Source organism: Mustela lutreola, chromosome 14 (genome assembly GCF_030435805.1).
Source record: "Mustela lutreola isolate mMusLut2 chromosome 14, mMusLut2.pri, whole genome shotgun sequence".
Classification (NCBI taxonomy): Eukaryota; Metazoa; Chordata; class Mammalia; order Carnivora; family Mustelidae; genus Mustela; species Mustela lutreola.
In genome coordinates, this window is record NC_081303.1 from 29,833,292 (window position 1) to 29,904,601 (window position 71,310).

At 43.7% G+C, this 71,310-nt stretch overlaps 2 protein-coding genes across 6 annotated transcripts; both read left to right on the forward strand.

The window, feature by feature from the left end:
- The first annotated feature begins 9,333 nt into the window (after positions 1-9,333).
- On the forward strand, positions 9,334-29,198 carry LOC131814501 (conserved oligomeric Golgi complex subunit 2-like). Its single transcript, XM_059145438.1, has 3 exons — positions 9,334-9,537; positions 28,851-29,041; positions 29,078-29,198. Exons 1-3 carry the CDS (start codon positions 9,532-9,534, stop codon positions 29,148-29,150), a joined length of 270 nt encoding a protein of 89 aa, XP_059001421.1. The 5' UTR covers positions 9,334-9,531; the 3' UTR covers positions 29,151-29,198.
- A 152-nt stretch (positions 29,199-29,350) lies between these two features.
- On the forward strand, positions 29,351-46,864 carry LOC131814500 (conserved oligomeric Golgi complex subunit 2-like). 5 transcript variants are annotated; one of them, XM_059145432.1, is made up of 6 exons: positions 29,351-30,223; positions 32,667-32,747; positions 37,614-37,793; positions 39,428-39,555; positions 40,339-41,919; positions 43,301-46,864. In XM_059145432.1, the coding sequence occupies exons 1-5, from the start codon at positions 30,167-30,169 to the stop codon at positions 40,379-40,381; spliced, it is 489 nt and encodes a 162-aa protein (XP_059001415.1). In that variant the 5' UTR covers positions 29,351-30,166; the 3' UTR covers positions 40,382-41,919; positions 43,301-46,864. The 5 variants fall into 5 exon arrangements, with proteins under 5 accessions (XP_059001415.1, XP_059001416.1, XP_059001417.1 ...); XM_059145433.1 differs by having other exon boundaries at positions 40,339-41,883; XM_059145434.1 differs by having other exon boundaries at positions 41,761-41,919.
- Positions 46,865-71,310: the final 24,446 nt, after the last annotated feature.

A 71,310-nucleotide genomic window follows, 5' to 3' on the forward strand; every position in this document is an offset into this window, starting at 1 on the left:
TGAGAGGCTGTCCTGGACTTGAAGAAGCAAAGAGCCAAGTTCGGAATCACCTGTGGAGAGAGTTATATTGCAGGAAACCGCAAGCAGCCTCTGGGGGCTGAGGATGGTTTCCAGTTAACAGCCTGGAGAATCTCTCTGGCCCGCCCCAGCATGGGCTGCCCCCCAAATCACACAGCTACAAGGAAATGAGTTCTGCCAACAACCCGAGTGAGTTTGGAAGCAGAGCCTTCCCTAGTGGAACCTGCAGGTGAGAACACAGCTTGGTGGGCGCCTTCTCTCCTCCTTTGAGTGAGACCCAGAGCCGAGGACCCTGGTTAAGCTGTGTCTGGCCTCCTGACAGCTAGAGATGGTAGGATAGTAAACTGAGCTGTTTAAAGTTACTAAACTTGTTATTATTTGTTATGAAGTAACTATTAAAAACAAAACAAGAGGCCCAAAATGGAGTTGCTTATGCTAAGCCCCATGTCCCCCAAACCAGACTTAATTATGATTTCAGCTGTCCCAGAAATGGAATCTGAGCCCAGGCAAGCAGACACCACCTGATCCCCACTCCCTCGGACCCCTGCCATCCCCAGAAGCCAAGTCACCTGGCCATAACCAACCTGCCTTGTTTGCCTGATGTGACTTCCTTGCTCCTCCTCTCTTCTGCCTATAAAATTCTTTCATTTTGTACTGCTCCTCCGAGCTCCTTTCAGTCTCCATTCATTTCGTGAATCATTGAATAAAGCCAATAGGTTCTTTAAAATGTACTCAGCTGAATTTTTTTTTTTTAACACAACAGAAAACTCAAGCAGAAGGTCCGAGTCCCAGAGCACAGGACTGATGTCTAAAGGTCAGGAAGCTCAAAAAAACCCAGCCAGGAAAGGAGCCATCCACTGACCAGTGTGGAAGAGGAAGGGAGAGCCAACATCACGATGAAAAAGATAGAATATTTCCAGAGAAGTGGAGGGACTTCTATGTCTATAGGACTGACAGGTTGAGTCATTTGGATCTGAGGGTTAATCATTGGATTTGGCAACTTGGCAGTGATTAGTGATCTTGTAAAATATCTGTGTAGGTGTAGTCGTGGGACCAATTACTGTTAACAGTGTCTGAAGTGCAAAAAAAATTTCAGGGTTTGGATTCAAATGGGAGCAGTGGATATAAAGAGCAGTGATCAAGTTTGACTTCTGTTTTGGAGGTCAAATCAGTTGGTTTTGCTGATGGATTAGATACGAGAAAAGGGAAAGGGGGAATTTATCCCAGGGGCTGAGGCTTTAGCCAGTAGGAGGTGGGGATGCTGTTTACTAAGATGGGGAGACTGGGACAGGAGCAGGTTGAGGAGGGAGCAGGATAGAAATCATGGTGAAAATAAGACTCCTGTTACATATTCATGGAGAAATACACTGCAGGCAGCTGGCCATGTGATTCTCAGCTCCAAGGGCGGGTTAGGATTAAAGACGTTAACTTCAGAGCCTTCAGCTTCTACAAAGAACTTAAATCAATGATGCTGAATGGAATCGGCTAAAGCAGTGGTTTTAAAACTGGGGCTGGGAGGCAAGGAGTTTTGCTCCCAGGGCCGATTGAACAATATCTGGCGACATTTTTCGTGGTCACCACTTGGGGGGGTGCTGCTGGCATCTAGTGGCTAGAGAACAGAGATGCTGCTAACTGTCCTGCAGGGCACAGGACAGCCCCACAGCAGAGAATCACCCACCAGGTATCAATAGTGCTAGGTTGTGAAAGCCTGATGGAGGGAGAGAGAGAGAGAGAGAGTAAACGCTTAGCTACAGAAGACCCAGAATCAAGCTCTTCAAAGGGGCGGAGATGAAATAGAGAAGCAAATTGAGAATACAGGTCCAGGATGGTAGGAAGAGAAACCATGTGATTAAGAGGGCACTAAGGAAGCGGGAACCTAGAGACACCGAGTACATTCACGTTTGCTAGTGATAGGAGTGTATGGTGCATGGACCGCCTATGAGAATTCACACACCTTGCACATTTTTAAGTGGGCATCTGAAACTTTTTAATCATAAACTTTTCATTACAATATATGTATATTTTATTAACTAGGTGTTGAAAATATTAAACATTTAAAAAATGAGATAGAGGGCACCTGGGTGGCTCAGTCACTAAGCAGCTGCCTTTGGCTCAGGTCATGATCCCAGGGGCCTGGGATGAAGGCCCACATTCCTGATCAGCAGGAAGCCTGCTTCTCCCTCCCCCGCTCTCCCTACTTGTGTTCTGTGTGTGTGTGTGTGTGTGTGTGTCTCTCTCTACCAAATAAATAAATCTTTAAAAAGAAAATGAGATAGGAAAGGATCGACTTCATTGGAATAACATTTGCCTGCTACAAGTTGATTTTTTTAAAAGCAGAACAGTCTCATTTTCTGTTATTTTATTTCCCAAACCACACTGGAATGGAATAAAACCATTAAAATCCTTACTTGTGCTTTTTCCTATTATGTCCCTAAAAATATGTAGTTTAATTTAAATATGAAGGAATGAGTGTCACTAACCAAAACTGATTGTTATTCTGATGTCAGAGCACTTCCAACATCTGCCCAAATCCCCTTTCCAATGACCTTTACCCTAATAAGGAGAGGAAGCCCTAAAGGTGGAGCCCCAGGACTGCCCACAGAAGGGCATTATTTGAAACAAAACTGGTATTTCAACTTTGGTATCAGCCCAAGTCCTACACTCTAATAAGATCTGAGAGGAGTGTCTTGATCTTCCAGGAAGGAGAGGAGTATCCTGATATCAGACCCAAGAATGGGCATATCACCTATCCTACAGAGCACACATGGAGTTTGGATCTGGAAATGGACTCCCTTAAAATGATCTGCACATAAGGATTCTTTATAGAGATTTTTCAACTACCCTTGGGAACATGGTACCCTACACCCACAGGTGTAGACAAATATTTTACAAGCTATGCTGGGAATGAGGTGGGGAGAGAAATATGGAGGTTGTTATAGGAAGATAGAAGGTTAAAGGAAGTCTTTGTTTTGGGTTTTTTCCTTTTGTTTTTAAGAATAAGGTCATTTGTCTTCTGACTGGAAGGATCCATTGGAATGAGAACTTGATATTGACCCTGGGAGTGGAGTCCTGGAGAGGGCTGGAGGGAACAAATCCCAGGCACAAGGAAGAACAAACCCCAGCTGGGGATGTCTGCTCTTCTCAATAAACCTGCTCTGTCTTCAACTCTCTCTGTGTTTCTTGTACATTTCTCCAATTACCATGTAAATTCCATGATGCCAGGAACTTTTCTGTGTCATTTGCCACAGATTTACAAACACTCAGGGCAGTGTGTAGCACACAGTAGGTACTGACTAAATATTTGTTGAGTAAATGTCTAAAAACAAATTAAAAATTGATACAAATGTAGGTATAGATTTGATCGGGTGGTGGTAAGATAAGGGAATTCCTGCACAAGGGGCTTTTATTTTCTTGAAGTGTGACACTAGTGATGAAGTTTTGGAACACAGGTGAGGTTTGGTGGGGTGAGGTCCAGAGCCGATGACCAAGAAAGGATTCTTGAGACGTCTTAGGTGCAAATGGTGGTTTTATTAAAACACAGGGACAGGGACGCCTGGGTGGCTCAGTTGGTTGGACGACTGCCTTCGGCTCAGGTCATGATCCTGGAGTCCTGGGATCGAGTCCCGCATCAGGCTCCCAGCTCCATGGGGAGTCTGCTTCTCTCTCTGACCTTCTCCTCGCTCATGCTCTCTCTCACTGTCTCTCTCTCAAATAAATAAATAAAATATTTATTAAAAAAAATAAAAATAAAAATAAAACACAGGGACAGGACCCAGGGGCAGAAAGAGCTGCTCAGACAGAGGCATGGTTGACTGGGAGCTGAGGAAGGTGAGGACAAAGGGGGTGTCCAGAAGGACTGTCATATGCTAAAGAAGAATTTCAGGATAAGGGAGACCTGGTTATTGTCAAGTGAAGGCTGTTTTTGCCTCTAATGAGGGAAAGCATGAAGACAGTCGGGAGTTTCCTGGAGATATGTTACATTCCTCCTATCACACATCCTTGTCACTGGGCTTTGGGCTTAGAAGAAATTCAGTTTTATTACACTTCCCTCCCCCTTAGCCTCCCTCAATTTTATGAAGGGGAGGGTGATGTTAGGGCTTCCGGAAACTGAGGTATGGGTCTCTGGAAGTTAGGCTATTGATGAGAAAGCTTCTTCCTTCCTTGTAAGTCGCTAGGACATTTGTAGATGGAGGGAGACTCCCGTCCTGCAGGACTGGGATCTCTATCAGTTAAGCATCATTTTTCCTTTAGGGCAGCCGGGAGTGCATGAGGAATGTTACACATATGGCATAGGGAGAGGGTGTAGGGTGCCAATTTCTGCTTTGTCCTCAGCTTGCCTTCTGCTCTCTCATCCCTAGGACAGGAGCTGGGAGTGAGGTGACATAGTTCAGAAGAGGTGGGGGTAGGGATTGTTGAGGCAAGTATTGAAGGTGTGAAACGGTCATCCATTAGAGGGAAAGCAAACTCACTGGCGAGACAAGGGAGTTTGAAGCCAGGGTTGAGTATCCACTGGAGAATTGTGGTCAAGTGTTTTAAAGTACAGCAGGTTGGCTCAGCTGTATGATTCCTTCCTGGTTTCTGGTGCATGCCGCTGGCATTGGTAGAATCATTTCTAAAGAAACAAAACAAAAGAGGATAAGCCATTCTTTCAGAAATGATGATGAATCAAGTTTTGAACATGCTGGGTTTTGAGGCACAGGTGGGACATCAATGAAATAGCATGAGTAGGTAGTCAGTTACACGGGCCTGGTGGGTAGGAAAGAAACAGATGGTCGTGTGGGAGAGATGTTGGCTAGGGAATGGGAGCTGAAACCAAGGGCACAGTTGACATCACTACAAGAGAAGGTAGCTTGGAAGAGAAAGGTGAACTGAACCCCTGGGGAAACCCTGATGGGAAAGTCACATGCATTTCTCAGGCACGCCAATGTTGACACAGATTATTGTAACTCCTGGGGGCCAGAAGCCATGTCTTTGAGATTCATTCATTCTCTGCCTCTGGCATGGCGTGGACCACATTGAAGGTAATTCTAAAATTCATTCTGATTTTATTTCATTGCACTTTTCATTTACCAGACTCTTGTCATGGTTTGCTAGTGTATCATTTTCTTGAAAAGATTAAATAAGGACCATTTTACAAATATGAGATGAATGCCTGAAGGGATTTTGTTTAATTCATTCCTTAGCTCGGGAACCACTAAGATGTTACCACCACTTCAAGCAAGAATCTCAAGGCAGACACATATACAATCAGTAATACTTAAACGAATTTGCTTTGATAGATGCAAATAGATATGCAAATATAATGCAAATGGATGCAAAACTGCCTCTACCAAAGGAAATGGGGTCAACTGTACTTCCAGTGGACAAAATTCATTTACATATAGCTAGACAAGATCATCTGCATCCACATCAATTATGTACAATCTATAGAGTTGCAAAATAGCTCAAAGACAAGAAAGGCACAGAATATCCCATAGAATTGGTCAGCCCAGAAGGGTACATGAGACAACACCTGTTTTCCCTTGGAAGACACTATAATCTTTTAGGTTCATTTCAATGTCTTTCGTGATTTTGCCTATGCTTTAAAAAAAAAGTTACCCTTATCATTCTTATTAGTTTGAAAAAAACTAATAAAATACTAGTCTGTTATAAAATACACATGGAAGAATGTTCTGGCACTATCATACCCAATTTGGGGTACTAACTGATTAGGAAGATGAGGCAGAATTTGGGAGCCCCTAGGATAAGTCTGTTTCAGGTTGGAATGGGAAACATTTAAGAATCAAACTAAATGATCTCAAATCCACTCTGGAATGAAACAGGTTATAAGGAAAATACAGAAGATGTTGAAATGGTCCTGTTGGCTCATTGTGAGCTTTCCTGGTCGAATAGAGACCTCTACCATGATGCTTGTCCTCCATGTCCCACCCGTCACATACCTGCTATCCTGGCACCAAGGGCCACCAGACTTTAGGCTCAGTCTGCAGTTCCAAATAGAAACCCTCTGTTCCCACAGTAGTGGACAGGATGACTGGTTGCTGGTGGAAGCGTCAGCTGCTTTAGTCCAACAGTTCAAGAGAGGATCAGAAGAGCATAAGGACGATATTGGAAAAAAATGCTCAAACGAATTTCCAGAACACAATATTTCTCTTTGCAATTTTTGAGTGTTCTGTAGCCAACCTGCCAAAAAAATGTGAAAACTATAAATAGAGAGGAGTGGGAAGGAGAAATGAGGACCTGTCACAGTGCCAGCAAAAATAGGGAACTGAGAATTTTCCAGAGATTCAGAGTCAAAGGGGGTTAATATTTACTTAGAAAAGAAGTCGTGGGCACAAGCTCTAGGATGAAATGAAGGCAAGAGAGGCAAGTTAGGGAATCGAGAGAGAGAGAGACTTGAAGATAAAAAGAAGTCAACTTAAAGTCTCATTCTTCATTAAGGAAACTACAGATCAGAGAAGAGGGGAGAGACTGGGATATAGTTGATCGCCGATTGTGTCTGGCTCTGATTAGAAGCTTTGTATCCACTTTTTAATTTCATCTTCCAGCCTGTTTCCTGGATTCCAGCTTCTATTTCCTATGAAATAGGTACCATCACCAAAAATGAGAGTCAAACATGTAACAGTAGTCAAATCTTTAACAGCGCGGACAACTAACTAACCAAAAGCTGGCCCAGGGACCCCTGCAGAGTCAAGTGTTACACGCCCAGTGCCTGGATCGTGAGGCCATGGTAGGGATCTTGGGAAGGGTTCAGGGTAGGGAGATACACAGCAGTTTCTGGCCAGAGGCTAGTCACCAAACTTTGTGTGGCTAAAGGGGTGTGTACCAGCTGAATGTCAGCTCCCAGATGAAACTGAGGGAAATGTCCTTTGGGAAGGTTTCCGCTGACTTTCTGCCTTTCCTTCGTCCTCCCCAGGGTGTTCCATTAGCATTTGGGGTCTGGGGTCTTGCCTGTTGCTCCTGGCTTTGGTGGGCCACGCCACTGCCACAGCCAGGGCTCCAAGTGGCAGTGCACTGTATGGGGTCTTGACTATTCCCTCCTGACTCTCGGAAGGAGAACAGGCAGCAGGGATTTTCATTCTTTTTTGGCACCTACTCTCTTCAGCAACCCCAAGATCAGTACCCCAAGCTGCACAAGCTCAGGTTCATGTCTTTACCAAAGGCCGGCAATAATTTCAGAAAGGAATGACAATGAAGGTAAAAAACAGTTCAACTACTCGCTCATCTGGACTTCTAGGGCAGGTGGGGTTCCCAGACAACTTTGTTCCGTCGGTCTGGCACCCTTGCCCCCCCCTCTCGGTGCCTTGGTGATGAGTGTGGGCCTTGCTGTTTACGCTGCCTGAATTTGCCCTTGTCACTTATGAGCACTGTGGCCCTGGGCTAAAAGTCATGCCTCTCAGAGCCAATCGGAATAGCTTATTAGACCTATTGATTCTGGCATAGTGGGCATGTGCGGAAATCTCTCTTCTTCATCCCTCCTCCTTCTCAGTCTTCACCTCCTCCACCCCTTCCTCCTCCTTCTTTGATGTGTAAACCAAGGTATTTGGGGAGCAGGGAATGATGTGATGTTTGGGATTTACTTTAAAATATATTCCAGACCTCCCCCCTCCCCAAAAAACAAAAATACAGGCACTTTGGGGGCAGTAGAAGGAGGAGGGCCTATGAAACAGTTGGGGAAGCAGAGTGATAAGTACTCGGAAGGGCCGGGATCCTTCTGCTCTACACACTTTGGTGTATGCTTGAGAATTTTCATAATAAGAGTAAATAAACAAAGACCAAATAATGAGGCTTTCATTCCCTATATCCAAATGACCACAACAGGGCATAGAATGCACTTTCATAGTTGCTCCCCTGGCAATTTATTCTGATTCTCCAAATAAGATTCCAGCTCTCATCCTACCTGTCATAGTCTCTGGATATTGACTGGGAACGTTTTCCTCAACAAGGCCTTGCCAGGCCCACTGCTTTCAGATTCTGTACTCACGTTTTAAAGATTTTTTAAAATTTATTTATCAGAGGGGGGGGGAGAGCGAGCACAAGCAGACAGAATGGCAGGCAGAGGCAGAGGGAGAAACAGGCTCCCTGCTGAGCAAGGAGCCCGATGTGGAACTCGATCCGAGGACGTTGGTATCATGACCTGAGCCGAAGGCAGCTGCTTAACCAAGTGAGCCACCCAGGCGTCCCTGTACTCACGTTTTAAAAAAAAAAAAAGTGACCAGTTTCCCGTTTGGAGTGACTCCAATGCAAGACTCACTGTAAGCCGTTGTCTTGCTGTGTCCCATCCTTTTCTAAGGACTGCATGTGCTATCTCTGGGAGATCACAGCATTGGGAGGGGCAGCCCAGGCCTGGGCTATTACAGCAAAGCTGCAGCCTGAAGGGCGCGCGTGAGATCTGTGGTTTGAGCTGTCAGGAGTCTCACGGAGAAAAAAAAGAGAAATGAATCATCATTTGACCGTGACATTCCCACTAAAGGGGAGTACAGTGGGAGAAAGAGCAAGGGAAGAGGAAAGAAAAATCTCAAAATAAATGTGGGGTGGATGGCAGGAGGAGGAGGGGGTCTCGGAAATTGGGGGCAGGTGTGGCGATCGAACCAACGCTAGCCACAAACACACCATTCCGCCCATTCTAGAGCTGACTGGACATAAACATGCTCGCACATCTACTTGTCGGCTGCGTTTTGTCGGCCGGCCAGTAGCGAGGTGATTCTTTAAGAGCTCTGAGAACCCAAACTTGTGGCCGCCCCGCAGCTGAGCCAAAGTGGAGCTGGGAGCTGCCCAGACAACCCGAGGCTGCCAGCTGACCACCTTCCTCCCTACAGATCGCTGGAACCAAGCTCGGCGGGGGAGAAGCCATGCTCGCGGGTGGATGCCAGGGCTAAGGGCGGAAGCCGGGTTCCCACGGAGGCCTCCGCGCCCAGGCGGCTGCAGCGGCGGCGCACAGGGACCGGACGCCTGACACCGGGACGCGCCCCCCACTCTGGACAACCGGCCACAGAAGTAAAGGGCCAGCATCCCGCCACGGCTATGCTTCCCGCGGGACAATCTCGGGAGAAGGTCTTGGAAGAGGCTCGCAGGCCGATTTTCCGAGGGAAAGGGCGAGGTGGGGAGGGAGCGCCCCTGACCCTCCCCGCCCTCCCCTCTCCCGCTCACCCGGCATCACCAGCGGCGGGGCTGCCCCGCAGAAACGTACGCGAGGTTGTAGTGTCGCCCTCCACCGCACGGGGGCAGCATCACCTGCTGGCTCGGCGGCAGCGGTCCCCGCGCCTCTCTGGGCGGAGGCAGGCGGAGGCGGGCCTGCGGCGTCCTCTTTCATTGGCCGTGGCGCGGGCGCTGCCATGTTGGAGGAAGCGGTGCCTTCTGTGCGGTGGTAACGCTGTGGCTTCACCCGTAGCGTCGGGGAGCGCAGCCTCCTACCTTTCCTCCTCGCTCGAGTGTCGGTGCTGAGAGGCGGCGGGAGAGAAGTAGGATGAACCTGCCCAAGGGGCCCGCACGCTCTGCTTCGACAAGGACGAGTTCATGAAGGTGCGCGCCTGGGCTCTGCTCCCCGGAGCCGGGCCGTGGGTGGCCTGCCCTCCTTGGCCCTCCGGGGCCTCTCCTCGGGCTTCTCCTGCGGGCTTCCTGGGTCGTCCCCGCCCGGACGGGTCCTCGGCGGGGACCTCACTGCACTTCGCAGTGAGTCTCTTGGCCTCGGGTGGGCTAGGTGCAGCTTGGAGAAAGCACTCCTGTGAAATCGTGCACATTGAATGAAAAGGCCTGAAAGTTCAGGGCAAGTGGTTTTGAGCTAAACGTAAAAGCCCCGAACCCGTAGGACCCGCCTCTGGTACCGTGCGGCACAGTCAGACCGCCGCTCCCCCGGCCTGACAGAAGCCTCCCAGTGCCTTGGTGCCTAGAAGCTCAGCGACTGTGCGTTGAACACATCTCTGAACGCACGTACTTACCAGGAATTGGGTCAAAAAGGCACTTAACCTAACGTTTATGCCTGACTTTCGTCTTACGCTCCCGGAATGAGAAATCCGAAAGACTGTACTGTCCTTACTGGTTCTGGTCCATTACTACAAGCATACCAAGCTCCTTTTCTAAAGTTGCCCTACTTCTCTTGGTGAGGTCAGCCTGAAGCTGGCAGCAGATAACTGTAAGATATAAACTTACAAAATAGAAATTTAAACTGAAAAGACTTTACTGACAGGAAAGGTTCATCAGACATAGCCTTGAAAATGTCCCAAGGTTTGAATCAGAGCCAGGAGGAGCTTTATCCGTTTTCTGTATCCCCCTGGGTCTGTACTTAAACTATCAAAATGTATATGTTTAATTTCTAAGGATTGGGATTTAGTAGCTGGTTTCAGTGTTAAAAAGTTTTGGCTCTGTAGGTACCTAAAATTCTGAAAAGAGTTTGAATTTCTTACTTTTTTATGGCTTCAAGTCATAATATGTGTTTTTTTTTTTTTCTTTTTTGGGTTAACCAGCTAGTTCCTTTTTGATACTTGCATTCAGATCACATCTCCCAAACTCTGGCTTTAAAAGTGCTTATGTCTGGATCCTCTGCGGTGTGGCCATATCATTTTTAATATGTAGGGATGCCTAGACGAAGGTATATTGTACCCTTGTTCTTGTATGGTGATGTTAAGCCACTGTAATAAAAGGTGTAAATTGAATGGAGTGTCTGAAGGAGAGCACAGAGTGAATTCTCTGATCCAGAAACCTTTTGTTAACAAAGGACACGTGATGAGGATAGAGGTCATTGGAAGAAGAAAAGGCACACACACAGACTTAAAGAATCTCAAAGCACGGAAGTCTCTTTAGCTTGTCTGTCTTTGGACTTCGTCAGGCTTTCTTTGGGCCTAACACTAGCATTTTCTCACACTTCCTCGCCCCGCCATCTTTCTCACTCTGCGCTGACAGAATGCCTTTGGTCAAAGCAGCTTCGGAAAATAGAAATCTCAAAATAACAGTTCTAAAGTAGTACTTAGACGTAGGAAGAGAGCAAACTGGGAAAGTGGCTAGAATGCCAGCAATTCCATATTCTTTCAAGGCTCTGAAATTTCTGAATATAATGTACAATTTGTAGTGTTAATGAACGTGACCCCTTCATACATAGAAGGAAAATACATGGAACAGCTGTTCTGTGTAAAGTGGTTATTGATCTTCTATGTGGAAGCTGGAGATAAAGGTTATTTGCAATTTGTGTTTCTGTCAGAGAGATGTTTTGTTAAGTTACAGTTCCGAGGCAGAAATGAGTGGAGAGCTTACTGTCGGGGTTGTATTTCTACATAGGTGTCTTGTTTGGCACATTTTGGAATGAGACTGGGATGGTAGAAAGGGAGATGGGGTGGGGCTGCGGGTTGCACCTTGGACACTGCATACATTGAGGGGTCCACATTGATGCAGTCTTCACGGTAGAGCTGCAGTCAGGTTTACAGCAGGAAGTTGCATGGTCATATCTGTTGAGTTCGAGCTGACTGGTGGCAGGAGACTACTTAAAAAGTCATGTTTATGAGATCTAATGAGAAATAGAAGGGGAAAGGTATGCAAAAGAGGTAGGTGATCAAAGTGCAGGAATGGCAGATGGGGAAGGGTCACCTGGGGCAGAGGCTCTGGCAACATCATACTTTGTCAGCTTAGAAATATGAAAATCCTTTGGGTTGACAGCCAGCTAATAGATGAGCAGGACATAAGGTATTGGTAATAGGGGGAGAAAGTGGCATAAAAGATAAATTAGACCATTTACATGGGTGTGCTATTGACATTACATGTAGCCTTCCTCTTCCATCTCAACATATGACTTCATCTCCAGTTGTACAGAAAAATTAGCAGCCATCCCATGGGACCTCCTCCATCCTGCTGATCATGATCCCATTCTTGTATTTGTCCCCTTCTCCTCCTCGCCTGGTACAGGGAGGGGCTCTCCTTCCTCCTCAGGTTCAGTCTCCACTCTGGCTAGGAGTCCAAGCCCTCCCGCCCTTCCAGGAGCCTGCGAGGATCCTCTCCCCTGCACTCCTTCCCATCACGCACTCCTGTTTGATCCTCTCCCACTTGACTGCCCCACCTCTAGGTATTGCCCTGTCACTGTCACGCATCAGAGCCAGTGCTCAGGGGTTGACTTGACTTTCCCACCTTCCACCCTTCAGGCCCTGTCGTTCCACTAAAGAGTTCTTACCAAAACTGTTTCTAAGTCAGCGCACCTGACCTTTCTCTGTCTCCTTACTCGACATCGCAGTAGACCAAATGCTCTGCATTGCTTCCTGTCTTTCTTCTACCTCTCTGATGTGTCTCCTGTGCAAAGTCATGCTCCTGGTAGCCACTGAATGCTGATTATGGGCTCAGCCCCGTGTTCCTTTCTTTCCCTAGATGACCTTTTGTGCAGCTTCATGACCACCTATCAGCAGGTAAGGCAGATTCCTGTCTCTGGCCCACACGCCTCCTGAGCACCAGTTCTGTGTATCGGACTTGCTGACCTTTCTTCTCGGATGTGTCTGGCCCCTCAGACTCATCAGGTTCAAGACGGAATTCATGAGCACCTCCTCCACTGAAAACCACCTTTCTTATTCTATTGCCTCTCTCAGTAAACACTTCATCCGTTTAGCCTGGAGTCGGGAAACCAGAAGTCAACTCCTACTCTGTCACCTTTCCAAAATCTAGTCTGTCACACCAAGTCCTGTGGATTTCGCTTCCTAAACCTCTTGAGTCCATATACTTCTTTCCATCTCTTCTCGTACCTTTGCAGTGCGCCCTTGCCATCACACTGTAGAAGCTTCTCACCCAGTCTCCATGCGCCTTCCTTGTCTTTCTGGCCCCTGGTCTACACTGCAGGCAAGCCACTCTTGTCAGAATGCGGATGTGATCTTGTATGTACCAGGTGACTGGTCAGTCAACCAGTTCTTGAAAAACCATTTTCCCACGCACTCGAATGTATTTCAAAGAGAATCAGTCCCCCATGGGGTAGTTTTCCTTGGTAGACAGTTTGTTTCTGCACTGAGCCATCTGCCTCCTTTGAACTTCTCTGTGTCAGTTCCTCTCTGGAACCTGTGGCTTCGTTGGCACCCCGGGTAGGCACATGATGACCTTTTCCATGAGAAGTGAAGGCAGGAGCCCTCTGGACGGTGAATGTATGTACCCTCATGTTCCATAGGTAAAAGAGCCGTGTGTGTGGGTGGGGGGGTAAGTCCTTGAGGCTCCTCCCTGTTCTAATTGGGTGAACTGGGAATTTTGACACAGGAAGCAGGTCCTGTGTATCCTTGTTTGCAGGGAGCATGCATTCTGATGGACTAAACGGAAAAGGGGAAGAATGAGCAGCTGCTCAGATCTGTTTGTACTGTGCTGGCTGATTAGCTGTGACCTGCAGATGTGGGTCCCATCCTCGGCTCTGCTCTCTGCCTGCTTATGTCTGGCTTGGGGCAAATCACTTGCCTCCAGCCTTCTGTTTGCTTGTTAGTATAATGAGGTGGTGCTTATCTATGTGATCTTTGCCGGCTCCTCTGAAAAGACTCTAGTCCATCCTGGCTTGCAGATAAGGAAACTGAGGCCTGAGGTGTGATGACTTCCTTTAAAGCCACACAGCTAGTTGGGGCCAATCACAGGCCAGATCTCCTGACCCCCACGCATCAGTTCTTGGAAATCCTACTGTAATATGTTCCTTTCCAGAGGCCACAGGTGGGAACTGAGGGAAGTGGGACAATCAGAACATTAAGAATAGCGCAGAAGATGGCCCAATGTCCATATGCCTTGGCACCTGCATTTCACCAATAGGGCCACCTCTTACCTTAGAAGAAGTTCCCACAGGGCTGGTGATCTGGATGCCTGGCCTGGAGCTTAGCTACGGTAAACAGGACCAGAGGGAAGTGATGGCTGTTTGAGGTGGACTTTGTTGACGGCGGCTGGAGATAGCAGCTGACAGAGGGAAGAGTGACAGACGGCAGATAGCCGCAGGCCCGCAGGTCAGCCACTGTTGCGCAGGGTCGCCCATCCCCAGGAGCTGTCTTTGTATCACAGGAGCTGAGTGCTTACCCTGTGGGTTCTTAGTTTGATGTCACGTCTTGATGACAAGATTCCATTCTCTTCCGCATCAGTTTGAGACAGACATCGTAATGAAATTCTAATTAGCCAAATATGGAATGTAAGCCTGGAACTCATTTTATAGAGAAATTTTCTTATGTGAACTACTTTCCCTGATGAGGAGTTGTGACGATGTAACATCAGATAAAGTTTATCTGATTGGCACTTGTAAGAAGGGTTCCCGGCAAAAAAGAACTGTTTTTTTGTTGTTGTTGTCCTCCCTTTTGATCTTTCCTTTCCATTCCTTTTTTTTTTTTGTCTTGTGAGCGGTCATCTGATTTATAAAAAGATGCAACAAAAAGTAAAATGGTACAAGACAAGATAATCAGTTTCAAAACATAAAAAAGTGTCTTTAGCCATAGCTCAGAACAGAGGAACTGGGTAAGGAGAATTGCTTGTATGAACTGGCAACAGGAAAAGTTGGTAAAGAAGAGCTGAGGAACTCTATTAAGACATAGGAGTGAGGGGCTCTGTCATCATCTGGCATTCGCTCAGTGTCGTCTATATGGTTAGAGATGTCCATGATGGGAACTCCAGCAATCTTCTGGGTCTGGGTCAGCTGATGCCACAGTGTAACACTCTGAATTACTTCCGTACTGAGCAGTCATCTGCAGTTTGTCTTGTGTGTACGTGGTAATCGTTTGAATCTTGGCTCTTTCACAATCCTTAGAGCCTCTTGATACTTTCACCCCGGTTTCTCAGTTTCAGCCATTACACAGTCAGTTGTACAACTGGTACACTTGGCACACAGCCCGTCCATCACTGACCGGTCAAGTTTGGCCTAACTAGAAAAGTTGATAAAGTCGGTACCAACCAGGATGTGGTAAGTCGGCCCAGCTGTGTGTTTATATTGGAAAAAACAGGAGGGATGTTGGGGGACTTCTCTTTCCTTGAGTGCATGGGATCCTTCTTTTCTTTCTTTTTAGGTTTTAATCTGTCCTTCTCTCGGAGAAGGATCTCAGAGCTAAGCATTCGCTTCCCGGTCACATACTTGCTTGCTTTCTCTTGCTTCCCCATGTTCACACCATGCCCATTTCTCCTTGCTTTTGATTTTCTAATTCACCCTTTGTAGTACTATAAAACTTATTTAAATAAAATGTTGGCCTACTAAGTTATTATTAGTAAGTTCTTTGTTCAGAATTTGAGAGGAAGAAGTATTATGTAAATATATCTTTTTGTTATTTAACTAGTCTTACATTTAGCATCAAATTTCTTGAAACATTTAAACAAATTAATCACAAACTGGGGCTTGGGCTCTTTCTTTCTTTCTTTTTTTTTTTTTTTTTAAGTAATCTCTATACCCAACATGGAACTTGAACTCACAACGCTGAGATCAAGACCTGCACGCTCCAGTGACTGAACGAGCCAGGTGCCCTTTGGGCTTTTTGTTTTTAAGTTCCTCAGGTGAGGGGGTGCCTTAGTGGCTCAGAGGGTTAAGCTTCTGCCTTCAGCTCAGGTCATGGTCTCAGGGTCCTGGGATCGAGCCGTGCATGGGACACTCTGCTCAGCATGGAGCATGATTCCCTCCCTCTCTGCCTACTTGTGATCTCTCTCTCTGTGTCAAATAAATAAATAAAATCTTAAAAAAAAAAAGTTCCTTAAGTGATTCTAATGTGTGACCAGTGTTGAGAACTCTAGCACTGGATAATTCCTTTAAATAGCTCAAGAAATTAATTTTGAAAAGCGAACTAAAAGCCTACATAGATTATGATTGGTGTTAAATTGAGGGGAAAAAAGAGATAAAGAGAAGAAATCAGCTGGAACAGAGTGTAATTAGGTACTCAAATATTTGTTAGATGGATAAATACATTTACGGAATGTAGGGTTTTTTTTTTTTTTTGTCTCTTCATAAATATGTCAAATGGGTATATAAATTCAACAAAGGAGTTTGATATAAAATTGATTAAAATGTTAGAACAGAAGTTTTTTAGAATTTCAGTGATACTATTTCATGATGCTTTTAAGATGATCTCTCTGTAGATGGTAGGAAGATCTTGTTAGCATATGTTTTTAATTTCTCAAGCTTGAATAATTTAGTTGCCGAACAAAGATTTAGAATGAGTTTTGGGAGACACAAGTCCTACATTATGTCCCCACCTAGCTGGGTCAGAGATTTGAGAGCAGGGGCTGAAGGGAAGAGCTCCAAGGACATTTTTGTATACATGCTGATACCTTGGGCAGGAACACTCTTCCCACACTTCCTGTGGCTAGCTCCTTTGTGTCATTTGGATCTCAACTCATTGTTCTATATTTCCTGGTTCATCCAAGTTAAAATACATCCCATTTTTCACTCAGACCTTTACTGTGTCCTGTTTTCTTTTTAGCTGTGATCACTATGCATTAATCACTATTTGATCACTGTTCATTAATGTTTGTTTACATATTTATTTTCTCATTTCTGCATTAGAATATCTGCTCCTTAAAAGCAGAGACCTTGTCTTTTCTTTTCATGACTGTGTCCCCAGGTCTTAGAGCAGAGCTGGAGTTGCATGATAAATATTTGAGGAATATTTATGGGATATACAGGGACATTTATTCATCTCTGTTGCCCATTGTTTTCAAGAATGGTTGGAAACTCACACATACGTGAGCTCACACAAACTTTCTATGTCTTTCAACCCCTATGTAGTGTGCAGATTAGTGCTTAACTATTTTGGTTTTTTGTCTCGATGAAATGGGACATGTTTCAGGGCAGGGCTCATAAATTTCATATGCCCTCTTAGTACTTCTCATCATTACAGAGTGATGGTTCTGGGGGATTCTGCTTCTCATGGAGATAGTATATAGTGATTTTATAAGTCCATGTATCTGGAAAGGAGTGTTTTACTTCTTGGAAGCTTAGAGAACTTCAATCTTTCCAAATTCCATGTAATTTTCATAGCATTAAAGCTACTAATTTCAGATTATTGGTAAGTTTTAAATGATTAATTCCCAGGTTACTTTGAATTAGTCTTTGTTTGCCATCCCTGATTGCAGCTAGTTAGTAAAGTAGCTAAACTTTTAAACTCTACTTGGTTTTAATTTTGAGTAATGTCACTGCTTCTCTCATGGTCAATGGTTCTTAATTACCTGCAGCTTGTCTGGTTTGCTCATTTATTTTCCTGTGTTCCAACACCTCTTGTGATCTCTCAACTTCTGGCCTTTTGGGGGATTTGTACTTTAACTGGGTTCAGATAGGAAATACCCCTGAGTACAAAGAGAAGATATTTTTCTTCTAACTTCACTATCTCCTATTATTAATGTATTACATTGTTGTGGTGCATGTGTTACAACTGATGAACCAGCATTGATACAGTATTAGTTAATAATCCATGGTTTACATTAGGGTTCACTCCTCTTTCTATAGTTCTGTGGGTTTTGACAAATGTATAATGTTATTTACCTACTGTTGGTATCTTACAGCCTAGTTTCATTGCCTTGAAAACCCCTGTACCTCATCTATTTGTTTCTTCTCCTCTCTCTGCACCCTGCTCCCTCACCCCTCAGCCCGGGATCTTTTTACTGTCTAGAGTTTTACCTTTTCAGAGGCACCTGGCTGGCTTAGTTGCTAGGGCATCTGACTCTTGATCTCGGGGTTTTGAGTTCTAGCCACCACATTGGGTATAGAGATGACCTAAAAAATAAATAAAAATTAAAATGTTGGTTAATTTTTACCTTTTCCAGAATGCCATAGAGTTGGAATCATATAGTATTTAGCCTTTGAGACTGGTCTTTCACTTAGCAATATGCATTTAAGGTTCTTTGAAGTCTTGTGGCTTAATAATTCATCTTTTAATTGTCGAATAATCCATTGTGTGGGTGTGGCACAGTGTACCTGTTCACCTACTGAAGGAGATTTGGATTGCTTCCAAGTTTTGGCACTTCAGAGAATAAAGCTGCTGTAAACATCCGTGTGCAGGTTTTTGTGTGGACACTAGTTTTAAGCTCTTTTGGGTAAATACAAAGGAGCACAATTACTGATCTTATAGTGAGAATGTGTTTAGTTCTGTGAGAAACTGCCAAGCTGTCTCACACAGTGCCTCCCATTTTGCATTCTGACCATACAGTGAATGAGAGTTCGGTTGTCCCACATCCTTGCTAGCATTTGGTATTACTAGTGCTTTGGATTTTTTATATTCTACATGATATGTAATAGTACCTTGTTTAAATTTGCAATTTCTTAGTGACATACAAAGTTGAGCATCTTTTCAGATCCTTTTTTTTTTCTTTTTTAAAGATTCTATTTATTTATTAACAGCACAAGCACACGGAGAGGTAGCAGCAGGCAGCGGGAGAGGGAAAAAAGCAGGCTCCTCGCTAAGCCGGGGGCCCAGTGTGGGGTTCAGTCCCAGGACCTGAGCTAAAGGCAGATGCTTAACTGACTGGGTTTCCCAGCCATCACTCTTTTCACATTTTTAAATTAGGTTTGATTTCTTGTTGCTACTAAGACATCTTTATATTATATTTCTTATTTTAAGTCCTTTACCATGGATGTGTTTTGCAGATATTTACTCTGTGACTGGTCTTTTCATTCTCTCTCTCTCTTTTTTTTTTTAAGATTTTATTTATTTATTTGTCAGAGAGAGAGAGAGCGAGAGCGAGCACAGGCAGTCAGAGTGGAAGGCAGAGTCAGAGGAAGAAGCAGGCTCCCTGCGGAGCAAGGATCCTGATGTGGGACTCGATCCCAGGACGCTGGGATCATGACCTGAGCTGAAGGCAGCTGCTTAACCAACTGAGCCACCCAGGAGTCCCGTCTTTTCATTCTCTTAACAGTGTCTTTTACAGAGAAGTTTAATTTTAACAAAGTCTCTCTCATCAATTTTTTCTTTCGTAGATCATGCTTTTGGTTTTATATCTGAAAAGTCATTGCCAAATCCAAGGATCCCTACATTTTTTCTTGTGTCATCTTTAAGAAGTTTTGCATTTTACGTTTAGGTGTTGTGAAAGGTGTGAAAAGTTTGTTTTTATTCTTTTCATTTGTTTGTTTTTTCTTATCAATGTCCCATTGTTCAGTTCCATTTGTTGAAGACTGTCCTTGCCATTGAGTTGCCTTTGCCTGTGTGTGTGGATGTTTTTCTGGGCTCTCCACTCTGTTCCAAGCACCTGTCTCTTTTGCCAGGCACCTTCTGTCTTAATCACTATAGCTTTAATAGTAAGTCTTGAGATTGGGTGGTGGCAATCCTCAATTTCCTTTTTTTCCCCCTCTTTAATATTTTGTTGACTACTCTGCGACTCTTGGTTTTCCAGTTTTCCATTCAATTTTAGAGTCAACATGTTGGTATCCACAGAATAACTTCTTGGCATTTTGATTGGGATTGTATTGAGTCTGTCGATCAGTTTGGGAAGAACTGACCTCTTAACAGTATTGAGTGTTCTTACCCAAGATTATGGACTTTCTTTCCACTTCACATCTTACCTTGCTTGTTGTCTTTCATCAGAATTTTATACTTTTTCTCACATAGATCTTGTGCATATTTCGTTAGATTTGCACCTAAGTATTAATTTTTTTTGGTATGCTAATGTAAATGGTCTTGTGTTTTTAACTTCAAATTCCACTTGTACATTGCTGGTATATATGAAAGCAATTGACTTTTTAAATTTTTTAATTAAAATTCAATCTCGTTAACATATAGTGTACTTTTAGTTTCATGGTTAGAATTTCGTGATTCATTGGTTGCATACAACACCCAGAGCTCATCCCAACAAGTGCCCTCCTTAATACCCCTCACCCAGATACCCCAACTTTCCCCTCTCCAGTAACCCTCACTTTGTTTCCTGTAGTTAAGTCTCTTGTGATTTGCCTCCCTGTCTGTTTCTATTTTTCCTTCCCTTTCCTATATTCATCTGTTGTTTCTTAAGTTCCACATGTGACTGAAACTATATGGTATTTGGCTTCCTCTAGTTCCATCCATGTCCTTGCAAATGGCAAGATTTTGTTCTTTTTGATGGCTGAGTAATGTGTGTGTGTGTGTGTGTGTGTGTGTGTGTACACCACATATTCTTTATCCATTCATCTGTTGATGGACATCTGGGCTCTTTCAATAGTTTGGCTATAAACATTGGGGTGCTTTTGCCCCTTCAAATCACTTTGTGTACTTTGGATAAACATCTAAGGGCAATTGCTAAGTCGTTGGGTTGTTACATTTTTAACTTTTTGAGGAGCCTCCATACTGTTTTCCAGAGTTGCATTCCCACCAACAGTGTAGGAGGATTCCCCTTTCTCCACATCCTCGCCAACATCTGTAGTTTCCGGACTTGTTAATTTTAGCCATTTTGACTGATGTAAGGTGGTGTCTCATTGTGGTTTTGATTTGTATTTCCCTGATGCTGAGTGATGTGGAGCCCTTTTTCATGTGTCTGTTGGCCATTTGGATGTCTTCTTTGGTCTGTTCATGTCTTCTGTCCATTTCTTGACTGGATTTTTTTGTTTTTTGGATGTTGAGTTTGATCAATTCTTAATAAATTTTGAATACTGGCCCTTTGTCTGATACATCATTGGAAAGCAATTGACTTCTGTATTTTAACTGTGTATCATTCAGTCTTGCTATAATCACTTGACTAGTTTCAGGAGGGTGTGGGTGTGGGGTGTGAAGTCTTTGTATTTTCTGTAGACAGTCATGTCATCTGTGAACAAAGTTTTATTCTTTCCCAGGTTGTATACCTTTTGTTTCCTTTTCTTACCTTATTTCATTAATTTGGCCTTCCAGTATAATATTGAATAGTAGTAGTAGGAGGGACATCCTTGCCTTGATTCCCTGTCTTCTATTTTCTCGGTATTAATATCATGTTAGCTGTGGATTTTTGGAGACATTCTTTATCAAGTTGAGGAAGTCCTCCTATTCCTCGTTTCCTGAGGAAGAAGTGTGGATTTTGTTAAGTGTTTTTTTTCCTCCCTTCATTGATATGATCATGTGATTTTTTTTTTCTGTTGATATGATGGATCACATTAATTTTCTAATGTTGAACATTTTCTAATGTTGCATACCTGGAATAAATCCTACATGATCCTGGTGTATAATTTTTTAATATAGTGTTTGCTTTTATTTGCTAATTTTTGTTGAAGATTTTTGTGTCTGTGTTCATGAGAGATACTAGTTTGTAGTTTCTTTTCTTGTAGTATTGGTTTTGGTGTCAGGGTAATAATGATCTCCTAGAATGATTTAGGAAGTATTCCTTGTAGTTTTACTTTCTGGAAGATATTTTAGAGAATTGTGTAGTATTCCATAAATGTTTGGTTGAATTTACAGTGATTGGGATTGTTAGCAGTAGCCCTCCCTTCTTTCATCTGATATTAGTAATTTATGTCTTCTACCTTTTTTTCTTTGTTTGCCTGGCTAAGGGTGTATCTGTTTTATTGATGTTTTCAAAGAAACAGACTTGGGGTTTATTGATTTAAAAAAAAAATTCCTGGTTTTAATTACATTAATTTCTGCTCTAATTTTTATTTTTTCCTACTTCCTTTAGGGTTTTTTTTTTATGATTTTATTTGACACAGAGAGAGTCAGTGAGAGAGGGAATATAGGCAGGAGGAATGGGAGAGGGAGAAGCAGCCTCCCTGAGCAGGAAGCTCTGATGCAGGGCTCTGTCCCAGGATCCTAGGACCATGTCCTGAGCCAAAGGCAGATGATTAACCAACTGAACCACCCAGGAGCCCCTCCTTACTTTAGATTTGATTTTGTTGTTGTTGCCTAAAATGGAAGCTTAGATTATTGACTTTAATCTTTTTTTTTTCTAATATTTGCATTCAGTACTGTATTTTCCCTTTAAGCAGCATTCCACACATTTTGCTACATTGTATTTTGTTGAGACTGGTCTCCTGTCATTTAGAAGTGTGTCATTTAATCTCCATGTATTTTGGACTTCTTCAGCTATCTTCTGTTACTGATTTTTAATTCCATTGCGGTCTGAGAACATACTTGGTATAATTTTTATTTTTAAAAATTTGTTGTGTTTTGTGGCCAAGAATTATTCTGTCTTGATGAGTGTTCCATATGAGCTTAAGAAGAATGTGTGTTGCACTATTACTGGGCAAAATTGTCTGTGTACGTCTGTTGTACGGTAATTGATGGTGGTGTTGAGTGTGCCATGTCTGGACTGAATGTCCACATCTGTCAGATCCTTGTTGCCCTGCTGCTGGATCGGCCCATTACTGATGGAGAAGTGTTGAAGTCACCAGCTGTGATAATGGAATTGTTTATTTCTCCCTGCAGTTCTGTTAGGTTGTGTCTCACCTGTGTTGATCAGGCACACATACGTTAAGGATAATTGTGTCTTCTTGGTCAGTCGATTTCTTTATCATTATGTAATGCTGCTCTTTATGCCTGATAATTTTCCTTCTCTGAAATCTGCTTTGTCTGAAATTCATGTAGCTACTCCATTGTTCCTGTGATCAGTGTTACTTTGGATTTTTTTTAATGTATCCTAGCATTTAACTTGTTGATATTTAAGTTGTTTCATTTTTCATCAAAATGTAATTCACAAAGCATAATAGTTGCCATTTTAAATTGTACTATTCTCTGGTTTTTAGTATATTTACTGTGTATATGGTACATACGTCACTTCTATCTAATTCCAGAATGCTTCCATCACCCGGAAAATAAACCTCTTAGTTCCAATTCTCCCCTCCCCTTATTCCCTGGCAATCATGAATCTACTTTCTGTTTTTATGGATTTGCCTTTTCTGGAACATCTCATATCAGTGGAATGTATAACACGTGACCTTTTGTGTCTGGCTTCCTTTAACCTGAGAGTAGAATGTTTTCAGACTTCACTCGTGTTGTAGCATGTAACAGTTTATTCCTTTTTATGGTTGTGTAAGAGGGTCTTCCACATTTTATGTATCCATTCATCAGTTGATGGACGTTGGGTATATACTCATTTGGCTGTTACGAGCAGCGCTGCTGTGCACATTCATGTACAGGTTGTGGCAGGAACATCTGTTGTCAGTTCTGTTGGTGTTATAGCCCTAGACGTAGAACTGCTGGGTAATTGTACGTGTGTAACTTCTTGAGGAGCTACCGAGCTGTTTGCTGCCTTAGCCACACTATTTTACATTCTCACCGACAATACAGGAAGGTTCCAGCTTCTCCGCCTTCTTGCCAGCACTTTTCTTCTTCCTTTTTTTTTTCTTTTTCTTTTTCTTATTTTACCATAGTTGTCCTAGTGGGTGTGATGTGGCATCTGCATGTGCTTTTGATTCGCATTTCCCCAATGACTAAGGATGTCAAACATCCCGACATGTGCTCTTGACTGTCTGTGTATAATCTTTGGAGAAATGTCTATTCAAAAGTCTTTGGCTTGTTTTTAAATTAGGTTATTTGTCTTTTTGTTGTTGAGTTCTAAGAGTATATTTGCATATTCTGGTTATTAGGTCCTTGTCAGACAAATGATTTGCAGATAATCTCTCCCATTCTGTGGGTTGTCTTTTCACATTCTCTGTAGTGTCCTTTGACACACGAAAGTTTTTATTTTGATCAAGTTCAGCTTATCTAATATTTCTTATTGCTTTGTGTATCATGTCTAAGAAAGCTTTGTCCGATCCAAAGTCATACAGATTTTCACCTGTTTTCTCTGAGTGTTACAGTTTTTACTCTTACATTTAAATCTTTGACCCATTTTGAGTTATATTTTTGTGTATGTGTGAAGTTGCTCTTCCAAGTTCATTCTTTTGCATGTAGATATTCACTTGTCCCAGTAGTAGGCACTCGAAAAGACTGTTTTCCCCCCATTAAATGGTCTTGGCATCCTTGTGAAAAATCAGTTGACTGTAAATGTATGGGTTGTAAATACTTTCTCTTTGAATACTTGGGAAATCTACACTATAAAGTAAAACCATTCCTAAAGTAGTAAAACCATTCTTGGTTAAGTGAAATGGGTCTCTATTATGGCACTGTGAGTTTGGGTTTGCTTTTCACAGCAAACGCTGCCTAACCCAGTATTCACAGATGTTCCGAGTTATTTAGTCATGTGTTATGCAACTTTTGTTTATCTGAGAACAAATGCATAAATGGTAAGTTGAGTACTAATATTACCTAATAGCATTTGTTCACTGAGGCTAAGTTATATTATTTATTTATTTATTTAAGATTTTATTTGAGAGTGAGAGAGTGCGGGAGCAGGAGGAAGGGACAGAGGGAGAAGCAGGCTCCTTGCTCAGCAGAGCGCCTGATGAGGAACTCAAACCCAAGAGACTGGGATCATGACCTGAGCCAAAGGCAGATGCTTAACCAACTGAGCCACATAGGCACCCCAGTTATACAATTTAGAATGCCATCATGAAGTTCAAGAACTTCAACAATGTGTAACTGAGGCAGGGAAAGTGATCGACCTAAAGGTATACAGTTGGTGAGTAGGATGGCCAGGATTATGAACCGAGACCCCCTCCTGTGATGTACTACATAACTATGATGTAAGGTCTGAGATGGTCTCAGGAGAGAAAGGTCCAGGCTAATTTGGTCACCAGTGTAAGAAGCAGGTGGCTTTCTGTAGATGACTGTGAAATTACGGTTTGGTATGAAGTCCTTCTCTCCGACACTAGCAGGGTCAGTCTTTGGTTGATTAACTAAGAAAGTCAGTTTAAACAAGTACTCTTAGGGAATGGTACATACAGTTTTTAGTATTTTATTTGGAAAAAATATATGTACATTTATTCTCCATTGAAACAGTGCCAGGTCTTTTCTCTGGAAACTGGCCTGCAGATTAGATTTCTGAGTTATCACAGCACTTGGGTCGCTCAATAGGTTAGGCATCTACCTTCGGTTCAGGTCATGACCTCGGGGTCCTGGGATGGAGTTCAGCAGGGAATCTCCTTCTCCCATTGCCCCTTTCCCTGCTCATACTGTCTGTCTGTGTCTCAAATAAATAAAAAGAATCTTTTTTTAAAAAGCTTTCTATGTTGTCTTTTTTTGCATTCAGTTTCAGTTTCTTTAACTGAATTGAGTGAGAATCCTGTGATCACTCCCTCCCTACCTGGTATGTGGTCATCTCACCCATACCTAACTTAGCAAAAATTTTCTTATTGATTTCTTTGTATCAAATCTTTCCAAAGTAGCTGTGTTAGTTTTCAAAAGAACAGTGATTTTTTTTTTTTGCAGTCATATTTTTTTGGCTTACATAGTGTTTAATGAAGCTATATAATTACGAAGTAAGTGTAGGTGTCCTTAACTAGTTTGGGAATCATCACATCTGATTCTTGCTGACTAAACAGGTCATGGAGTAGCAGAGTCACAGGGGAAGTAGATAGTAATTTATTGCCTCTAAGCATATAAGCCTACCAGGGTATCACAGTATTATAAAGGGGAAACACAGGATAGCTAATCCTGTGAGAACAATAATTGGAAATAGGTTATGAAAGATTTGGAACATCTGTTCAATGGGACACTCAGCATGCACATAAAATATTAATAGAAATGTATGTATTTTACGTAAAGACATTCAAGTTATATTTTTAGATGGGAAATTTTTTTAATAGAATGGGTTTTAACTTTTTATTTTTTTATTATTTTTTTAAGATTTTATTTATTTATTTGACAGAGAGAGAGAGGTCACAAGGAGGCAGAGAGACAAGCAGAGAGAGGGGGGAAAGTAGGCTCCCAGCTGAGCAGAGAGCCTGATGTGAGGCTTAATCTCAGGACCCTGAGATATGACCTGAGCCGAAGGCAGAGGCTTAACCCACTGAGCCACCCAGGTGCCCCTAGATGGGAAATAGTTTAGAAGAGCATGAATATTTGTGTGTGTGTGTGTGTGTGTGTGTGTGTGTACACATATACATAGATAAGGTCTAGGGTTTCCATTCAAGATGGTGGCATAAAAGGATCTTGAACTCATCTCTTCTATGAAATACACACTGAATCTATAGCTCCATATGGAAAAATTTCCTGTGGAAAAAACCCTACAACTAGCTGAGTGACTCCTACACATTAGGTGAGTAAGGAAAAAAAACCTATGTTGAAGTAAGAATCAGTCTTGCCATAAACCCCACCCCTGGTACAGCGACCTGGGATTGGGAGGGTACTCACAACCCCAGGCTTCTCCCTGAGGAGCAAAGGGTTTGAGCCCCACTTCTGGCACCCCAACTTTCAAGACGTACATCTAAGAGACAAGACCCCCAAACATCCAGCTTTGAAAGCCATCAGAGCTTGCACCCATGAAACCCACAAGGCTATAGCAAACTGAGAAACAGCTCTTAAAGCAGTTGCGTGAGTAGACTGACCCACCCTGGAACTCAACACAGAAGCAGCAGACTGAAATGCATTCAGATTTCTGTGAAAGAGGCTCATTTGCTTATCTTAAAGCCCTGAGGGGCAGGCATCTAATTTAACATGGATCTAGTAAGGTATTCTCCAAAGATGGAGCTGATGGGTACCATCTTTGCGCTGTCCCTCTGCCTCGCTTCTGCTTTCTGGTATCTCCTGGAAAGGAGCTTGAATGCTCATATGATGCCCCGAGGTTTGCTGTTGCTACCCAGGGTATACCTCTAGATCACCTGGCTCTAGCGGCCAGCAAGACTCACACTCACGGTAGTGAGTATCACAGTATTTACAACAACCAAGACTTGGAAATAACTAAAGTGTCCACCAACGGGGTGAATGGATAAAGAAAATGTGTGTATACGATGGAATATTACTCAACCATAAAAAGAAGGAAGTCTTGCCATTTGCAACAACATGGATGGACCTTGAGGATATTGTGCTGAGTGAAATAAGTCAGACAGAGAAAGAGAAATACTGTATGATCTCCCTCACATATGGAATCTAAAAAACAAAACAAAATGAAGTCATAGAGAACAGATTGGTGGTTGCCAGAGGCGAGGTTGTGGAGGAAATAGATGAAGGGGTCCAGTGGTATAAACTTCCAGTTAATAAGATAAGCCCTGGGGATGTAATGTACATCATAGTGACTGTAGTAAATAATACTGTGTATTATTGTATATTTATTTTATTATTTTTTATTAGAAATATGTATTATTAGCCCCAGGGTTACAGGTCTGTGAATTGTCAGGCTTACACACTTCCCAGCACTCACCATAGTACATACCTTCCCCAATGTCCACCACAACCCCACCACCCTCTTCCTACACCCCTCCCCCCAGCAACCCTCAGTTTGTTTTGTGAGATTAAGAGTCTCTTATGGTTTATCTCCCTCCCAATCCATCTTTTTTTTTAAAGATTTTATTTATTTATTGGACAGACAGAGATCACAAGTAGGCAGAGAGAGAGGAGGAAGCAGGCTCCCCGCTGAGCAGAAAGCCCGATGCGGGGCTCGATCCCAGGACCCTGGGATCATGACCTGAGCCCAAGGCAGAGGCTTTAACCCACTGAGCCACCCAGGTGCCCCCCTCCCAATCCAATCTTGTTTCATTTTTTTTCCTTCCCTACCCCCACACCCCCCACTTTGCCTCTCAAATTCCCCATATCAGGGAGATTGTATGATAATTGTCTTTCTCTGATTATTTCACTCAGCATACCCTCTAGTTCCATCCACATCATTGCACATGGCAAGATTTCATTTCTTTTGATGGCTGCATAGTATATTATATATATATATAATATATATATTTTTTAAGATTTTATTTATTTATTTGACAGAGATCACAAGTAGGAAGAGAGGCAGGCAGAGAGAGAGGAGGAAACAGGCTCCCTGCTGAGGAGAGAGCCTGATGTGGGGCTCGATCCCAGAACCCTGGAATCATGACCTGAGCTGAAGGCAGAGGCCTTAACTCACTGAGCTACCCAGGTGCCCTATATTATTATATATTTAAAGTTGCTAAAGCTTAAGAGTTCTTAGCACAAGAAAAAAATGTGTATGTTTGGTGATGGATGTTAACTAGTCTTAGGGTAATCATTTCACAACAGATAAAAATATGGAATTTTTATGTTGTACGCCTGAAACTAACATGTGTCCATTATATGTCAGTTTCTTTAAAAAGTAATTGATATTTTATTTTTTAAAAAAATATTTATTTATTTGACAGACGGAGAACACAGGTAGGCAGAGAGGCAGGCAGAGAGAGAGACAGGGAAGCAGGCTCCCTGCTGAGCAGAAAGCCCAATGGCGGGGCTTGAACCCATAACCCTGGGATCATGACCTGAGCTAAAGACAGAGGCCTTAACCCACTGAACCAGCCAGGCACCCCAAAATTAGTTTATATTTTAAAGAGAAAGCTAGGGCACCTGGGTGGCTCAGTCAGTTAAGCGTCTGCCTTCAGTTGAGGTCTTGATTTCAGGGTCTTGGAATGAACCCTGGCATCAGGGTCCCAGCTCAGCAGAGAGCCGGCTTCTCCCTCTGCCCCTCCTCCCACTTGTTCTCTCCATCTCTCTCTCTCAAATAAATAAAATCTTAAAAAAAAAAAAAGTAAAAAGAAAGACCAAAACAAAGTCTGGAAGGATGTGAATCGCTGTGTTAAATAGTGAAGAAAAATAAACATTAACAGTGCTTAACTGCAGAGCATTAGAGAGTGGGTGATTTTTTTTTTCTCTCTTACATAAGTATTTCTTGGTTGCTTGAAAGTTTGACAGTGAACATTTGTTACTTTTAAAATTAAGAACAAAAAGCTGTTTCTATTTTGAGAAGAGCCTCTTTGAAATGTATAATTAAAAGAAATAAAATGTCTGTAGAGTTAGGCAACAGGAGAGAATGGTCTTGGTGAGGGGCCCCCTTTCCCATAATCTTAGGACTGAGCAAACCCCCTGATGTCACTGTGTGTGTTCCCCTGCAGTAATACGCCTCTTATTCTTTCTCTGATCTTATTATTCTATGTAAAATGTGGTATCAGTGCAATCATTTTTTCTTTCTGGTTTGATTTTCAGGAAGATTTCGATGTCTATCACTTTGTGTCTGACTGTAGGAAGCGTGTCCAGCTGGAGGAACTAAGAGGAGATCTGGAACTCTACTATAAACTTCTTAAAATAGCCATGGTCGAGCTCATCAACAAGGATTATGCAGATTTTGTCAACCTTTCCACAAACTTGATAAACCTGAAATTCACAAGTCCTACACACACACACACACACATACATACACACTTTCTCTCCTTCATATTTATTAAAAGGGCAGAGTTTTTAGAAACCTTTCAGTTGATTACCCCACCAACCCCACCAGAAACTTGAAGAAATTACCAATTTCATTAATAAAAGAACTAAACTTTTTGGAATACATTTTTTTGTTTGTTTTAGTTTTTATTCATTTAAGGTTGCTCTAGTTTGATTATGTTTCAAATTCATTAGTCAACAGTGAAAAGTAAAGGATAATAATACCCAAGGGGTTGTTTTATTAGTTGCTAAGTGATTACCCTGAAGTCTTCCTTGATTTAGACTAATTTGTAGGAGCAAATGTCCACCACTCTTACAATGTTTAATTTACTCTCAGTTATATCTGTTAGCCAGAGCTAGGTTGAGGGAACATTGGCCAATATTGATATTTAAAAAGTTTGGTTTTATAAAAATATAAGAATGATTTGCAGTGAGCTTATCAATTGTTTGTAAAAGCCGTTTAGAAATGTTGAATTTTGTTACTTGGCAGAAAAGTCTCCTTGTTGATGCTTCATTTTGTTTTAAATCTGTTTGTCCAGAGAAGCACAGAAAGTTGCAGCTCTGTGGGAATTTCAAGAAGCATTAAAATTAATGATGCACATTTGCTTTTGGGAAATATACCACTAAGATAAATATCCCAATAGGATTAAAAACCTAGAAAATTTTACTTCTGTTTAATTTCTATTTTTCTCAAGGCTTATAATAATGTTTAAGAGAGACGTAGCCCGTCAGACTTTCACATCAGCTGGCTGAGTATCATCAATTACAGACAGAGAACTGTTCACCTTCTGTGAAAATTTTTCACTTTCATTTAAAATGTCATCTAAAGGCAAATTGTTCTTAAGGAAACTTTCGTTTCTCATGACTTCCCTTATTTTTATAGTTTCATGTATTTCAACAGATTTTTTTCATATTCTATGAACAACATTAATGGCCAAATAACACTTCTGTTGTTTAGCTAGTTATGTAGCAAAATACGGTTGTGCCAAAAAAATAACTTAAATCTGGTACTGCTTTGATCGTTAAATAGATACGTCACTATTACTCCTTATCGTGATGTGTTTGTGCCAACCTGGTTTTGCCTTTAGGTTGGCATGGACAAAGCCCTCAATCAACTTTCTGTGCCTTTGGGACAGTTACGAGAAGTTCTGGTATGTCCCCAATTAATGAAAACAGTCTGCTGTGACGCCTGTTGTCCTCGTCGGCTTTTCTCTAAGAATTCTTTTCATCTGTTAGTTTGGTGGTACTGGTGGTTGTATTTTAACAGTTCATGATTATAATATTCACCTTCAGAAGAGTTGTAAATGATTTTGTTTTTGCATATGCTAAAAACCTAAAAAAAATGTTCGATTTGAAGAAGACATATTCTCAGAGTAGACAACCTTAAAATGTCAGGGGAGAGGAAACATATTTCCAAATTCAACTTATTAATGCCACTTTGGTCATATGTAAGTGGTTTCTGACTTATGAATGACTTGTATTTTAACAGTTTGTAATCTTGTAAATATCCCCCCCCACCACCACCCCACGTAATCTATGTGTGGTTAGGTTCCTGGGCTGATCTACAAAAACTGTGTAATCCCTAATGGAACTGAAGGATAATATAAATAAAATGTAATACTTAATAAATGTTACATTTGCATGTTCTCTCAGAAAAATCTCTGTTGTGGGAATGGGACTCCCCACCTCTAAGCCATTGGAAATAGGAACTCCACCTGGGTGAACAGTGGAGGGGGAGTTGTGGCATCACTTCTAACAGAAAACTGTGCTGCCCTGTCTCTCCTCCCGGCCCCCCCCCCCGTCTGTGTCTGGTGCCCTGACTTCCGGCCTCTGTCCGTTCTGATGCCCTGTCGTAAACTTGTCATAAACGACACCATCCTTCCTTGTGTGTCTCCTCTAGCTTGAGTGGCCTCATGCATCCCTCCCCTAAGACAGTGCCTGCATCCTAGAGAGAATATAAGGAGACCATAATTTAAGGGAAGACACAGTACATGGTTAGAACCAAGAAAAATGCAGAGTAACAGAAATATCAGTGCTGAGAAGCCTAGGGGAGGGGCAGGCAGGAAAGAGTTCGTGAAAGAGGTAAAAATCTTGAGTTGTGCCTTGAGGTAGCCAATACTTTCCATGGTTTATGTCTCATTTGAATTTTACAAAATCTTGTTAAAGGTACTTTTCCTTGGAATGGAAGGGATTTTTGTGGTCCGCTGTTGGATTCCACACCAGCCGCTGTGGGGCTCTCCCACTGCCTCCTTGGTGTGCCTCTTCATCCCAGGGCCTCATAGTGGTGTTGTTTCCCAAGCCTAGCCTTCCTTTGGCCTCCCACTCTTCTCTCAAACCCCCTCCCTGGAGGCAGATTTGCTCTACTCACACAGGCTCCTGTCCCGCCTCACCCCCTGCCATCACCATATCCCCTCCCTTTTCCATGGCCTGTCTTTATGGCCACTTTGGTCCTGCTCAGCCACAGACCTGACCTGCCTTTCTGGTCCCAACTCTGAAGCTGTTCTGTGAGATTCTCAGACCACTGAGGGTTACAACTATATCTGTCTTCATTGTATCCCTGTGGGCTGCCACAATACTGATGTCCAGGAGGTGTTTCATAATGTTGATGGAGTGAATTAATTCACCTTCCTGTGGAATTTTTGTGATATGCCTACTTCATTCTAGTTGTTTCTGTTAACCTTTGTTTTGGCCCTAATTCCTAATTATCTCTTTATTCATTAGCTTCTGGACATGTTTCTCCACCTCTGCGCTCTGCCTTTTTCTGGTCTTCTGTTCTTCATTCTTGATTCCTGGTATTTCCATACCCACATTTCATCATCATGCATCAGTGCTTTGACATTCTCTCATTCTCCAAAATATGCAGAATCTAAAGACCTCATCTCAGTGAAGTTGGCCCTCCATTCCTATTTCTGCTTCTCTCCAGAAGGAAGCCTGCAGTGCACATGGCTGTGTGCCTGTCTGACCCTGCCCCTGAGTGTGTCTGCACTTACATCTGCTCCCCATCCCCTCCCCACCTCAGCAGCTGTGTACACATGGCTTTCAGAGTCCGATTCGAGCCCCGTCGCATTTCCAAACTCTCCTGTACTTTGCTTCATATTATCTGTTCTCCATTCTAAGCCCCCTCATCCCCATAACTTTCACTGTATATGTGTCATTCTTCTTCTGGCCATGCGACCCTGCCTTCGTGTCATTATGCCCCCAGATCATGAGTCCCCTCAACAGTAACTGTGTCTGGTATATCATGTTGGTTTTTTTTTTTTTTTTTTTGTCAATATCTGCATAGTACTGGTGCACAGGTATTAAGTTCTGTGGAATTGAATGAGATGTAGGAACTTGATAATGTGACAAAACAATATCTGTAATACGTTTTCTTTATTATTCTTTTTTTTTAAAGATTTTATTTATTTATTTGACAGAGATCACAAGTAGGCAGAGAAGGAGGCAGAGGGAGAGGAGGAAGCAGACTCCCTGCTGAGCAGAGAGCCCGATGCGGGGCTCGATCCCAGGACCCTGGGATCATGACCAGAGCCGAAGGCAGAGGCTTAACCCACTGAGCCACCCAGGCACCCCATTTTCTTTATTATTCTTTTAAAGAGTCTCAGGTCATCTGTCAGTGAAGGAATTCGGGCAGTAGATGAACGAATGTGTAAACAAGAGGACATAAGGAAGAAAAAGGTACCCTCCAGTAGATTTCTTATGCTGCATGCCAGTTGAAGCCCTCTCCTCTTGTCTCCGCGAACTTGTCAGCACTATTTAGCTTTTTTTCAAAGCTCTCACGCATGTGCATTTTATGCATTATGTCACGTTATCTACCTGAAATAATAAGACAGAATATTAGAGGTACCCACACGATCTCAAGATCACCCAATTTTTCCAGAACAAGAAACAGTGATAACTGTTGTCGGTGCAGCGCTTGACAGTTAATGACTGTATAAATTGTCAGCGGCCCTGTAAAGAAAATAGGCCTATATTAGAGACTAGGGGAGAAGTGGGCTTTCCAAAGCAAACTCAGGATTCTGCCGTAGGTTTGTTGTTATTTTCTGATCCTGTGTTCTTTATATTCTGGTGTTCACTTTAATTTTTTTGATTCCCAGTAGTTAGCATGCGGTGTTGGCTTAGTTTCAGGTGTGTGAGACAGGCAACGGCTCTGTACATCTAAGGGCTCACCCTGGGAGTGTGCCCCTTAGTGCTATCTCCAGTTTAAAGTGCCCACGATGTCATTCATGATCCTAACGATGTAGGGGCACAGCGGGCATTGGGAGTCTGGGCTTCTGACTCTCGCCTGCTGCTCTGTACAATGTTTTCTATGTGTATTATTAGCATATTTGTTAAAATCTCAGTGGGGAGAAAGCCTGTTTGAGGGACCTTCTGTTTAATTCGCCTCTGGATCTCCTCACAACTTTTGTCCAAAGAATGCTTGTCATGCGCTTCCAGACAAAACAGTAAGCTTTATGAGAGCAGGGTGTATTTCTTGCTTTATTTTCTCGTGTCCCCCTCCTCCCCCACCCCCTGTCGGAATGAACGTCGAGCTCCCAGGGGTGTTCAGTAACTATTTATTGAATGGATGACTTTGTATTTTTTTGTTCTTTAAGGATGAGAGTTTTCATAATGTCCCTCAACCTCTTTGATAATATTTGTAGTGTAAAAGGTCTTTAATGATTTGGTGCTTGGCCATATAGGTATATGCACATGTAAACTGAGAGGGTCAGTACGATCGGAAGCCAAAGTTAAAACATGAATAAAGGGCCATAAGAAAACAAATGGAGGGGCGCCTGGTGGCTCAGTTGGTTAAACGTCCGACTCTTGATTTTGGCTCAGGTCATGATCTCAGGGTCATGAGATTGAGCCCCGCATTGAGCTCTGTGCTCAGCAGGATGTCTGCTAGAGATTCTCTCTCTCCCTCTGCCCCTCCCCTGCACGCGCACATGCAGTCTCTCTCTCTCTCAAATAAACAAATCTTTTTTAAAAAATAGGAAAGAAATGCCCATAGAAAGATTCAGGATGGGGAAAAGAAGAAATAAGAGTATAGAATATGAGAAAGCAAAGTCTAGGGTTTTTTTTTTTTTCTCTATAAACTTGCAATAGAATATGGAAGTATGCTTATTCTAGAACTAAGATTTGTATTCTTGATAATTCTGTGTTTCATAGAAATATTCAAAATATAGCATGCCCTATATATTTGAAGTTAACTTTTGGTCTTATATTTTCCTGCATTTAGCATGGGAAATAAAGATGATTAAGAGTAAAGATGGTGACATTTTTTGTTTGCTTAATTTTTATTTTTATAGATGTGTGTGTTGAGGCTTATACAAGTTATTTGATCAGTTGAAAAGATTGAAAAAATCTTAAATTCACAAAGTTCTAAAGAAACCTCTGCACTAGAAGCAAGCAGGTAAGCATTTTTTTTTTAACTAAGTAGCGCATAAATTAATACTTCACATCCAGTCTAATTAGGCGGGGACAGCTTAGTTAGAATTCATTTCCGAACAGGAAGAAAATCCAGGTTTGTGGCTAGAATGTAGCTCCAGGAGAGTGGAGAGCAGGAAATGCTGAAATCTATAACACGTTCCTATAAACCCTTTGGTTATAGACCACAGTTCCAACACGTCATTATGCTTGCAGTGGAAAAGTATATTTGGAATCACCTTCCCTGAGGACTAGCAAAGTCCTGTTGATCTTTAAGGCATACCTACCATTCATCTTGGTTTTTCTCCATCTCATTTTTTTTCCTAGACATGCCCAGAGTATTACCATTGATGTATTTTACACCAGCATTATATTATTATGAAACAGTATAGGACACATCCAGTTGAAATTTACAAACAGGAAAGAAAAATCTTATGAAATAGGAAAAAGATGATGGCTCTCTTTGTTATACTGTGATTGTCTTGTTCCCTTCCTGGTGTGAATTTTCAATCAGCCAGGGTAGATGAGTGACTCAAAAAATGAGTAGTTAGGTCCTGTCAGCACCGTGAGATGCACAGTGGTGCAGTGGGAGTAGCCCGGGCTGGTCCTGCACATACCAGCTGGGCTGCCTGCGTCAAGGTCGCCTGGTGCCCTGTGTGCTCTGTTGTGTGAGTGTAACAGTCCCTCCCCCTGCAGGCGGAGTTAGTTTTCTAAATTTTAGGAATTAAGGTTTTAGATTTGGAAGGCACTTGAGAGGCCATATGCTCCACATGTCTCATGATGGAGATTAAGAACGGACACATCCCAAAGGAAGCGATTCTCTGGTCCTAGGTCTCTGCCCCCTTTCACATCAAGGCATTCAACTAAGTGGTCAGCCTCCACTGTGCTTGTGTCTCTAGCCCATTGCACTCGTGCTTCTGCCTCCGTTCGTCCACACTTAGCAGACAGTCTGTACGCGGCCCTTCTGCAGCCCGTGTGTCTCCAGCGGCTCTGCTTCGCTGCGGCCCTTGGCAGCGCCTGCAGCCCCTCCAGCCATGTCCACGTTCGGCCCCTGGGGAGCTGGCCCTCCAGTGTTCTTCCCGTCTTTGCTGTTGCTGCTGTGCTCCTCGGATAGAAACACCTCAGTGAGCTCTGTGTCTACAATCCTGTCCCTTTGCAACACTGTCCTTGATAAACAGACATTGTGCGCTTTCTTGCTCAGAATTACCTTGGAGGACTTTTTTCTCCAGAAGAGCAGCTCTGAGCTCTAGAGTCAGGAAAGCCAGAGCAGCGGTCAGCGCACGGTAAATCCATCATGCTCTGCCAGACCCAGAAATGCCGAGATAAGGATAAATAGGAAATGCGCATGGGATCAGTCAGTAGAGGTTGGGATTGGTCGTGCCGAGCGCTTGCCTTCCCTCCACACCAGTTCTGATGCTCTGGGATGGGGCACACCGTGGCAGATCTCCAGACATTTTGGGTTTCCTTACAGTGTGTTTACTCACTACCTGACTGCCCATCCTCAGATGTGGGATGCCTCATAGAGCCCAGCAGGGGCTTTGGGGCCTTTGTTGTGTGTTTTTTTTTTTCTTTCACTGTTCGGCTTCCTTTTGAATGGTGTTGACACTTTCTAATGTGGGGGGCAAGAGGGAAGCGTATCCAGTCCACTTGATGGCAGATGCACTGTGAGTGATTTCTCACAAGCTCCCGGAGCACCGAGCTTGCTCTTTCTGCCGTTGGGTAAATGTAAACTTGGAGTCCGCTGCTCTAAGCGATTTCCAAGGTTGCTGCTAGGCGGTCAGTTTTAGCTGATTGAGGAGACAGCAGTAGTTGGTACTGGGGAGGTACTTGGGAGGGAGAATGAGGCAGGTGGAGAAGAAGAGGGGGATTCGGGTATGAACGGTAGGACAGGGCAAGAGAGAGGAGGGGGTTAGAGAATGGGAGAAGAAGGGAGAAGAAGGGCGCGAATGGGAGAGCCCGAGGAACGTGATGGAAACATGCAGTTGTAACCACACTGACCTAAAATAGCTCCATCCCCTTGCCTGGGCCCTGTGGCCCGGGCCAGGCTGTGTCGGTGGCTTCTACGACCTCCCCGTTACTCACCCCTCGCACCTGGGGCCTGCTGCACAGACAGTTTGTCCTGAAAATTGATGGCGTGCAGGTGCAGGTGCCTGAGCGCTGTAAGGCATGGGGGGCGGTGGGGGTGGCAGGTTTTAACTTTGGGAATTACACTTCTCTAATTGTCTCTACTAGCCCTCTCTGGACTAGACAGATTTTGGAGAGAATTGCCACAGAATTTAACCAGTTACAGTTTCATGCTGTTCAGAGCAAAGTAAGACCTTCTGGACAAAGTAAGACCAGTAAGTGTTGGTTTCGATTTTCAATTTGCTGTTTGCGAATTTCCTGGATGATTTTGGTTTGACCTAGCATTGCCCCCTGATAATTGCTACTCTACAGGATTTTGAAGCTAGCTTTGAATTTTTTTTTTCAGTGTCTCCTGCTTGGGACCCTGCTTCCATTATGTCACACTAGATAGATTTTGTGTATAGACACAAGCGTAGTCTCCAAACTATGCAAGTAAAATTAATTCTGAATTTCATGTAACTTGACACATCATATGATGTAGTCAGAGTTCATTTATCCAAAGCCCTTGACTGGGTTTAAATGCACGTTTGTCAGATTTACTCCGTAGCTTAAGAGGCAAATAACTTTTTGTCATTCAGTAATTGTCTAAACTTCACTTTGATGAAGCCGACTTACTTTCAAAGAAATCATAGGGAGGGGATGCCTCAGTGGCTCAGTCAGTTAAGCCACTGCCTCTGGGCTCCTTGCTTGGCAGGAAGCCTGCTTCTCTTTCTGCCTGTGCCTCCTTGTGTGCTTGTGCTCTCTCTCGACAAATAAATAAATAAAAACCTTTAAAGAAAGAAAGAAAGAAAGAAAGAAAGAAAGAAAGAAAGAAAGAAAGCAATCATGGGGAAAAGAGATTCATTGTTATTCTCTAGGAAATGTTGGGATTTTAATCTTACATATATTCTGGTAGAATTAGAGGCTCGCTTCATATATATAACACATATGTATATAAATTATACACATATATTTGAGCTTTTAGAAACTGTTGTGCCTGGACCTTCTTTCCTGGTCTCTCTGTTCTTGCAGCGTATAGCCCACATTACGGCCATGCTGCAGCAGTCCCTGGGAGGCCTGCTGCTAGAAGGGCTTCAGACTTCCAATGTGGACATCATACGGCACTGCCTCCAGACTTTCGCTACAATTGACAAGACACGGGATGCAGAGGCGTTAGTCGGTCAACTACTGGTGAAACCGTACATGGATGAGGTTTGTGCCCCCATGCACCTCATTCCGCAAACACAGAGCATCTAATCTGGCTTCGTTTCTTGACTGGGTGCGAGAGAGCTCAGGGCTCTTCCTTGAAGATGCTCCTAGTTCCTGCTCTTCTGGTTGTAAGAAAAGGTTGGTCCCGCTTGGTGCCCATCAGCATGGCAGGAATCAGGCATGTGCTCTGGTCTCTTCCAGTGATGCCATAGCTCAGGGATCATCTTAATTTAGTAGGGGTGAGGGACTTGCCTAGGAAGAAGGTACAGATCAGAACATTTTCAGGTCAATTTCCATTTCCATAAGTTATACGTTAATGAAGTTGCCAAAAAGCGTGACCCCACTAAGGCGCCCGTGCCCACTGGAGGAGCTGGAAGACAGCTCTGTGCGCAGGGAAAGTCCGTGAGGGGAGGCATCTTCGCAGAATTGATGTGGCCTAAGTCTTGAAGACCATGGGGGAGTTTGCCAGGCTAGGAAGGTGGGAGGGAGGGAATATTCAAAGATAAAGGGCTTTTAAGGGCGAGTAGCGGGGTAGTACCTTTAAGTCCGGAACTTGGTTACCCAGTGTTCTTGACCTATGAGGATACAGTTAAATACAGGGAGTCAGTGTATCCTGCCTCTGAGCGGCCGGAGTATGGGCTGCACCGTGTGAGGCCGCCAGCAATAAGCAGCTTCCCATTTAGAGCGCATTGGTTTCATCTAGTTCAGGCTGACAGAAGTCATGAAGCCAGTCTCAGCGTTTGAGGGCTTTCTTCCAGTCACCTGCCAGTGCGAGTGTTCTTTCTGTCTGGTAACTATAAAGCTACCCATCATGACTTCAGGATGAAAGGCTTCCAGTTTTAAAACGGGACAGTATCCCAGTGATAGAAGTGAAATTTAAGGATTAATTTCAGTAATCTTCTCAGCTTCATTAGGACTACTAAAAGTAAATGATCTGTCAGTTCTTTGTACATATCCTATTATAATTCATAGCTCTCTCTGTGGGGGTGAAATAGATCACATTATTCTTTGTCACTAAATGAAAATATTTTAGTTATTTAATTTATGCCCTTTACATTGAACTGAATCTAATATGCTAAATTAGGGAAGTACTTTACGTTTCCGTGTCATTAAATGAACTGTGGCCACGTTTGTATTTTAAGTTTGTATGCTTGTCATTCACCTCCTGCAACTCAGCCTCACCAAAAAAAAAAATACTAAAGCAAAATAAGATGTGTTTTCTTCCGTCATTTTCCATCTCAGCCCTTTCGCTGTTCTGGAGATGGTAGAGGATAAGGCCAGGGTGAAGATGGTACAGAGCTGTTGTCTGCAGATACAGTATTTCGTTTTTAAGCTCAGAAGGGAAGCAGATGTGATGTTTTAGCTTCAGGCCAATCTCTGTCCCTCAGCCTCTGTGTCCCCCAGGGTTGGAGCAGTATTCCCAAATCCTGGGACCTAGATTTTTGTGCCGTTGTTACTTACCTCCTGTTTAGAAAGCATACTGAGTGGGGAGGAGGAAGGACGAAGTGCATTTTTAAGGTTTACTTGATTCTTTTCTCTGTAGTGTATAGTTCATACTTCTCTTTTAGGTGCTTTAAAAACAAACAAACAAACAAACAAATAAATAAATAAAAATAAAACGCTCTTCCTTCTGCTAGGTGATTGTAGAGCAGATCGTTGAGTCTCATCCGGACGGCCTGAAGATCATGTATGCTAGTAAGCTCCTGGAGTTCGTTCCTCACCACTGCCGTCTTCTTCGAGAGGTCACAGGAGGAGCCATCTCAAGGTGACGTAAACTGCTGTGTATGCACCTGAGCTCAGTTTAGTGACCACCTGTCACCTCCTCATGTGCCGCTGATCCCTGGCTGTCCTGTCTGACCCGGGAACGTGGGAACGTGTGCTCTTCCCTATTTGTTACCAGTGCTGTGAGGCAGGTGTCGCTTGCCTGGGTTTACAGGGAAAGGGAATGAAGAGTGGGGACGAATCTTAACGGTGACATTTGTGTGACTCCAGAGCCTCTGCTTTTCTCTTGTCTATACTTGCTCCTTAACCAGGTTCAAAATCAAAATTGGTTTCCTTCCATTATAGTGATGTCATCATCGGTCTAGAAATACCAATTCATTTTGGGGCACCTGGGTGGCTCAGTGGTTTGGGCTGCTGCCTTCGGCTCGGGTCATGATCTCAGGATCCTGGGATCGAGCCCCGCATCGGGCTCTCTGCTCCGCAGGAAGCCTGCTTCCCTCTCTCTCTCTCTCTGCCTCTGCCTGCCTCTCTGCCTACTTGTGATCTCTGTCTGTCAAATAAATAAATAAAATCTTAAAAAAAAAAAAAAAAGAAATACCAATTCATTTTAATTCAACACGTTTTATACTGATGGCAATTAAAGTCATGTTTGGTTTTCCCTCCCTCTCTTATTTCATTTCCATGGCTTTCTAGTTCTGTTTCATGAATATCTCATTACCTTCCACCATCTCCGTCATCCCAGTCTAGACCTTTGTCACATTTTGTTCAAGGGTAGTGGGCTCTCCCCACCTGGTCTCCCAGCTCCACCTGTCCCTCTTCATTGCAGCCCTCAGCTGTCCCACCTGTCCAGAGCTCTGCAGCCTTCCTGAGTCGCTCGTGGCTTCTCATCGCCCACAGAGGAACATCCAGTCTTCCTGGCGCAACCTGTGACCCTTGGTGCTTGAGTCCTAGTGGTTCTCCGCTGTACAACTTTCTACTGTGGAACTTTCCCCCATACCACTATGGTTCCTGGCCAGACAGCACTTAACCTTCCCTAACACACCTGGTACAGAAGATCCCTAACTTCACCTTGGTTCAGTTTATGGTTTTTTGACTTTTTATAATAGTGCAGAAGTGATATGCGTTTAGTTTGGATCTTTTCCCAGGCTGGCGATCTACAGTAGGGTCCTCTTTTGTAATGCTGGGCAGGGGCAGCGAGCACAGCCCCCAGGCAAACCACGTGATCACGAGGGTCAGCAACCAACACACTTGAACCATCCTGTTCTGGCTTTCGGTGCAGTGTTCAGTAAGTTACATGAGATACCAGACACTTTATTGTGAAATAGGCTTTGTGTTAGAGGATTTTGCCCAACTGTGCAATACTGTAAGTGTTCTCAACACATTTAAGGTTGGCGGGGCTAAGCTCTGATGTTCAGTCGCTTAGGTGTTTTCCATGCATTTTCAACTAAAGAGATTTCCAGCTGAACAATGGGTTTATTAGAAGCCGAGGCTGTCATAAGCCGAGGAACATCTGTCTGTACTGTGCGCCTCTGTGTTTTCCTTCATTGCTTCCTGTCTCATATCCCTCTGTCTTTCTGCTGATCTGTCACTCCACATGAAGCTCCAGTCAAATACAAATTCTTTTTTTTTTAGGTTATTTATTTATTTACTTATTAGAGAAAGCATAAGCAGAGGGGGAGGCAAAGAGTGAAGCAGGCTCCCCACTGAGCAGGGAGCCCGATGTGGGACTCGATCCCAGGACCCTGAGATCATGACCTGAGCCACCCAAGCGCCCCCAGGCTATGATTATTTCAAGAAAAAGTCCTATTTGTGAATTCTTTATCTAGTGAAGATGAGTTAAAATCAGAAAGTCAACTCTGCCACCTTTAAAAACCCAGGAACAGAAAAAAATTCCACGAGCAGGTATAACCCTATCCACAATAAATCAATTTCAATCCAGTCCTGAAAACTAATACAGAGTAGGAAGAAAGCATTACAGAAAAATTTTTTCATTAATCAAGCTGGAAAATAACGGGCCTTACACGAATGCCCTTTAGGAAGACAGTTCTTACAGTTTTATGTTGATGGAAACTAACATTACATTCGAAATGCATGTTAAAACCATGACTGTAGACTAACTACCACTTTCAGTCATCAGAAGATGAAAAATGGTCAAGAGTCACCCAAACTGAATCCTGGTTCCTCCTGGAAAATGTGTTCCTAAATATTTTCCCCCTTAACTACTGTGCTCTTTCTGTATCTTACACAGCAGACACTGCGATGCACAAACACATCCAGAAGGCCTTTGAGGGCTGACAGCCTGCTGGAACAATGAGGAATTCACCCGGGTTTCTGCCTTTCTGCCGGGCCCAGAACGTTCTGGATAACCCAGGTGACGTGTCATGAGAATACAAGTGTACCTCACACCGTACGTATCATCTCCATGTTCGTATATGAAAATCCGAGATGCATACAGAAATCAAGAGTGATACTGTCATCTTGAAAGAAAAACACACTGTTGCGCTGCCACATGCCTCATTTCTCCTCGAGTGACTGCAGGAAGTAGCGATTGCAGTCAGAAATCTCAGAAAGAAAAATTAGAGTAAGGGCAACACCTGAAGTTTACTCCTAAAAATACTTGGAGAATGACTGTGACCAATAAACCAGGGCTTAGTTCATGATACTATGTCAATGAGCTTATACCATCCCATGTCCTGGTCAAACCTTCATGTCTGGGAGATGGAGGGACGTCTTCATCTTCCAGAGCTACTATTAAGGAAAAAGTTGGAGACAATACTGACAGGAGTCCCTACTTCAGCAGGAGGGCCAAAAACACCTTGCCCCTCCATAATCCCAAATTAAAATAAACATCTCGGGGCGCCTGGGTGGGTTAAGCTTCTGCCTTTGGCTAGGGTCATCTCAGGCTCTTGGGATTGAGCCCCACGTCGGGCTCTTTGCTCAGTGAGGAGCCCACTTCCCTCCTTCTCTCTCTGCCTGCCTCTCTGCCTACTTGTGATCTCTGTCTGTCAAATAAATAAAATAAATAAAATCTTTAAAAAAGAAAAGAAACATCTCATTTTACTAGTGTGCAGCAGTGACTATGCAGGAAAAATTATTATTATATTATTATTAGATGATATATTATTATTATTATTATTATTATTATTGTACTATATTGTTAACCTTTTGAATTCAGACGCCTAAAATTTTTAATAAAATATGAAGGCCTTTTTTTTTTTAAGATTTTATTTATTTGAAAGACAGAGATCACAAGTAGGCGGAGAGGCAGGCAGAGAGAGGGGAAAGCAGGCTCCCCATTGAACAGAGAACCCGATGCGGGGCTTGATCTCAGGACCCTGGGATCATGACCTGGGCTGAAGGCAAGAGGCTTTAGCCCACTGAGCCACCCAGGCGCCCCATGAAGGCTTTTTTTAAAGAACAAAAACTTCAGACTATATCTTTATCCTAGAAGTTCCCACTACAACTGGCTTCTGTCTTGGCCAACATTTAGCCATTCAGATAAAGTCCGTATTTAGTGCTTCGTGTGTATGCATGTGTAAAATAAGAGGACAGTCATATATCTTTAAGATTGTGTATAATAACCGTGAAATAAGGATTCTTGATACACAAGGTCTCGTTCTGGGGAAAACAGCTGGAGAACAGTATGCAGTTTTCAAATGACAGAGGGGAAATACGCATTTGGTTATGAGAAAGGGAAGGAGAACAAGACCAAATATTAATAAAAGGGAAAAAAGCTTTTTTTGCCATCTTTCCATGCTGCAGTAACAGTGTGAACAAATGTCCCACAGATGCCCTCAAGAACATTAACACTGCTGAAAGGGGAGGCCAAGGCCAGGTTCTTAGGAGGCCCTGCACCAAAGTCATCATCCCGTTTCCTCACTGTGATGACGAAGCATGAGTACATTGGCAAATTTGAAATTATTGATGACCACAGAGCTGGGAAAATTGCTGTGAACCTCACGGGCAAGTTAAACAAGTGTGGCATGACCAGCCCTAGACTTGTATAACTGAAAGATCTAGAAAAGTGGCAGAATATTTCCATCCCCTCAGTTTGGTTTCACTGCGTGGAAAAATTCTTCTGGCATCATGCACCATGAAGAAGGAAGAATTCAGGCAGGAGGGAAAATCCTGGGATTCCTTTTTCCTAGAAATATAATATACATGGCACGTGAAATGCCTCAATGGGGGGAAAAAAAAAGGAAAATAAGTTACAGTCAACTAATGTTTGACAAGGGTGCCAAACAATTCAATGAGGGTAAGAACAGTATTTTACTCCCAAGCAGCCACATGCAAATAATGAAACAGGAGTCCTGCCTCACACCATACAGAGAAAATAACCCAAAATGCATCAAAGACATAAATGTAAGCATTAAAATGATAAAGTTTGGGATGCCTGGGTAGCTCAGTTGGTTGAATGCCTGCCTTCTGCTCAGGTCATGATCCCGGAGTTCCCAGATCGAGTCCTGCATCAGGCTCCCAGCTCCACAGGGAGTCTGCTTCTCCCTCTGACCTTCTCCTCGCTCATGCTCTCTCTCATTGTCTCTTTCTCAAATAAATAAATAAAATCTTTTAAAAAATAAAAATAAAATAAAATGATAAAGTTTTCAGAAGAAAACACAAAGGTAAATGTTACTGGTCTTGAATCTAACAACGGCTCCTCAGCCATAACACCAAAGTACAAGCAACTTAAAAAAAAATAATAAACAAATAAATGGGACTCAACCAAAATGTCCCAGTTTTGTGCTTCCAAGGACCCCATTGACAAAGTCAAAAGACAAGCCACTAAATGGGAGAAAATATTTGCAGGTCATATATAAGGAACATGCATTCAGACTGTGTGAAGAATTCTTACAACTCAAATAAAAAGACAACCCAGTTAAGAAATGAGCAAAGAGGGGCGCCTGGGTGGCTCAGCGGGTTAAGCTGCTGCCTTCGGCTCAGGTCATGAACTTGGAGTCCTGGGATCGAGCCCCGCATCGGGCTCTCTGCTCAGCAGGGAGCCTGCTTCTTCCTCTCTCTCTGCCTGCCTCTCTGCCTGCTTGTGATCTCTCTCAATAAATCTCTCTCAAATAAATAAATAAAATCTTTTAAAAAAAAAAGAGCAAAGAACTTGAATACACATTTCTCCAATATTCTCAATGTATACATTAATATATAAATGTATATATAAATATATTTTATATTATCATATATTTATATAAACATTTATGTAAATATATTTACATTCTTAAATATGTATTTAAATATAAATAAAATATGAAATATATAATATATATTTAAAGATACATATAAGGTATATATAAAATATATGGGACAATAAGCACGTGAAAATATGTTCAACATCACTAATCATTTGGGAAATGCAAATCAAAACCATGGTGAGATACCACCTCCCACCCACGTGGATGGCTACTATCAAAAAACCCAAAAGCAGGTGTTGGAAGTATGTGAAGAGCTGGAAACTGTAAATTGCTGGTGGGCTTGAAAAATGGCGCAGCCACATTAGAAACGGTTTAGTAGCTCCTCAAAATGCTGAACACAGAGTTGCCATATGACACACCAATATCACTCCTGTGAAAAAACTATGCCCACACAAAAACTTGTGCATGAAGGTTTAGGGTTTATTCATAATAGCAAAAAGGTGAGAACAACCCAGATGTTCATCAACTGATGAACAGATAAATAAAATGTGATCCAGCCAGCCAGTGGAATATTATTCAGCCTTGAAAAGGAATAGAATTTTGATATGTGCAACGACACAGAGGATCCTTGAAAACATTCTGCTGATTGAGAGAAGTCAGTCACAGAAGACCACATATTGCATAATTTGATTTATATGGAATTTCCAGAATAGCTAAATCTACAGAGACCGAAAGTAGATTAGTGGTTGCCTAAGACTGATGGTGATGGCTAAAGTTTTCTTTTGAGGATGATGAAAATGTGTAGGTAGTTCAGTATAGTATAGTTAACTATAGTGAAAGCCATTAAATTGTCCACATTAGATGGTGAGTGTTATGGCCTGTGAATTATATCTCAATTAAGCTGTCATCAAAAAATGCAAAGAACTTCTATATTTATCAAGTAGAAAAAGAATGAACTTGATTAAAAACATCAAAATGGGGAAAATAAAAATAAACAAAATAAGATGGGAGGAATAAAATCATGACTGTTTATCATTAATTTAAATGTGTACAGACTGACTTTCTATTAAAGCGCCTATCAGGGGGTTACAGATCCATGCTGTTCAAGAAACATACTTAAAATGCAAAAGGGATTGAGAATGTGTCAGGTGAGGAGATACCATGCAAAAGAGAAAGCCGGAATGGCAAAATTCATCGCAGACAAGTTGGGTCTAAAGTTATAGGTACTAAGATGAAGAGGGACATTTTTAAAGGCAGAGTTTGGAAAGAAGATGTAAAAGGTATAAGCAGGTATACATCTAACAACATAATACCTAAAGACTCTAAAAATGCAATAACAAGGTAAAATTTTAGCTTTTCAAATGGGAGTATCTACTAGAAGGAGGGAAAAACAAGTATCTACTAGAAGGAGGGAAAAACAGAAAATAGACATCCTGGGGCGCCTGAGTGGCTCAGTGGGTTAAAGCCTCTGCGTTTGGCTCAGGTCATGATCCCAGGGTCCTAGGATTGAGCCCCACATCGGGCTCTCTGCTCCGCGGGGAGCCTGCTTCCTCCTCCCTCTCACTCTCTGCCTGCCTTTCTGCCTACTTGTGATCTCTGTCTGTCAAATAAATAAATAAAATCTTTAAAAAAAAAAAAAGAAAATAGACATCCTTATTTCCCTCGGAAAACATTTCTTTCTTACACCTAAGAAAAGCCATATTTGTAAAGATTAATTGCATACTAGGCAACAAAGGGAACCTTTACAGGCCTTCCAAATTAAAGATTTAAAGAACAGTTCTTTGATCACAATCCAGTAGAATCAGAATTAGATAACCTGGTAACAAAAAATTGAAACTATATACAAGTTAAGAAATACAGTCTTCAGTCAAAGAAGAAATCATAAGACAACTGAAGAAAATCTTGAAAGCAATGGAAAGGAGACTATTTCAAAATACCAAAACTTACAGAAGACACCAGAAGTTATACTCTAAGGAGACTTTAGTGTCAAATGTCTTCAATTTCAAACATTATTTGAATATAAGAAACTACTCATTTAAACCCATCAGAAAAGGGCAGCTCAATCAAAAGCAAGGAAGTAATTATAATAAAGATAAATTTTTAAACTAATAAAAAATATGAGGGGCAAATAAACTCAAAGTTGTTTCTATGAAAGACTATGAAATAATAAAAAAAAAAAAAAAACTTCACATGTCCTATTAAGGATAAGAGAGGGGGAAGAAGGGGTGTGGGAGGAGGTGGGGAGAGAGGGAAGGAGGATGGGGAAAGGGAGGTTTCAGGGAGGAGGGGACAGAGAGAGGGAGAGAGAGAGTTGCAAAACAGATAAGGATTGGGAACAGAGATATAAAAGCAAATGCATAATATAAAAGAATCACTAAACTGCAAGGCACTTTATACTAATCAATTTGATAACCTAGAAGAAATGATGATTTCCTAGAAAAACAAAATTATCCAAATGATTCAAGAATGGAAAATTCAGAAGATGAGTTCCAAGATCAGACAGGTTTGCAGCTGGATAACTGTCATTCTACTGTTAAATGGCAACAGGCAATTAAACAATAATAAGTCAATTCACTTGATGAAGCTGAGCACAATTTTAATACCCAAACCTGAGAGGGAGGAACGGGGAAGCTATTAACAAATCTGGCTTAGGACAGATTAGTTAACAGAAACTGAACTAATGTTAGCAAATAACAGAAGTCAGGCATCTATCAAAGGACTATATCCTGAGACCAACTTGGATTCATTCCAGGAAAATAAAGGGAGCTCAAAACCAGAAAATCAATAAGATTTACCTCATCACTAAATTAACTGTGAAAAAACTCTTAAGACCATAGCAATAAATGTATTTGATAAAAAATAAAGGCACCTGATAAAAGGTGAGCAGCCATTCTTTATAAAAATGAAGATAAAAACAGAAGGACGTTATGCAGGAGGGATTATTAACCGGGAAGCACTAGATCAAGAGGTAGATAAAATGAGCCCATATTTGTTAAACAGTGACAGAGCCCCATGCGTGCGTGGGTAGAGGCGAATGAGCTCATGGATAAGCACCAGGCTGTCAATATGTATTATAGGGACAAAGGCAGCGGTGAGGAGAGGAGAGTCTTAACAACAGGGAAGAAGGTAAAAGGAGGATTGCAGTTAAAAATTGTGCATGATACAAACACATGCAAATAAGACCGGATATTTTCCCGTGTATAGTTTTTTAAAACCCTGCACACATTGCTGGAACTACCAACTCTTGCTTTCAGCTCCGCAGCCCTCGCGTGCTTTCCCAGTACCAGGATGCAGGGGTAGATCCTCCTTTGGTGACATCCTATGTCATTGTACTCCTAAAGGGACAGGTGAAACAGCGCAGAGGCTGCAGGTCGGAACTCAGGCATCGCTGCGCCCACCCCAGCTCCCTGCTCGCCCAGCCCCCACTCTGAAGCGGCGGGCACTTGGAGCATGGATCTGAGCAGTTCTCTGGTTTCCCTTGGAGCCATCTGCATCCATCATATTTCCCACAGCTCTCCCCGAGTGTTGGTGCTGGCTCCCCCCGAGTGTTCCCTTAGCTCCTAGCACACCCTTCTTATGAGAGCACCTAGTACTCCCCGTCACAGTGCTCTGTCTGTCACATGCATCCATTGATCCACTTTGTGCTGGTTGAGGGCTGGAGCCCCCTCCTGTTAACTTCTCAAGTCCGTTTCTAATGCAGCAGCACCTGGCACTTAAGCACCCTGTCAGTACCTGCCAAATGAATGAAATGTACTCAAAACATAGTATGAAGTCTGCGTTTTGAAACTCCTTTTTGGAGCCATTTGCTATCATTTTCCCAGGCAATTTAAAAAATTTCCAGCCTTGCTGCCAATAACCTGAAGGGGTAAAGGAATGCCAGCGTGCCCCATGGGACATGTCACTCTGGATGGTCTTTTGGCAGCAGGGACTTTGATAGCGCTCTTCCAAACCCAGCAGGATGGTGGAAGGGGTACATGGCTGAGTGCCTCCCGGGTCTGACCCTGTGTGACACCACCCAGTGCCTGCAGCTGCCCTCTGGAAGGTGTTGCTTTAGCGGCAGAGCCGGAGGGCACCAAGCGTGTGTCTGTCTCCAAAGTCCTGGGCAAACACATCACAATGCCTTCCTGAGAAGCAGAATCAAGGACAGTTGCTGATCTTCATTCCTTCCCACCAAAGGTATCTCATACACCATCTTTGGAAGTTGGAGCCAGGGGGCACCTGGGTGGCTCAGTCGGTTAAGTGTCTGCCTTCAGCTCAGGTCATGATCCCAGGGTCCTGGGATCGAGTCCCACACATTTGCCTCCCTGCTCATCAGGGAGCCTGCTTCTCCTTCTCCCTCTGCCATTCCCCCCTCTTGTGCTTTCTGGCTCTCTGTGTGTCAAATAAATGAATAAAATCTTTTTAAAAAGTTTGGGCCATACTCTTTAGCCATTCTACTTTCCCTGGGGTAATTTGCCACCTCCCTGAATTTACCTGCATCTTTCCCAAAATCTACTTATCTTCCAGCCTTCTTGACCATAATGAGTCTATAAATTTTCAATAGACAGTGTGAACTTACACTTGCTAATATTTGCATAACATGCACCTCTTTCAATCTCAAAGAAAAGCTTCACACCGCAATGGTCTCTAGTCTCCAATTAGGTTCTGTTCTGGGATCCCACTGGAATTCTACGCGCCTGTCCCCTTAGATGCCATAAATTGTGGTCCAGTTTTCCAGCCAGCCAAGGAAAGCACATGGGAAATCTTGCTGAAGTATGAGTAAGAGCCAACGAAAGGGAACATATTTATCTGCCTCAAATGCTGGGACCTGAGGAAAGCAAGTTTCATTACAGACAAATCAGGAAGGAGGTGCAGATTGCTTTTTATGTCACTCTGGAGTGGAGGTCTGCCATTGATTATTAAGGCCATTTCCTGCAATGCACTCACCAAAGTGATACTCACTTCGGAGTGGACAAAACTTAGGAAATGGCCAAGGGGAGCTCTGCTTACACTTTACACTCTCAGCATTTATTTGTATTAATTTCTTTATAAGGGAGTATAGAGACATGAGGCCACATTGAAAAAGCAAAGCTTGTCATCCTATGGCTTTGGGTCAAGAATAGAGATAGTGCTGCTCATGTCAGTTTCAACCTCCAGTGGCCAAGGGTTTGATCTGATGCTCTTTCAAGTTTTCACCATAGCCTTTCTCAAGCTTAATGGCCAATAATCCCACAGGAGGAGATTTTAGGGCCCTCTCAAACTTCTGTTTTGCTATCTCTCCCCAGCCTGCTTCCTCTGCAAAAGTCACCACTTTGCCTGTGCATCTACCACCTCTTAGAGCCTTTGGAATCAGCCACGAATTGCAGTGCTGATTCCTTCCATAACCACATATTGTTTACAGGAAAACTCTTCTTCGTTATGCCTTGCCAGTCAGAGTGACGGTTTCATCCGCAACCTGGACCATGTTCGGGAATGTTCTACACATAAATGTGAGCAAATGTCTTCTGTATTGAGAGACATGTACATTCTGTAAATGGACTTTATTGAAAAACCAATACATAGGGTACACTTATGTGCTGACCCAGCTGGAAGGAGGCACTTCATTTCCATCTTTCAGAAAATTGGTGTAACACATTGATTTTCATAACAAAGAAAGCAGTTTTGTGTCCTCTACCAAAAGACTGTCATAGTAAGCAATAAATTGCCTCTTTTGAGTGAACAAATTAATAAGATATTTTCTAAATTTCAAAATAATAAAGACATAACGATGTCTGTAATGCTAAGTGCATCCCCTTAGTTGCAGGACATTGTGTCATGGACCACCTGAGCAATGACACATGGCGGCCGGTAGTCTGATTTGTACATCAATTCACCTGGCAACCTGTTAAAAGAAAGTCTTGCACATGACAAGCTTTCAATAAGACACTGACAAGATGGCCAGGAAGCCCCCTTAGCTGGCTTTTTCAGGTGTCCAGACATCTAGTCAACCTACCTCACCAACTCATCACCATGCTTACTGGAGTAAACCCAATCTCTTCCTTCCCCCCTGGAGATGGGAGAAGAGCCACTCACACGTTTGTATGGAACTCTCATTCCCCCTCGCTCTGTCCCCACATGGCGCTGTCCGTGTAATAAATAAACAAATCTTTATGTCACCCGGAAGTTCCTGGGTCAAATTACACAACTCGGACAATTTTGAGTCACTACAGCCTTTTGTTTTTCTCTCCACCTTAAGCCTTCTGGGTGACCAACAGCTATCTAAAACTCATGTTGCTGCCATATGCTGTTGTTCTACTTCATCTTCCCAGTAAAGTTCAGTATTTTTCCCTAAAGTTTGGTTTATCAGTATCTCCAGTGTCTATCTCCAGCTCGGGTCACGATCCCAGGTCCTGGGATCAAGTCCCACTCTGGACTTCCTGCTCTGCAGGAAGCATGCTTCTGCCTCTGCCTCTCATCTCTTATGAATAAATAAAGAAAAACTTTAAAAATTTAAAAAAACATTTCTATCTTCCCACTTTTAAAGATTAATTCTAGTAATTATTGCTATAAATCCAAGTGTCCTATCTCTTTCTTAAAAGTCTTCTCCAGGGAACCTGGGTGTCTCAGTGGATTAAATGTCTGACTCAAGATTTTGGCTCAAGTCATGATCTCAGGGTCATGGGATTGAGCCCTAGTGAGGCCTCTGTGCTCAATGGGGAGTCTGCTTCTCTCCTTTTCCCTTTGCCCCAACCCCCTACTCACATGTGCACACACGTGTTATCTCTCTCTCTCTCTCAATAAATAAATAAACAAATCTTTAAAAAGTCTTCTCCAAAGGGAGTTTGAGAAATAGTCCAGTAAGGGGCTGGAAGAAAATATTATAAGTTTTATTCATATTTCATGTCATTCATTTAACTGTTTAGCTTTTGCATGTCATTTATAATGTGCATAATAATTTAGTAGGGTAGTAGAGTCTATAATTTATCAAAAATTTGCTTAAATTGGTGGTATGTCCGCAAATATTTTTGTATGTATGTATGTATGTATGTATGTATGTATTTTTGTGAAAGAGAGGTGCACAGTAATAAAAGGAGATCACTGCTCCAGGAACCCAGATATTTCCCCAAGTCCTCTTTCCTTCCATTCCCTCTGGGCTTCATTAGACCCCCTTAACACCAATCTTGTCCCTAAAACACGCCCTCTACAGCACCAAGTTCGAATGCTTAACTCGGGCCATCACTGCAGGCTGTACCAGGATGACCTTAGGGAAAAGGGTGGTGGGTCTCGTGGGTTTGCTCTGTCACCCCCATGAACAGTCCTTTGTTCTGAACAGCTAGTGCAGCCCACGTTTGCAATCACAGGCTCTGGCACCAGAGTGGGCGTAGATCCCAGCTGGCCCCTCAGTAGCAATATGGCTTTGGGAAAGTTGTGTCATTTCTGGCCCAGACTTAAGGCTCATCCATAACGTGGAGAAGACAGTGTGACCCTCAGTGGGCTGTTGAAAGGATCACGAGATGGTTTGACTCAGGTGCTCCGAGGTACCCAGCACACAGTAGGCCCACAGTAGAACAAAAAGTTGTTCTATTGATCTTATAGTTACTATTACTCATACTAACAAAACTGATCATTTGAGATGATTTTCAAGCAAAGTGTCTTCGCCTGGATTTCTAAGATTAACCTGCTTCAAAATGAATTCTGCCCTACTGTGAAAAATGAGCTAACCAGCAGGTTTCTTCTGCGTCTTTTCTGAACTTTTTAGGATCCTCTCTAGAGAAAGGTTCTAAAGGAAGGCAAAGTGCAGAAATACTCTTGCTTCAAATGATGTGTAGGAAATGGTTAATTTTGCCAAAAAACAGTGCCTTGAACATAAAAGATGTTTGACGAAACTCACTGTAGACAGTGTATCCCTCCAGGATTCATAAGTTGAAAACTCAATGCCTAAGGGACATAACTAGGAGATGGGGTCCTTGGGAGATGTTTAGGTCATGAGGGTGGAGTCCTCATGGGTGAGATTAGTGTCTCCATAAGAGAGACCCCACAGAGATCCCTCGCCTCCTCCACCTTGGAGGTTATAGGGAGAAGATGGTCATCTGTGACCCAGGAAGTGGGCACTTGAACAGACACGGAATCTTCCAGGGTCTTGATCATAGACTTCCCAGCTTCCAGAACTGAGAGAAATAAGTATGTCTTTAAAGCACCTAGTTTATGGTGCTCTTGTTACATCAGCCCAAACTAAGATAAAGCTTGTTTCTTATACTGAAAAATAACACAAATGTTAACAACAATTAAAAAAAGGAACATTGTGGCCAATGACATGTAATGAACATCATCTCTCCTCTACAGAGCCAAGAGCTTAATTAGTTTCGGGCAACTCAGTAGAGTATGATTAAACCAAAGAGCAGCAAGATGTCTAAATGCTCAAGTCCTCTGCCTCCTACTTTTCTGCCAAAACAAAAGAAAAGCCCTAGGCTGGTTTTGGCTGCCACCAAGCACAAAACAGCCAAATTCCAAATTAGAAAGCTCTGGGGTTTAATTGTGGATGTATGGAATTACATAGAAGCTCTCTTTGATCATTCCAAAGGATGCTTCCCTCAAAGGTTACAAATACATCTCAGCCTACCAACCATCTCAGGCCTATCACAAAAATTATATATATACACTTTTAGCATTTTAAAATGTGTCTAAATTTCAGTTTCGGATCCAGTTTTGACTATTGTTATGGGCTTAGTTGGATGCCCCCAGATTCCTACGTTGACGTCCTAACACCCAGCATCTCAGAATGTGGCAGTATTCAAAGACAGGATTTTTAAAGAGGTGATAAAGGGAAAATGAGCTCACTGGGGGTGGGCACCAAGCCAACAGGACTGGTGTGCTTACAGGAAGAGGAGATTAGGACACAGACAATACAGACTGAAGGACAATCGTTTGAAGACAGAGTGGAGAACACAGCTATCTGCAAGCCAAGGAGAGACGTTTGAAGAATTGAACCCTACTGCCACCTTGATCTTGGACTTCCTGCGCCCAGAACCATGAGAAAATAAATTGTATGTTGCCTAAGCCACTCGACTGTTGATATTTTGTTTACGACAGCCCATGACTCAGAAATTTGAGGACCTCCCCCCCAGACTTTATCCTGAAGTTCTGTTTCAGCTTCAGGGGCTTGTGTAATACTACTGTATCAAGGAGGGAGGCTCCTGCCATTCCCCGCACTGGGTCATTGAGACACTGCACAGCTGTCCCCAAGGCTGGCTACATAATTTACAAGCCCCATGCAAAATGAAGATATAGGGCCCTTTGGGCAAAAACAGGGAGGAAGTGTTTGTTAAAGGTACTAAAATAGAAATCTCATTTCCTCCATGGTCTGTCTTCTGAAGGGGCATGGCTGCTGTTTTCTATTTGCATTTAATGTCATTCCAAGCAAATAAAAATTTTAAAATGTGATTATGGGCATGATTTTTGCCATTCATCTTCGCAGGGTGCAATGTCAGTGTTAAATAATTCACGCAGGGATTCCACAGCTGGGGCACACCCACGTGCCCTCTTCTTATCAGAACCGTGGAAATCCTGCACAAGACTAGCTCTGCCATCTTTACCTCACCTGGGGACTCACACCTGTTCCACCAACCCTGCCGCCCTCAGCTTCCTGATGAGTAAGGAACTTGACAGGATCAGGAGCCGGGGGCTGCCTTTCTTTCCCTTCCCTCCTAAGTCACCACTTCCAAGGCTTGGCTAACACAGGGAGGTGAAATGATTGAGAAAGGACAAGACAGGGTTCTGGGCTGCTCACAAGAGGCCACCGCCTCCTGCCGGTGCTCAGAGCAAGCTCTGGTCTGTAGGGAAGGCGAGCTCCGGTTAACTCGGTCATAGACGTCACGTGGTCAGCGAGTCTCGTTGACCACCACTCACGAGGTGTCCATTTCCATGCTGTGCTCACCGGGCAGGGCGAGCAGTACATGCAAATGAGGAGGCAAGGAATGGTGGATACCCACAGGGGGCTGTCCCCTCCGCTATGTACGTGCTCCACTGTCCCACCTGTTATGCCCCAATAATGGGTCCATGATTAAAAGAGCGAGACTGATACAAAGCGAAGGTCAAACTGAAAGACCTGCGGATCCCCTTACCCAAGAATTCAACACTGCCACAGGATGCAAACAGCAAGAGGTTCTTTATTGTTTCGCAGGCGCCTGCGGGTGGTCAGCAGCTCCTGCTAGCTGAGCACACCTGGCTGGGGTGGTGCAGGATTTTTATAGACAGGTACATACAAGTCCCGGATGGGACGGGGCTGATTGGCTGACAATTTGAACATTTGAAAAAAGGCATACTTGGTGTTAGCGGATTGGCTTTGGAAGACCCCCTCGCGCGAAGAGAAAGGCGGGAAGGGGAAACAAAGGGGGGAAGTTTGACCTTATTACTCAGCAGAGAAGCATCCTGCCTACGTGACTATGCTTCGGCTATTAGCAGAAGGTATCTTGTTCAAACAGGAGACAAGTGTCACACCCTAAAAGCCAAGCGGTTACAGAAAGGCAAAAGAGCAGTTAATTAGTTAACAACTGGGGGGAAGGGTCTTTCAAAACAAAGCTTTATTTCGCACCAAGCATCAAGAATCAAACTGACCAGCCAGGGCCGCTTCTCTTACAGAGAAGTCAACCCCTCTCTCCTTTACGGACTAGCTTTTAAGGGCAAAGGCCATGCGGTTGGGCCTGGCCATGCACAGGTGGCCAATGAAATTGGAACACACAGAGAGAGCTGCACAGTGATGCTAGGTGACCAATTGAATTACAACTTATCTTTTAGTAGACATTTGACCTAGCCTATCACCTTGGTTAGGATTGGCGCCCAAAAGACTCACAAAGGGCGGGACCCATACTCCTTGGTAGCTAGGGAGACAGTATGCAACCCTCCACTGATCAGATGTTTCACCTGGCCTGACCCACCCTTGTATTTGGGCTTTGTTACCTGAGGTTGATTTCCGGGACTTGTTTTTAAGTAAGTCCCCTGGGAGAAGGGGAGCAGGGACAGCTTAAGGGTTAAACAACAAGGTTATTGTGTAACCTCAATGGAAGCCTCTGGCTAAAATATAAAAATATAAAATAGGTCCTTACACTACCCACTTTGCTCAAAAAACACAAAGTCAAAAATAAAACTGAGTAATTCCTAGACAGTGAGAGAGAAGCACACTGACTTCACCTTAGAACCCTTCTGAGGGCGATGCTTGGCGGGGGTACAGGCGTGTGGGGGGGTTGGGGGTGGATAATGGGACCTCTGAGGGTGTGGCCCAAAGGGCAGGGCCCTTTGGGAAGGGGCTTTCTGTGGGAGGGGCCCTTCTGGGAGCAAAGCCCTGGGTGGGGGCGTTCCCTCTGGGGGCAGGGCTGGGAGCAACCCCAGAAACCTGGCCCACAGAGAAGCTGGTCCTGTCTCTCCCTCTGCCCCCTTTCCCCAGGGACCCCTAGGCTTTGGAGAATAAAGTCAAAATTAAAGCCATATGTCTAAATGGTTCATACTATGGTTGGGTAGTGTTTTTAACATATTAATTGACTGGTTTTTCTCAGTATTTGTCAAACCTTTCCCAACTCAAGGCTTTCTTTTAAGCAGCAGCGCAAGGCTGGCCCTTCAGTTGGGTCAAGCTGTTTGGTGATTCTCTGTAAAAACCACCCTCTTGCGCTGCTCAGGGGGGCAGTGTTGCGTCCTAGGATAAACATAAATATATATTAAATGTGTTTACAAATTATATTTATATGTATACATTCAATTCTATGTTTACATATATATGTTAAAATAAAAATAAAAATATTGTTTAAAATGCTGTTTTGCGGGGCGCCTGGGTGGCTCGGTGGGTTAAAGCCTCTGCCTTCGGCTCAGGTCATGATCTCAGGGTCCTGGTATGGAGCCCCGCATCGGGCTCTCTGCTCAGCGGGGAGCCTGCTTCTCCCTCTCTCTCTGCCTGCTTCTCTGCCTACTTGTGATCTCTGTCTGTCAAATTAATAAATAAAATCTTTATAAAAAAATGCTGTTTTGCGGGGAACCTGGGTGGCTCAGTCCTTAAGCGTCTTCCTTCCACTCAGGTCATGATCTTAGGGTCTTGGGATTGAGGCCCACATTGGGCTCCCTGCGCAGCAGGAAGCCTGCTTCTCCCTCTCCCACTCCCCCTGCTTGTATTCCTGCTCTGTCTCTCTGTCAAATAAATAATTTTTTAAAAAGAAATACTTTATTAAAAAAAATAAGTAAAATGCTATTTTGCCTTCTATCCTGGTAAGATGGAACACATTCCTAACAAGAGATCTTCCTTTACTCCGTGATAAAAATTTAACATTGCCTTAATGAATCCTCACAACATCCGCCCCCCCAACCCTTCTCAGATGTTACAATTAAGGTTCAGTGAAGTCCAAACACTGGGCCTGAGGTAATATACCCAGTATGTGGCCTCTTGCCATAGTCTAGCAGCCCAAATTGGGGGCGAGGGTGTTTTAGTGTCGTTGGCCAGGATGAAAAAGCTGAAAGATGAAAAGAAGGGTAGTCTTGCTTTTTGGCCCAAAAAAAGAGGATTTAGAAAGAAAGATACCTGTCGCCCGAAGGAGGAGGCTCCCCACTGATCCCGGCTGGGCAGGAGTCAGAGCAGAAGGGAAACTCCCATCACCAAGGAGAATGGGCTTCTCCTTCATACAAAAGCATAGGATCCCTCTCACCTGATATGTTTCTGTCCCATAGTCATCCCCATGTGCCTGCCCATAATAGCATTCTCAGGAAATGGCTGAGAGATACATTCAACTTGCAGAATTATAGCAAATAAAGTAATCTTTGACCCATCCTGGGAGCTTCTGATTACTGGGAGGGGCCAAGCCATCCTAGGGCAAGTGCACTCATTTCAAGAACCAGTAAAATGACTCCAAGAGTATCATAAGGGCTAGTGATCATGACTGGTCCAGAAATATTTCTGGGAGTCCCTTTTAACATCCCTCCCATCATTTCTTCTCATCTCCAAGGGAATGGTACTTAGGTATTCTGAAAGAAATATGCATGACTAGTAAACTGTGTGTGACCCCTGCTGCCTAATTCATCCCTCACCAGCAATTAACACTGATGGTTTGAAGGATGGCTACTCCCCTGGCAGGGCAAGAGCTGAAGCAGAATGTATGGGGTGAGGCGGCTCTTCCTCCTGGATATAAATAATTAAACCCAGTAGCCACCCTTCCTGCCTGGCCACTGTCATTTAGGTATGGCTGATTATCCCTAAATGGGAATGAGATGGGGGCAGGGGTGGGGGAGGGAAGCAGGTGACTGAGGGTCCAACCTGGCATTAGACTGAGCTCAAGTCCTGATTCCATCATATATGAGCTGTATGAACTTAGAAAACTGAGTTCAACTCTCAAAGCATCTGCTTTGCCCCCCCTTGGAGTGAGAATAGTCAGTAGTATTGACTTCACAGGGCTTGTTAGGAGGATTAAATTCGATACTGTTCATTTAACACAGTTCCTGGCCTATAGAAGGCACACATAAAAGTTGATTATCGTTTTTATGGACCTCCAACTTTAAGCCTTCTATAAAGAACCAAATGATATCTCTGAAAAATACCAACTGCCTACAAGGTTGTAGGGAAAGTGGTATCTATGTTGACCTGATTAGAAAAAAGTGGAAATTCTCTCTTGTTTAAGCCTTGTTGAAAATTTTCTAAACTCTGTCCGCTCTTCTGCTTTAGTAATTAGAACAAACGTTGGAGACTCGTGGTTCTCTGATAATTGAGTTGCTCATTGTAACGCAGGGCAATTCGACATTAGTGTTTATTTAAAAAATTACCGCAAATGAAGATAAATGGTGAGACGTGCACTAAATTTTATGAAAATCCTGACGTGAGTGTTTCTTCTTGGGATTCTCTCTCTCTCTCTCTTCTCCTATGATCTGAGAGCGGATTACATTCTACTTGGGTGATGGCTCAGGTCAAATGTGTGGTTTTGCAGGTGCCTACCCTTTCACAGACAATCTTGGAAGAACCATCATTGTCTTTATAAGAAAACGGAGGGACAGATGTGATTTTAACACTCAGCCTACAACAGTTCAACAATCTACCAATGTGAATTTAGAAACGCTGAGCAGGTCCCCCTTCTAGTAAGGAATATCTCTCCCGTTTTCTTATAATACCTGAGTTTCTACAACTGAGCAATCTACTCTTTTGTGTAAAACAGCTTCCCAGGATTGTTTCTCCTTTAAACGCAAGTGAACTTTGCGGATGGCACTCAGATCCCTTTCTTTTACTGGACAACTGTGGAGCAGGGGTTGGGTGTGTTTCAAGAGGGAAAATATCCACAAGGGGACAGAAAAAGGACATAAATGTACAAAATCCCATTTTCCAAGAATGTAAAAAGCTAACTTCCAGGGGAGCCTGGGTAGCTCAATTGTTAAGCATCTGCCCTTTGGCTCAGGTCATGATCCCAGGGGCCTGAGAATCCAGCCCCGCGTCAGGCTCCCTTCTCAGCGGAAAAACCTGCTTCTCCCTCTCCCATTCCTCCTGCTTGTATTCCCTATCTCATTGTGTCTCTGTCAAATAAATAAATAAAATCTTAAAAAAAAAAAAAAAAAGCGAACTTCCAATATGTATTTTTTTCCTTTGCTCTAAATATCTCAATGTTCACTAGTTGAAAGCAATTGATTGAAGCCCTGGGAAGAAATGGTAGATTGAAGCACTCATCAGAGTTGTTTGTGCTGCTTTGCAGGGGTATGGCTGCACTAAATTATTTCAAGAAGTATTAATTATCTAAGTCACTCAGAAGAAGCCATTTACCTATTTCATTTTCTTTTTTTTTTTTTTTTGAAGAGAATCTTTTTTTTTTTTTAAAGATTTTATTTATTTGTCAGAGAGAGAGAGGGAGCAACAGCGAGCACAGGCAGACAGAGCGGCAGGCAGAGACAGAGGGAGAAGCAGGCTCCCTGCCGAGCAAGGAGCCCGATGTGGGACTTGATCCCAGGACGCTGGGATCATGACCTGAGCCGAAGGCAGCTGCTTAACCAACTGAGCCACCCAGGCGTCCCCCTATTTCATTTTCTGTGGTTCTTGATCCTTCCCCCAAATTCTCACAGGCCTCCGCAGCTGGCACAGAGTCCGCTCCCATAACTATAATCCCTGTCCCATACTTTCACCTCCATCATACATCATACATACCTGATAAAACCCCACCTTGGTAAAAACCCAACCCTCTGTCCACCCTACGTCTGCCCCTGGCAGCTGAATGTGGTTGGTGAGAAAAGCAACGATGCTGGAAGCTTTCATATTAAATTCTTTTTTTTTTTTAAGACTTTATTTATTTATTTGACAGAGAGAGATCACAGTAGGAGAGAGGAAGGGAAGAGATCACAGAGAGAGAGGAAGGGAAGCAGGCCCCCTGCTGAGCAGAGAGCCCGATGTGGGACTCGATCCCAGGACCCTGAGATCATGACCTGAGCCGAAGGCAGTGGCTTAACCCACTGAGCCACCCAGGCGCCCCTTTCACATTAAATTCTCAGCCACAAATCCAAGTATGTTTCTCTGACCGACAAAATCTCCACTCTTCTCGTGAAATATTTTGACTATTTCACATCTTCTTTCCTCCAACCTTAAGCCAGGGCTTCTCAACACTGGCCACACTTTTGAATAACCTGGAAGACTTTAAAACACAGGAGTGCCCACCTACAGAGGATCTGATCTAATTGGTGTAGAACCAATTAGATTAATAGCCAATTAGGGTCTGGATATAGGTGTGCTTTTAAAATTCTCCCAGTGATTCTAATGTACAGCCATTTTGTTCAGAGCGTGAACTGAACACCTTCCATCAGATACAGCTGATGACCAACCATTCTGATGACTTCACTGAGAAAAGTAAATTGGGGGCACCTGGGTGGCTTCAGCTCAGGTCATGGTCTCAGGGTCTCGGGCTCTCGCATCGGGCTCTCTGCTCAACAGGGAACCTGCTTCTCCCTCTCCCTCTGCCTGCCTCTCCGCCTACTTGTGATCTCTCTCTCTCTCTTTCTCTCTGTGTCAAATAAATAAATGAATAAAATATTTTTAAAAAAGAAAGAAAAACAAATTGGGTGAGTGTCTAGGTGGCTAAGCGGTTAAGCGTGTGAATCTTGGCTCAGGTCATGAGCTCAGGATTATGGAATCGAGCCCCACATCAGGCTCCATGCTCAGCGGGGAATCTGATTGAGATTCTCTCCCTCTCCTTCTGTCTCTTACCCCTGCATGTGTGTGCTCCTGCTCTCTCTCTCTCTCTCTCAAATAAATCTTAAAAAGAAAATCAAATCGGTAAGGAAAGAAGACCCACAGAATCCCACTAAGTTTAGCTGGGTGGAACCCTTACTCCAATCCCTTCTGAGTGAGGACAAGCCCCTCCACTTGGGGTTTCTTCTCATTTCCCTGATCTCTGAGTATGAATGTGCTCCAGGACCCAACCTCAGACTCCTCCTCTGTCTACACTGAGTCCTTGGTGACTGTCCCTCTTCTACCATCTATCTCCTGATGACTCCACATCTCCACCTCCAGTCCAGACCTGGATTTTGAACTTTCTTCCACTACCTGCTTTCCAGATCTACCTAGATGATTTAAACCCAACATGTTCAAAACCAAGCTCTTATTCTTCTCGAGCTCTGCTGGTCTTGCAATAGCTCAAACAGGAAACTGTAGAGTCATTCTTGATTCATCTCTTTCTTTCACTGCCCACGTTTAATTCTTTGGTAGAAGCTGTGGATTCTATCTTCAAAATATATTCTAAATCTGACCAGTTCTCCACACTTCAGTTACTCCCACTGTGGTCCAAAACACCGTCTTCTATGAGTTATTATAATAGTCTCCTGTCTGGTCTTCTGGATTCCATCTTTGATCTGTTCTAGTTTACTTTCCACTCAGCAGTTAAAGCAATCCATTTAAGACAAAAGTCAGACCTTGTTATTTCTCTGCTCTAAGATCTCCAATGGCTCCCCACTTCACTCAATACAAAATCCAGTCTTACAAAATTTAACACTCAACTTCCTTCTCAATTCATCTCCTACCTCTTCACTCAGCTGTCTCTGCCTCCACTCACCAGCCTCCTTAGTGTTTAACAGAGTACAGCAAGTGCGTGCCTCCCTTGGGGGGTTGCACTTGTTTCCTCTTCTTAAATGTACCCATCTTGTTCTATGAATCCACTCAAGGATCTGCCAATGTCTTCTTATCAGAGTAATCTCCCCTAACTGCACACACAGCCAGTACCAGCACCATCACAATCAACATAATTTCTGTCCCTCTCTACTTTTGACTTCTTATCAACACCTGACATATTATATAGTTATTTATTTACTGTCTGTTCTCTTTCTTCTATTTGAATGCATGTGCTATAAAAATGGTATTTGTGGGTTTTTTCCCTGATTTATTCTGTGTTTAGAAGAGGATTTGATACATAATACTCATACATAATTGTTGAATGAATGAATGAATCAATCAATCAATGGAAATATCAGGTTATCTCAATCATAAGAGAGATTTCTCTCAAGCATTTTCTATAGTATTGCCCTATTTCATTCTCTGCATCTCTGGGTTGATTAGTAGATAAAATCATCATGTAAAATCAGTTTGAGCAAGGTTGGATCCTTAAGCTTCTATGTCACCTAGGACTCCAAATGTCACGGTGTACCATACACATTTGCCTCCAGCCTTCTCCCCCATATTTTGGTCATGGTTCAGCAGCTGTGGCATTGTTCAGCTTTCTTTTCCCCTCCCCTGTCTCAGTTCCAGGAGGTCCTCTTTGGCTTTGGGCCCCCTCCTTGTGGGTGATGAAGGCAATGTAGGGAGAGGCAGCAGCTGCCCTGACTCACCTCTGCTTTCTCCATTCATACTGATCCAGTAACACATAGCCTGTACAGTACAGGGCTGGCCAAGTCAGTCTCTGCCACCTTAGGACCTCATTTTTGTTCCCTGCGGCAGCTTGGCCATTTGCAAAATCAGAAATTGTAAAAGTACAAACAGGAGACAATATGCCATATTTTATGGATTTTAAGATGCCCCTCCCCTCCCATTTTCTTTCACATCTCCAATGTCAGGAATTGTCTTATAGTTGGAGCTGAGCAGGTGGAAGTCCCTATAAAGTTACCACAGCTTGACCCTGTGTCATGTGGTTACTGCTCCTAGGGCACAACTGATCATCTACATCCCTTGGCATGCCAAGCCACAGGCCTTTTGAGGATCATTTAAAGAAAGAAATAAACTGGTTATTATATGAAAATCTCAGATAAGAAAAAAAAAAAAACAAAAAAAAGAGAAACCCCACCAGCATCAAACCAAGCAGAATGGAGGGGTGGCAATTTGGATGAACTCAGAATACTTTTATAAGAAGTGCAGCATGCAAAACAATCTTGAGAAAGGAGAACAAAGCTGGAGGTATCAGTTTCTTGGATTTCAAGATATACTACAAAGTTATAGTAATTAAAACAGTAGGGTACTGGGAGAAAATATACGCATAAATCAATGGAAACAGGATAGAGAGCCCAGAAATAAATCCACAATTATATGGTCAATTAATCTTTGACAAAGGAGGCAAGAATATGTAACAGAAGAAAGTCTCCTCAAAAACAGTGTTGGGAAAACTGGAGAGCCATATGCAAAAGAATGAAACTAGACCACATTCTTTTACCATACATGTAAAGAAACTCAAAACGGATCAAAGATCTAAATGTGAAATCTGAGGTGTGCCTGCCTGGCTCAGCCTGTACAGCATGCGACTCTTATTCTTGAGGCTGTGAGTTTAGGTCCCACATTCAGTGTAAAGCTTACTTAAAAAAAAAAAAATGAAATGAATAAATGAGAGACCTGAAACCATAAAACTCCTAAAAGACAATAAGCAGTAATCACTTGGGGATTGGTTTTAGCAACATTATTTGTGGATATGTCTGCTTAGGCAAGGGAAACAAGAACAAAAATAAATTATTAAGACTACAACAAAATAAAAAGCTTTTGCACAGTAAGGGAAACCCGCAAGAAAACCAAAAGGGAACCTACAGAATGGGAGAAAATAGTGCTGAATGATAAATATAATAAAGGATTAATAACAAAAATATGTAAAGAACACACACACACACACAAAACCCCCAAAAAACCCAAACCCTAACATATAATCCAATTAAAAAATGGGCAGAGGACTTAATAGACATTTTTCCAAAAAATACATACAGACATCCAATAGACATGTGAAAAGATGCTCAATATCACTCATCATCAGGAAAATAAAATCAAAACCACAGGGAGATCTATCACCTTATACTTGTCAGAATGGCTAGTATTAAAAAGACAAGAAAGAATAAGTGTTGGCCAGGATGTGGAGAAAAAGGAACCTCTGTACATTTTTAGTGGGAATGTAAATTGGTGCAACAACTGTGGAAAACAGTATGGAGGTTCCTCAAAAAATTAAAAATAGACTTACCATATGCTTCAGTAATTCTAGTACTTGATATTTACCCAAAGGAAATAAAAACACTTGATTCAAAAAGATATATGCCCTCCTAGGTTTTCTGCAGCACTATTTATAATAGCCAGGATATGGAAGCAGTCCAAGTGTTCATCAGTAGATGAATGGGTAAAGATATGGTGTATATAGATATATAATGGAATATTATCCAGCTATAAAAAAGAATGAGATTTTGCCATTTGTGACAACATGGCTGGATCTAGAGAGTATTAGGTTAAGAGAAATAAGTCAGATCGAGAAAGGCAAATACCATATGATTTCACTTCCTTTTTTTTTCTTTTTAAGATTTTATTTATTTATTTGAAAGAGAGAGAGAGATCACAAGTAGGGAGAGAGACAGGCAGAGAGGCAGGTGAAGCAGGGTCCCCACCGAGCAGAGAGCCCAACTTGGGGCTTGATTCCAGGAACCTGGTATCATGGCCTGAGCCAAAGGCAGAGGCTTTAACCCACTATGCCACCCAGGGGCCCCTGTAATTTCACTTCTATATGGAATCTAAAAAAAGAAACAAGTGAACAGACAAAAAAAAAAAAAACAGAAATACTCTTAAATACAAAGAACAAACTGGTGGTTATGGGAGGGAAGGTGGATGGGGGATGGGTAAAATAGGTAAAGAGGATTAAGAGGTACAAATTTCCTGTTATAAAATAAATAAAATAATTTCCTGTTCTCATCTGGAGATGAAAAGTACAGCATTGGGAATACAGCCAATGATATTATAATAAGTTTATATGGTGATGTGATGATATACTTACTGTGGTGATCACTGAGTAATGTATAGAATTGTCAAATTACTATGTTGTACACCTGAAACTAATTTAACATTGAATGTCAGCTCTATGTCTAATAATAATTTTTTAAGTGCAGCATGGCAGAAGCGTGGCTCAGAGGAACCTATTGTGAGAAAAATTTGGGCACTGAAATCTCTGTTAGAAAGTAAATAAAAGTAGTGAGATTCTTAATGTGAGGTTTGGAAAAACGTTAACCAAAAATTTTAACTTTTATTTTTATGTATGCATTAAGGCCATACGTGATAAAAATCTGTCTAAATACTTACCAAAGAGCTTTTTGAATACATTTAAATTAAAATATTAATGAAAAGAAAACATTGTATCATAGTTTGAATGGTAGCATTTTTTTGTTTCTTATTAAACTATACCAGGAAAGGAGGCCAAGACTCAATGAAATATGGCTATTATCCCCAGTTTCACAAGAGCATGAACCTCTCTGGCTTAACAAAGCCTAAGGAATCTACTACAGAAATGGATTGTTCTTACTACCCTGGAGCCTTTTGTGCAGACTATGAACCAAAAGCTCAATATTAATCTTAAAATTAATTATATTACAAAGTTGTATTATTTAGAAGATGTGTTTAAATGATTCAAAGTTAAAAGATCTCAGTATAATGCTGGTTCTATAATTATCCTCCCAGACATTACTTGTAAAACTTAATGATGTAGAACCATAATCATAGCATCGAGTAGGAGGTTGTCAAGCAGATGGGAAAGTTTTTTGGTTTTTGTTTTCCAGTTGTTTTCTTCCCTTTCCTCCCCTCCTTTCACAAGGAGAATCAGCCACCTGTTTTTAAAAGCTGAAGTATTTTTACTGTTCTTGGTCAGAAACATTTGTTTAAACAAAGTAGCACTTGGTTGCTAAATCCTTGATTCTAAATGGACATAGCCATCTGATTTTTGTTGGGCCAGGGTTTGGATAACAATTTGATTTCCCAGTCTGTTTCTTTTGTGACCATATAATCCTCTCCCAGTGTTGCATGCTCTGTGAGCTACAAGCACTTGAGAGCTCACAAGCACAAAGACTCTAAGGTTTCTTTGGGATTAGCACCATACAAATGCAGATTTGGGACAATGGAAGACTGTGTCCATCCATGTAACTGTTACTGCTCTACTTCCTGCTTCCTCTGGGTAGCAAAGCAAGCCACTGTTTTTAAAATACACACTCACTTTAGCTGCTGAGTTTTTCATTGGCTGCCTGGAGAAAAGAAGGAGTTCTTTCCTATGTATTTCAGTGTTTTGATCCCTTTCAGTTATTTTTTAAAATATATATCATTAAATTTTACAGGAGTATTACAGAATTCCTAATTGCAGAATTTGAACTTGAGCTATGCAGTCTTACTTTTCATCTTCAATCTATGTGTCATTGACCTTTTTAAGTCTGATTACCTGTATGAACTCTCTTCAGAATCTTTCCTTGGTTAACACAGTATAGAGAAATGCTGGAAACCAGTTCTTTTCTGTGACACAATTCTTCCAACGGAGTTGAAATGCTTTGCAAACAATTTCACGTACATCAGCCAATTCATATACAAAGCAATGTCATGTGAATCCTTTCCTTTTTATATATCATCTTTCAGTGATGATCAGGAATTCATGCTGGTACAGAGACTCTGGTTTGGGAGGAGGAAACAGGGGCTTGCTGTGACTTATTGTGACTTATTGCATTATTGTGGGAGAGCAAGAGGAGAAAGAAACGCCTGATCATGTGTATCGTCATCAACGGAATGAGTGCCACGCACTCCTGGCCAAGGCAGAGGGATGGATGAAACCTTTCTGATCTATTGTTTATCAGAACACTGAAGCCTGGGTGATTGTGCCGTATTTTAACAGACAAGTGTGCCAAATGTATGGGTGAAGATGTTGCAATGATGCTGTTAGAGTAATTAATATTTGGAAGGTAATGAATATTTTGAGTTTAAAGATGTCAAAGGTCAAAGACGGGAGGAATGACTAAGATCTGATGTTGACCCCCTCAAATTACAGGGGTATTGAAGCGAGACTGAGTCACCACCTGAACCCAGGAATGAACTGGCGAGGCGGGCTCCTTATTAGAGCAAGGCTCCCGGAAGCCAGATAGCCCTTGTGCTTGCAAGAGCTCAAGGCACAGCCGGCTGTGGAGCACGGAAGCAGCAGCAGCCACAGCAGCCGCGGGAATCGTGACCCTCGGGCCGGCGCCTACCTGGAATTTCCGCAGCGCCTGGTTCAGAACCACCGGGTAGGACAGCTCCCCGCCGCCGCCGGCGCCGACTGCGGAAGGGGACCGTGAGCCGGCTCGGGCGGCGGGAAGACCGGCTGCGTCCCCCCCAACCCCCGACACCCACTCGGTTCCTCCCTTCCCCCTGCGGGGCCGCGCGGGGCCTGCGGGTGGCCATCCCGGGCCACACGTCCCGCAGGCGAGGAAGCCACCGGCCGCCCTCCCCCTTGCCGCCGCCGCCGCCGCCGCCGCCGCTGCTCTCCTCGCCCCGCTCGGCCCAGGGATGTGGGGCGTGCCCCGCGCGGGCCCCGCCCCGGCCTGCTCCCCATTGGCCGGCGGGCCGGACGTGCGAGGAGGCGGGGTCCGTCTCTGGCGGCTCGCGCCCGGGAAGGTCGGCCAGGGAGCGCGGGGTGCGGCGGGAGGGCGCGCAGGGACGCAGCGGGCGCCGAGGAGATGCAGCGGCGGCAGTAGCGGTGGCGCCTGGGCCAGGCCGCAGCCCCTGCCTCCCGCCGGCGCGCCCTGCGTCCCGCCGCGGCCTGCAGCCTGCGGCGCCCGAGCTCCGAGGGCGCTTCCTTGGGCGCTGGGCCCGAGGCGGCCAAGACGGCGGGCCGGCCGGGCGCGGGGCGGCGGGCGCTGTAATGCGGGCTGCGCTGGTGCGGGGCGGCGAGCCGCGGCGCGGGCCAGGGCCCGGCGCGTGCGGCTGGGAGGCGGCCGGGGCCATGGCCGAGGTCGGCGGGAGCGCGCGGAGGAGGGCGCCCGCGCTGCTCCAGGCGGCCCGTGCGCTACGAGAGCCTGCACATCTGAGACAACGTGTTCGGCGAGTCCGGCCCAGACAACGGCGGGAACCCCTTCTACAGCACGTCCGCCGCCTCGCGCTCCTCCTCGGCCGCCTCCTCGGACGACGAACACTAGCGCCCCGGACCCCCGACGCCTCCCGGCGCCCCCGAAGCGCAGGAGTCCGACGAGGACGAGGCCAGCGCGGGTTGGAGTGCCACGCTGCGGGACCGCCCGCCCCCGCGCTTGGAGGACACTGGCGGTAAGGCGCGGCCCGCGGGGGCGGGGGCGGCCTGGGGAGGCGTGAGCGCGGGGCCGGGAGAACTCCAAACGCTCCGCGGGCCGGCTGCTCGAGGGCGGCTTTTCGCGTCAGCACACAGATGGGGCCCCGGCAGCGGGGATTTGAAGTGCGAGAATCAATCTGGTTGCGTGGTGGTGGTTGGTGGGGGCCGCTCCGACTTCCCCGCGGATGGAGAGGATGAGGCAGAGGCCCAGGCGGCACCCTGCCGCTGGCAAGGACCCAGAGGGGGGCCTTCCCTCCCTTGCTGGGAGTGTCCAACCCAGTCACACCTGTGGGGTTGCTCGTTAGGGGTGCGTTTGAGTTAGGTTCCTAAAGCCGGATGCAGCTTGTGTGTGTGTGTGTGTGTGTGTGTGTGTGTGTGTGTGTTGCGGATGGGGGGTGTGTAAATCGTTTTGTGTGGATGGCCCCAGAGCAGCGTTACCCAGGTGCCAGGGGTGGGGCAGCCAGCCTTTGGAGGGAGGCCCAGTGCGAGCTGGGTCGTCTTCACTGGCGCGTGTTTTCTCCAGTGAATCTGACCAACTTTGTCCATGCCTTTCAGTATCACTTGCTCCGAGCAGAGAAGAGTGAGAGAGGACGAGTTAGCAGCGTTAAGCTGTCTGCTCTCGCTCCAGAAGGCACTTGTGTGTTCTGCTTACCGACACGGTCATGGTCAAGCCCCTGATATCTGGAGGTCGCAGGCCTGCTGGCAGTTGTGGCTGCTTGAAGTCCTCCTTTACTGCCTTCTTTTTGGGAAGGTAATTCTGACACGTCTCTGCTTAGCCTGCAGAAGCTCTGTGGCCTCTGCCTTCTGGGAGAGGTGGAGACCAGCCAGCAGTCCCACCTGTCCCCTGATGCTTTCTGTTCCTTGTTCGACAGCCTACTGTGGCAGGCCCTTGTTTCTGCACACCATTTTCTTGTGTTGAAGAGTGTGCAACCAGTGTTGTGGAGGACCAGGGAGTGGCCATACTGGACCCAATGCTGCTCTCCCTGTGGCTCTCCATGATTGTTGTTCAACCATAGGAGGGCAGGCCAAAGGGAACCCTGGCTGGTGCCTGGGCTTGGATCTGGACCTTGTGCCACAGCCTGCTGGTAGGCTGATTGTGTTGGCTGGACTCTCTCAGCAGGGAGTGGTCTGCAGACCTCCCACGGACAAGCTGCAGTGTGGACACCCTGAGCTACAGCTGGGCTCTAGGGTCCGAGTCAACTGTGCTGTGTTTTGGAATGGGTGAATTTAACATATTCTCATTTAGGCTTCAGTTCAGAGTTTGGGAATTTTGAAAGTCACATCACCCTGCATAATCCTTTTAAACCCCATACATTTCCCAGAATGTCATAAGGGTTTCCAGCCCCAGATGGCTGTTTTCCATTCAATTAGCTCTTTAAAAATTGTACGTACCCAGAGCTCTGGTTTGGCAGATGTGATGCTGTGAGTGCTGTGATCCAGTTTTTGATCTTGGAACATGAGAGACATGTCCTCTTGTTTCCCTCCCTCTCTGGGGAAAATAGGGGAATCGTGTTAGCTTAAGCCTGGTTATGACTAAGAGCCATGAGTGTTGGTCTGAGAAGGATGAGCGCACCTAAATACATTTTCAAGCAATATTATGTTTCTCAGTAACCTATACGTGGGAGAAATTCTGCATCAGAGCAATTTAATCTAGCCACTGCGGCACTTAAATGGTCATGAAGTTCAGGATCATTTGTCATTTAGCATCAGGTTCAAATTCTGCTTCCTTTGGATGTGCACTGAGCTCACATCTGGACCCGAGAATCACAGGCAGGCAGGTGCTTTAACCAAAGACATTTAGTGGTTATTGGATGGTATTTATACCCAATTTTGTTTTCCGTTTTTTTGTGGAAGCTTGCTTTTAAAATCCAGCCCTAATGACGAATTTCCTTTTCTTCTTGAAACAGTCTTTCCCTGTGGGAAATTCGGGGTGGTGGCGGAAGGGTGAGGTGAATGGTTTATTAAACATGAGTTCAGATGGCCTGGAACAATGGGATATGATTTATGGGGCCTGGAAATAGATGCCGGGCAGAGAAAACCCTTGTGCCCCATGGTGGGGGGAGAGAGATGGACGGGTTTGTTAAGAGTGAGAGCTGCACCCTGGCCAGTCTGAGAGCAGAGAGGCTCAGGCTCTGAGGTTTATTAAGGTGTCAAATATAACCCCACTTTCAAGGAAGGCAGCTTGGGCCTGTCTTCCATCTTTGTTCCCTGGTTCACTGACAGACGTCAGCGGGCCGGTGGGGTAGGAAAGGGTGGCAAACAGGACGGTGGCATTTGGATCTGTGATCAACGCTCAAATAGGAAAATCCGTAGCAGAAATGGCTGTTGCTGCTAGAAGCAGATGAGGAAAGCAAAGGACTTAGGGAACAGGTTTCCTGCCTGCCTTCTGCTGCAAAAGTGTGTGTGTGTGTGTGTAGATGAGTGAATGTGTATGTGTGCATAGGTGTCTTACACATAAATATGTATTGCTTGTGCTGGCTTGGGCTGGTTGGGGATTTTGGTTTTGGTTTTAAAGATTATTTTTTTTTTTTTTTTTTTTTTAATTTTATTTATTTATTTGACAGAGAGAGTTCACAGTAGACAGATAGGCAGGCAGAGAGAGAGAGAGGGAAGCAGGCTCCCTGCTGAGCAGAGATCCCGATGCGGGACTCGATCCCAGGATCCTGAGATCATGACCTGAGCCGAAGGCAGCGGCTTAACCCACTGAGCCACCCAGGCGCCCTGGTTTTGGTTTTAAATTAGAGATCACAGGTGCTGTCTGGGAGTCCCGCTGATGTCCTAGAGTCCCTGCACCGGAGAGAGGCATTGGCACTGGGCACCCCTGAGCTTGGATCTGCATCTGGAGTGCAGTAGGGAGGCACCTGGTGCCCAGCCGAGGGGAGGAGGGCAGGGAGGCAGAGGTGTTTCTGTGGTTCAGGTTGAGACTAGTCCACAAGCAGCTCTTCTAGTCTTCCAGTCTTTCCAGATTCTTCCTTCTGTTCATCCACGCATTTAGCTTCCTGGATCAGGCGCTCCAGAAGTGCAGCCAGCAGATAGGAGTGGAGGTACCCTCACCCTCTCCCCCTTCCCTCTCCTCCCTGGGTTCTGGTTGTGCCTGGAGATATGGGCCCCCTTGAGGTGGTTTAAATACAAAGACCTTGCTTGCCCGGCTGCCTCTTAAACCCTGTCTGAAGGGAGGGTCAGCCTGGAAGCTGG

Excerpts from the sequence above, each read along its gene's own strand:
- LOC131814500 (XM_059145432.1), top strand. The coding sequence starts at position 30,167 with ATGGACAAAGCCCTCAATCAACTTTCTGTGCCTTTGGGACAGTTACGA. Across the intron at positions 32,748-37,613 it reads AGGACATAAGGAAGAAAAAG|CGTATAGCCCACATTACGGC; the intron begins GTACCCTCCAGT and ends CTGTTCTTGCAG. Across the intron at positions 39,556-40,338 it reads ACAGGAGGAGCCATCTCAAG|CCCTCAGCTGTCCCACCTGT; the intron begins GTGACGTAAACT and ends TCTTCATTGCAG.
- LOC131814501 (XM_059145438.1), top strand. Across the intron at positions 29,042-29,077 it reads AAATTCACAAGTCCTACACA|CATATTTATTAAAAGGGCAG; the intron begins CACACACACACA and ends CTTTCTCTCCTT.